The sequence below is a fragment of the Orbicella faveolata genome, unplaced genomic scaffold (genome assembly GCF_042242905.1).
Source record: "Orbicella faveolata isolate gen_17 unplaced genomic scaffold, um_ofav_v1 contig_48, whole genome shotgun sequence".
Classification (NCBI taxonomy): domain Eukaryota; kingdom Metazoa; phylum Cnidaria; class Anthozoa; order Scleractinia; family Merulinidae; genus Orbicella; species Orbicella faveolata.
Genome location: NW_028301578.1, coordinates 8,384,722 through 8,455,067, shown reverse-complemented (window position 1 = coordinate 8,455,067; position 70,346 = coordinate 8,384,722). Strand labels below are relative to the sequence as shown.

The following is a 70,346-nucleotide window of genomic DNA, read 5'->3' as shown; positions in this document are numbered from 1 at the left end:
CTCCTGTTTCAAGTCTTAGAATTCCCCCTGTTTCAACTATTTATCGGTTTCTGATTCTGGGTTCATGTTTTCAGGTGCACTAGATTTCCCCTCGGTATCAGATTATGATACTTCACCTGTTTCGAATTCAGGGCCCTTACCTTTAGGTTCACCAAAGTCCCAATCAGAGTCTGATCCTGACAGTTCGTCTGTATCTGATTCTGGGTCCATACCTTCAGGTGAGTGGGAGTCCCAATCAGTGTCAGTTCCTGACTGCTTCTCTGTCTGTACTTTCCGTTCGATATCATATTTCTCTGATTCAAGGTCCCTATCTTCAGGTGCTTCAGAGTTCTCGTCAGTGTCAGATCCTGACAGTTTGTCTGTCTCTGACTCAGGGCCCATATCTTCGGGAGCACCAGAGTCAGCTCCCGATCCTGACAGTTCGTCAGTTTCTGATTCAGGGTCCATATCTTCAGGTGCACCAGAGTTCCAGTCGGTGTCCGATACTGACAGTTGGTCATTCTCTCTTTCAGGGTCCATATCTCCAGGTGCCCCAGAGTCCCAGTCGGCGTCCGATGCTGACAGCTCGTTTGTCTCTGATTCAGGGTCCATATCTTCAGGCTCAGAATTCCACTAGAATAGAAGATTTTTGAATTGTTAAACTGTTAAAGGTAAGTAAAGCCTCAGTCAGTTTCCGCCTTTAAAACCACACTATGTGTTGCTGATTAGGTGAAAAAAAGTATTTCATGCTGAGTTTCACCAGTGCCCAGTCCTCTTGCACGCGACAGCTGCAACCGCAGTTGAGCGGCAGTCAGAACATATTGTCCAACCGAAACAACACGATAAAAATCTATTTCTTTGTAGATAAGAAAAAAACAAAGAGAATACTAAAGTTTTGTTGCGCAATTTTGAACTTAACTCGAGAATTCTGGGTTTATTTTATTAAAGGAGCAAGATGTTTTGTTCCCTATAACCCAGCATTTTTATACCTGACTATACTGGACAATCGAGTTGGCGGGTGTGGCCTATCCAGTTTTGGCATTATTTTGAAGCTTGTAGCAACAAAATGTCTTTTGAATATATTTCATTTATTACACGTCGTGGTTTTTGCATGACTATACTGACTATACTGGACAATCGAGTTGGCGGGTGTGGCCTATCCAGTTTTGGCATTATTTTGAAGCTTATAGCAACAAAATGTCTTTTGAATATATTTCATTTATTACACGTTATGGTTTTTGCAAACCTCGCCGAGAAAAGTGGCTTGACTTCAGCGCCCTTCTCTTAGTATACATTTTAGGCCAGAACAGTGCAGTTTTTCCCTCCTGCTGTATCTCAGAGGCGTCGCCTCGTTAGCAGGGATGTGCAAGTGCAAGGGTAAATAGACATAAAAAAGACAAACTGATAGTCAACTGGTGAATACAGTGGGCTCTGGCTCAGGAATCGTATGCTAAGGTTTACCAGAACCCAACTCAGTGCCAGATGATGAATGCACTAATGATAGAAGAGTTCTACTCCGTGTCAAATGGAGAATGATGTTTGTGTAACTGGCTTTAAGTACCTTATGTCGACGTTCATCAGATCCCAACTTGAAACCAGCTAATGTTGATTTGTATGAATTCTGCTTTTTGCCTGAATATGGTCCTTTTCTCTGACGCACCTGTTTTACAACCTTCTTAAGGTTCAGGTTAGCTTTGGGTAATATCTCCTGGTTATCAGCTTCAGAAGGTTTGTGAGACATGGTGCCAGCACCTTTAAACTCTGGTGATGCTTTAATCACTTGGTCATCCATATGAGGACTCTGGTTGGTTAATTTCACATTAGTCCCATGTGCGGACACTAGTGATCCATGTGACTGCGCGTGTCTAACTTGAGAAGAACGATGGCCAACATTCTGTAATGCTTCACTAAGAGAAGCTAATAGACCTGGTCTTGATTTCAGAAGATGTACAACTTTCTTAGAAAGATGTTTTTCCAAATTGGTGCTCTTAAGTGGTTTGCTCAAATCAGGTGAAGTGAACATATCTTTGTTTTTAATTCCTTTTTGGGTACCCCTAGACAGGGGATTATAAGATGGTTTGTTCCTAGCATATGAACCAGTTCCAGTAAAATCATCTGTGGTCCCCTCAGTTCTGTGCTTGACAGAGTCTGAAGTTAACCCAGGAGCAATATTTGCCTCCTTGGGATATCTTGATGGTAGAGAATTCCCTGCAGGTAAGACAGAAAAATAAAACTTTCACAAACCACCTGTACAATATTCATACAAGTGTAATGACTGGGGAACGATATAAAGATCTAATCAATTTTCATCTGAGTATGTAGAGTGAGTGACTCACATTTAAATGTTTACATTGCTTAGCTTAGTGTTGGTCTAAATAAAACTCATGGACTTCATCTAGCAATCAACAGCGTTTTTAACTCAGTCACACACACTTTCCATTTTTCATTGGCGGCGTTGTTTTTTGGATGAGACCAGAACTTGGGCATTTGCATTTTTTGTTCTCAGCTAGAGGTATTTGACCAACTTATCTGTCAACACCGAGGAATTTGCTTTTACTTGAAACATATGCTAATGCTTGGGGCTCTATTTGACTGGATTGACTGATGTATAATCGACGCCCAGCATTTTGTTGGCTTACTCGACAAATGCTTTGATACTAGTCAAACCCAAAGTCACACTTAATCTTGAGACGAGACATTATCTATGACGCCCAGAGAAAGGAAACCATGAGAGCGCCACAGTAACTTGTTGGCTGTCAGACTTTATTTCGAACAGTGCCTAAATTGGTGCAACCTGTAAATTCAACCATTTGCGTATATTGAATAAAGTGCTATGTAAAGAAAATTAATATCCATTTTGATTTTGGTCCATTTGGCACACACTTAGGTCATACAAACCACCCAGGTCAACATAGTGCCCAAAATGGCGGACGTTCATGAAGTCATTTCCGTTGTTGTAATCTACTTAAAACGTAAGTATAATTAAAAAAACCAACATTTTTACCTATAACGCATCATATTCTCTCATCCAAAAGACTTGTTTATATTTTCCATTTTCTTTCTTTCTTTTTTTTATTTTTAGCCTTCCTTTTTCCTTTAAAGTTTTATTCGTCGCAAATTTGATTTTAACAGAAATATTTGTTTCTCGGAATTTAAATAAAAAAGTGGACATGAATGGCAGGTTGCAATTGCTCTGTCCTTCAATAATTCTGTCTTAATTTTTCCATCAACTCTTAATAAGTAATAGTAATTGGACCGAGTGGAGTACAATTTAGGGAGTAATCGCGCGAGTGATTTCGAAATCGGACAAGCGCGAGACGCGAGGCCGATTTGAAATTACGAGCACGATTACTCAGTGAATTGTAGTCCACTTAATTCCGGAATTAAAAATGCCTTTAGAGAACTTCTATTGAGTGAAAACGTCTGTAACTCTTTTCAAAAGTTTTGAAAACTGTAGGAAACAGTGCCAAGGAAACCATTAAAGCGCGCGTAATTGACGTGCGAATCACGTGGGTATCCAATTACAGGTGTTCAATTACGAAACTCAAATTGGATACCTATACTTGGACACCCACGCGATCGCGCGCCGCTTACGTGACAAACAGCCGCGCGGAGAACCAATCACAATCGAGAATTTTGTTAAAGATACGATTATAATAATAATAATAATAATAATAATTATTATTATTATTATTATTATTATTATTATTATTATTATTATTATAATTCTAGCGCGTTTATCTTGGCCATACGCGAGATTCTACTCTCGATAAACTGAAAAGAAATAGCACTGCTAAGCAAAGTTATCGATTTTGATATACTTATTTAAGGCCAAGATAAGCCATATTTTGCTTTGCGAAATCGGGGACAAGTTCCGTGGCTTTAGAATACAGCTACTAAATACATATTAATTTATTTCAACAAAATACATTTTGCTTCGCAGATTGACGCTCTAACCTTTAATAAATAATGTATCCAATTTCTCATTTCCGAGTAAAACTTAAAAACAGTCCGTCATCTTCAAACAACTGGCAGATTCAGTGAAATATCTCGGGAAATGTCCGGAGAGCCGAACGTCAAAACTGGAGAGTTATTGGGTACCTTTAGAATTGAATTAAACGTTTTATGCTAATGATAATTTGAATTCAACTATTACGAAAGCTTGACAAGCTCAGAGTGAACTCAGATTGCATAGCGAAAAGTGTGTATGATCCAATTTCTGTGCCTAGTTATAAGAGGTCAATTCAAGCCAAGGGAAATTTATCTCAAAAAGAAGCAAAAGAACAGTACATCCCTCAAAGCTAAACAACAACAACAACAACAAAAACTGGACAAAACAAGAGGAAAGATGCATTTAAAACTCCAGAGTATTCCAGAAAGCAAGCATTTCTTAGCTGCCGCTCGTGCGCGCTTTGCCAATAAACGCACGGTTTTACTTAGTGTAAAAAAGGTGTGCAAAATGGCGCAAAAGCTAATAAAGTATTGTAAAAGACGTAGAGATGTTATTTACCTGGAGCATTGAAGGCAAATGTAAACGCAATCAAAACGATCCAAATCACTCTCATGTCATTTTCGAAGGTAAATCAGCGCTGCAAAAATACTGCGAAAATTTCCGAATGAAAACTGAGCTTTAACGTGACGTAATAAAGGTTAATAGTTAAACCTGACGATTAACTACTGATAATAAGCAATTAATGACGTTCGCGCTAATTGTTTCTGCGCATCCTCACCGGGCACGCAAATTTACACGCCACGTCACGTCATGCATTGATGCGCGTGCTAAGTAATAAAAGAACAATGATAGAGCAGATGGCCATTGCTATGATAGCTTTGCCAACACAGCGGTCAAACGTCTGCGCATGTGCGAGCAATGGAGCAACTAAAACGCGGCTAAAATACTTTCATGACATTGTTCTTTGAGTGGGTCATCGGCATCCTATAAATGACATTTTCCTCGTTATTTATATATTTGTTTTCGTTTTAGCCTGTACAACGAGAGCTAGCAAAAATAAGAGTTAAAAATTGTTCTACCTTCTGCTTGTTGTAGGTCTTTGTTTTCCGCGGTATGTATTTTCCGTGCTCTTTGAATTTTTTGTCCGCCTCGACTTTGCATTTAGTGCACCAGTTTTCCCAGGTTTGTAGTATAGACAAAATTTTCCCACCTGGTCAAAGATCTGGTACAGGCGGTTTGGGATCGGTATTTTGGCCAGCTATGCCCCCATGACGATGGACATGAACATCGTTTGTCGTTTCGATTCATCTCGTTCCTGTGGTTCAGACAAATCCTGGATCCGGATGGAATCCCCACAGTCCTTGCCAAAATTTTTCCAGCTCGTCTGAGCGAAGCTAAATCACTGCAATTGCTTGTTTCTTCTCCCATTTTTCCTTCTTTTACACACCGTTTGTCGCCCGTTTCCGGCGTCGCGTATCGTATAATTAATAAAAACAAATAAAATATACTCCGCCGTCGGCTCGTAGCATCACACGGGTTTTCAAGACATAAACTTTTTTGGTAAAGCTCAAACAACACGGTAAATCAACAGAATCCCGGTAACTTAATGAACTTTGTGTATGAAAAGTCTTAAGTTTTCCTTTTAACTACTTTCTTTACCTTTTACAGACTTCTGTGAACTTTTCAATTTTTTTTCGTAAATTTTGCGTGACACCGGTTGCTTCCCATGTTTTCCTTTAAATTTTTGTGCGGGAAATTGGCGCGCGGCTGCCAAAAAATGTACCCATTTGCGCATGCCCGACGTTTGACCGCTGTGTTAGCTTTGCCTGGATTTAACGATCTTGGACGTTCGGTCACCCCTATTTATCTTTTGATGGATCATTTCCTCTACCGATTTCTACGTTTAGCGAAAAAATGAAGAAAATCTATCGATTAGAAGTTTGAATTTTTTTGCAAAATGCACTATCGAATTCCGTGCTTTTTAGCTCTTTGTTTATCTGTGCGGCGGTTTCAAATGCCTCTTGAAGGGTTAAGTTTTGTGAAAACGTGTGTTGGCAACATTTTAAATTATTTACGCAACAGACCCACTTCTACAAAATATGACTTAGATCGTTTGCCTCCGGTGACTCACCTTCGATATTTTTAATTATAGACCCCTGTAGACCATGTTGAATTACGTGCGCCAAGTTTTCAAAATCAACGTAGTTTTCCACATGCTTTATCCCTGAAACGAGGACGGTGACCACCAATTTGATGCATTTAAAGCATGGGAGACATTGCAGACAAACTCTTTTATTTGGGTTTTGCTATTCAAGACTAATCCAGTGCTATTTTCAAGGGTTGGCTGTTGAACAAAACTTTGTTATTCGGCTTGTTAATTTTATTATTGCTTGATGCGAACAAGTAATAAATAGAATGTGGAAATCAGCTTGCAAAAGTTGATACTAAGCGCGTTACAGTCTGCGCTACACAATGAATGGTTACCATTTGTAGCCAAATTTAGACTAAGTATTGGGTTCAGCAGATACCATCTGATTGTTCTATATATAGAAATTTTGTATTTAACATCGCTACACTTGGATCATTTTAACATGTTTTCTTCTTATGTGGAACTAAAATTATCAGTCGATAAATGTGAGTCCCTTTCAAATATAATCCGGCCATGTTTAAAAAAAGGCATAAATCAAAACCAATATGCACACTGGAAAATAAACTCACCGAAAAGCTTATTTTGAATAACTACGATTATATAAGCATAGGACTTGTTATCGGAATATTGATCAATAAGATAAATGATGAGTAAACACCCTGGATGTCAGTATTTCAATGTAAGTTTATTGACTTTCTGAAGTTTGTTTTTGTTTTTGTTTTTCTTTTTTTAACTCAAAAACGAATCGCTCGAACTTTAAACAATTAAACCAGCACCATCCCCTTAAAATCATATTAAACCGGGTTAAAAACACAGGCTTCAAAAAAGACGGATCATACAAGTTTACATGAAACGAGCAAACACGTCGCAGCAAGATGTTCCATCGTTGTCGCTTTCACTGCTATTCACTAAATCTTCACCATACCACAAGCGTAGCACTTGTCCTGAGGTAACGGTCAGGGGACTGGAGAACACAGACAGAACGAGCTCAGGAGACAGTGAATTATATCCAGGAATCTTGGACCACTTAGTGCCATGCGTGATGAATTGATTCGGAGGCAAAAGAACGCCATTAATAGAAGTTGTTATGGCAACATTGACATGATCACTCAAGCTGCTATGTGCACCACAACCCCAGTAAGACCAATGGTAGACTTTGTTCTTGTCGCACGTGACGTAACCATGCAGATGAACAAGTTTAACTGCCAACAAGCGGCCACCTGCTGGAACAGAGAACTTGCCAAACTGGTCGCCTTTCGCGCCAAAACATACCGGGGCTGTGTCAGTAAGCTTGATCCAGGGGTCTATAAAACAGTTACTCAATGTGTTACGGACTTAGACATGAATTCCTTCACGAAATTTTAATTTTCAATTGGGCCTGTTTTCAAAACTTGGTTCAATGAAAATTTTATTCACAATGCACTTCACGATGCTCCAGTCTGATGGGCCACAGACTGGAGCATCGTGCTATTTTTATTTGTAACTTACTCAATAACAATTTCTGCCATGCGGTACCAATCTCATTTAATAGCAATTTTCACAGTTATAATACCAGGTCTATAGAAACAACATCTGCAAATATACAGCCAATAGAACCTGGCGTCACTGGTCTTCAATTAACTTCTGTTCAGAAATATGGAATAGATTAGACATTTCATTAAGGGATGCAGAGTGGCTGACTTCATTTAAACGTGGCTTGTCTAAAGCCGTTTTATGATCGTTTTTTATTGGTTTTCTTCTAACTTTTGTGTATGTATTCTTAGATTTTTTTAATTCATATCGTTTTTTTATATTTTATATTTCTCAATTTGTTGTTATATTTATCTAGGTAATGTTTTTGAGGACCCTTCTGTAAACCACTCTACTGTGATGTTGATATCCCCATTAAAGATTACTACTACTACCGTGGCTACGACGATGACAACGACGGCTAAGTGTCCCAATATAATAAAAATTGTTTATAAATGACAATTTAAAATATTCAGTTGAGCGAGAAATTAAACTGAAAAGCAATTAAAATCACGAAATAAGGAATTGTCAAAGAAAATCACGACGGCTTGTTTTTTTTATTATTATTATTATTATTATTATTTTTTATTACTTCTTTTCTTTCTAATCCACGACATACACCGAAATTGTAAAGTATATTTGATACGGAGCAACAAAGTTGATTTCGTCGAGGTTTGATGATTCATATTAACTGCAACGAGTCGTTGTCTCTCAGATTGCCGCCGCCTAAATTAAAAAAATCCGGCTTTTGGACCATTATCTGTTTAGCTTAGTTTGATTCTATTTTTGTTTCAACGCTTTCCCAAGTGTCGCGACTTCCCTGCCAAAGTAACTCTTACGGATATAGCACTATGGATAAAGGATAAATTTGTCCAATTGAATGAATGATAATAATAAAAAAAATTATAAAAACACCAACACAGATCACAAATAAATTAACCAACAAATCGCTCCTTTACCTTTGGCTTCATTCTTGTCCAATCGTTCTTTCAGCATTTCCACTTCTTTCCTCAGCGAAGAGACCTGTGCATCGTCCCCTCCCGAGTTACAAACCTGGTGCATTACAATCTTGCCATCATCCACCGGTACGGGTTTCTTCGTATCGGTCTGAGTGGTTTTCGCAGCAAGCGTGCCGAGGAAACAACTGGCCAGGAGTAAGAGGGAGCTTGACTTCATGTCGAGTGAAAAAAAAGTCGTTTAGTATTCAGGCACTAAAACTCAGCGCACCGCTGTCAACGCTGATAGGGAATGTTTTGTTCACAAACTTTTACGCGACGTTTACCCAAATGTTTGATCGTGTATAAACAGGAACTGTTTATTTTTTGGACGTTTGTAAACTGAACCCGTGACGGTCATGGATCTATTGTAAAACACGTGAAGGTTGGGTGCATGATGGCTTCGTGACGGACCCGTGACGTCCCGAGTTTCCTGTACGGTATTGGGAAGTTTTGCAAAACAAATTCTGAAAACTGTTAAATTTTTTCCGAAATAATATCGTTTAGCTGGAAACTCCATAAGTTGAAGGAGCATAATCAAATGCAAAGGAAATTTCCGGTAACAAAATTCTTGGAGCTTCACCAGTTTGTCTTTCTTTTCAAAATTCTGAAAATTGCATTTCCATTGGCACCTGGAATTTCAATACGACAGTAAAACCAGAAAATTTTTGGACGAAAGGAGAGTGCTAGAAGATTAGCACAGGAAGACTGGAGAATTCGCAATGCAAACATATGAAGTTTAAGCATTTAAACTGTGGTTAATGAGCTCCAAAGTCTTCATCATAGTTGTCATCTAAGGTTGTCACCAATTCTGTTACCTTCCCCCTATTAGCCATTGTGCAATAGCCTTAGGTCAATATCCAAAGTAACGCAATCGTTTTACCATATGGGAAATCATACGACAAAGCTCCCAGTGATTTTCCACCATGCTCTCATGTGATTTCAGTGTGCTATACCCCTCCCAACTCCTTCAATCCCCAGCTAGTAAAATCCCATTGTTTTCCGACCCTGTCCCAATTGTGAGCTAGTATTCCAGCTAGGCCGTTTTCTGCTTTCCCCTCCCTCCCTCTCTGTATTGGTAGCGGGCACGCAAGCGGCAAAAACTGGAAGTATCGCCTTACGCAGAGAGTTTTGTCTGCGGGTAGCGATGGCGTGAGTTCCTGTCATATAAAGTGTTTGTCGGTTGTCATCTCTCTTCCTCTGAGACATCTGAAATGTGTTGTTATCAGATCTGTGTCCAACCTATTTACCGCGTAAGGCCTTGTGGTTAAAAATAGGATTGCCATGGCGCCAATGAAAGCTTTCGCGCTCTTCACTCGCGTTATCAACGACGATGCATGTATTGTACTTGGCACCAGGCAAATACTGGTAAGTCCTAAGTAGCATGCAGTATTTTTAGAGAAAGCCACGGTCATTTCTTCAAGTCTTCAAGTCAGTCTTGTTGAGTTTCCCCTATGAATTTAGAACTGAAGAAGATCTGAAGAAAATCACTTCGGCTGGCCGATGGAGACAGTTATGACGGTAAGGCCTACTTTGAATAAATACTTCGACATTGCAGCTTCGTCACTTGGTTTGCTGGCCGTCTTTGTTTCGCCAACAGCTAGAAAAGAACCCACCGTCGCGCGCAAAATTGTGCATTTGCACTTTGAAAATTATGCGATGACGTTTGCAAATGCCTTGTCCAGTGAACACGCCAACACAGGTGGATAACAAAAAGGTCAACGATTATGGATCGTAATGGCATTGCCAGCAAGTGGAACGAGAGATCGCGTTTGCTCCGAGGTCTTGCCAAATCTGCAAGCTAGGTAGCTTAATGTTTTGTTCATCAGAACTGGTGGCTGACCCAACTCAAACAGTTTGATGTAACGCGAGAGAAATAATCAGACGGCTTAATGTTTTGTTCATCAGAAGTGGTCCACTGCATACAGTTCGATGTAACATAGCCTGAATTGTCATGTAATTATAACGCGGCGTTACCGGTAATCATTTGTTAACGGATCAGGCATGCTCCAATAGTGAGCAACTGGATCTAGGGAAAAGTTTTCAAGTTACCGTATTTACTCGAATAAGCGCCGCGGCGCTTATTTATTTTTTCGTGTCTCCGGTGCGGCGCTTATTTAAAAGGCTCATACCACAAAGACAAAACTACTTCATGAGTGTTTTTCATGGTTAACGGCTTGAAGCTAACCTAAAACGCCTTCCAAACTAAAATGTGGCATTCCAATTTGGAACAATTCCGAAGGGTACTGGTATTTGATGCCGAAAAAGTTTGTGTTTCCGATTGGTTTTGGCTTATTGGAAGGAGAAAAAGAAGTGTTCAGTTGAGTCCGCCAGGGACAATACATCCAATTTCACCAAAATGTACAATTTAATGTAAAAAAGATCGTGCACCCATCGCGCTTTCCTTTTTTAGAGATTCAGATTTTCTGATCTCCCGGCCCACAACTTATCAGAATAAAACGGTCATCTATCTATGATTCTAAAAGGATTCAGAATTTCTGATCCCCCAAGACTTTAATAGATTCAAAAAACTGATCCCCAGTCCACAACCCGTCAGAGCAAAACAGTCATCTACTTATAATTCTAAAAGCATTCAGAATTTCTGATCCCCATCACTTCACGGGACAAAAACGGCTATCTGTTCATGGTTCTAAAAGTATTGCGAATTTCTGATACCCCTCCCCCACCAAATCTGCCAACACGATAGAAAGAGCTGTCGATTTATAATTCTACAACAATTCAGAATTTCTGATCCCACATGACTTAAAGGGATTCAAAAATTCTGATCCCCCACTGCATAACTTATCAGAACAAAACGGTCATCTACCTATAATTCTTAAAAGGATTCAGAATTTCTGATCCCCCTTATCAGGTGACAGGACAGAAATAGCCGTCTATTTATAATTCACAAGAAATTAACTAGATGTCTGATAGCTAAAAAGTAACGATTGGATAGTAACTTTAAACACATTACAGACAAAATGGATCACAGAGCAAAGGGCATCAGAAAAGTACACAAATGAAATATTCACAGATAGGTCATTATTTATAACGATTTAAAACCACGCCAAAGGATCGAGACAAAAATTGCAGTTTCATGCCGGACAGTGAAAGGTTTTATTTTCAATTCAAAAAGATATGAATTTAGGCTCCAGAATTACAAGATGTTATTTAAAGTTCACATCAAAGATAACAAGAATTTTAATCAGGACTCAGCTGCCGTCTGCGCCACCTCCGTTTCTGCTTTAATGTGTTCGTTTCGGATTGACGGCCGCTATTCTTGCCTTTCTTTTCCCTCTGCTCTGCAATGAAGCAATTGAAGCTAAATATTTTTATAATTAGCGATAGAATTAACATTATTTTTCATTAATCAATTGATCGGGAGTGTATTCTTTTGTAAAGAATAAAGAGCAGTATGTAGGCAATGCGGTAGTGAAGTGTATCGAGCGTGATCTGTAGCTTCAAATCAATTCAGTGTAAACTTTAAGTTACCTCTTCAAAAAGCACACTAACAAGCTATTATGCAAGCATTTCATACATAGGAAATGCGTGTGAATAATTTCCTTGTTACGGGTGCTAATAAAATCAGGAGAACAAACGTTTTTCTTGTGTTTCAGTGATCGCGAAATAAATATAACAACGAAATTTCTTCAGCCACAACATTGATTTCGATTCAAAGATTGAGCAGCTAACTATAATGTTGAGCAACAATTATGATATACTTACTTTTCTGCGACTTGCCTTTCTTTCACCGAAGCAATCAAGATACTCATTTGAACTTGGACAAATCATTCCATGTTTCTTGCTGCTATTGACAATGTTGGATTCGAAATTGCGCGCAAATAACCGACTCCTTTAGAAAGGGAATCTGCTGGTCAAAAGTATTCATTTATCAGATTGACCGAAGGATTATGGGATCGGCCGGAAACACCAAAATGGCGGGCGAAGATCGTGGTGAATGTTGTCAGGATTCGATAACAAAGCTCTGTTATTTTATAGCCTTGCTCTACGTTGGAAAGCAGTCACAAATTGTTTACAGATGTCCGTTGTTATTCCAGTTGAGTCAAATCCCAGTAAAGGTGGAAAAGTATGAAGTTTCGTCGGCAAAACAGTGTGGCAATCAAACTATTTGCCAGCAGCTGGCGGTTTCTCTTACACTCGTCAGGTTTACAGAAAGCTTATGGTCCCTGCAGCTTTCCAAGGTAAACTGATTTTCTTGCATAATTTGTGAAGGTTCTTGAAATACTGGAAACGTTCTGGCCGGTTAAATTGATCGTGGAAGATTACAGAAGATGCAGATGCTTTAACACACTGTTAAGTCTTGTTGATTTCGTGAATGCAAATGTTCATTTCCTAAAGGAGTTATGAAAGCAACTGTATTCAACACAACAATATACAAACAATTTCGCGTTGGGAAAATCATTCATTGTAAAAGTACAATAAGTGCAATAAATTTGAGCTCTCTCATGTAGTTTACATATACTTCATATAGCTAGTGTATATCTTGTCTAGGATCAAGTGGGCATACATGTATTTATTATACAACAACTAAAACACAAGATATCAAAAAGCAACATCCTTCACCTTTTTGATTTTCAGGTTGATGGTGGTGCTCTTGAGGTTATGTTAGATGTGCATATTACATTATCAAGACCTTTTGTTTGCCACTTATTACTTGAGTTGCAAAAGACTGATGTTATTTTCATTAGGGTGGTTGAAGTTCTCTTTAATTGGGCAGTATTTCAAAGGTTTTTTTATAATTTGGCATTTCATTATGCAAATAGAGGTTATTTAGAACAGCAGATATAATTCACAGCTAGGTTACGGAAAATTACTTTTCACCACTTCCAGAAATTTGTACATAAGGCTTACCATAATTTGAAAAACACATGATTCATGGATAAAATTAATTGAAAAAAATACTTTCATGAAGAAATTAATGTAATTGAAATTTGAAATTCATTTCAAGAATATTTTGTGCCTTTCCGGTCACGAAATCTGTTTACATTTCATGAAAATTTACTGAAGAATGTAAACATTTACTAGACTCCAATTTAAGTAGCTGAGAAGTGTTTCAAACAGGATTTTTGAAAGATATATATTAAATTTAAGTAAGTTTTGTGATAAATCGCAACATAATGGAAACTCATTTTCAGGCAGATTTTGTCCTCCTTTTGCATCTGGATGTGCCTGGTTTTTGGTATTAAATTTTAATGTACAACTGTAGCAAGTTTAAATAAAACTATGAGTTATTTATACATTTTCCTATGTAAATACAGAGATTTCACTCAGGTTTAGGATTTGAAGAGCAGGTATCAAAGTTCAATATAAAATGAGTAATGAAGAGTTTTCAATAGTTAGCTATATATTCACCACCTGTGACTAAGAAAGCTTTTGGCTAGGTTAATATTAAAGTGCTACGTGTACATGAGTGATGGATAATTTTTAGATTGGCTGCTATCTTTTTACTATCTCTGGCTTTTGGGTAGCTTATCACAGTGCGATATGAGTGATGGGTAGTTTTCAGATAGGCTATCTTTTTACTAACTACAGCAGAGGTAGGTTTCAGATGGGATAGTGTTTTATTGTTCAATATAAGGACTAGACTTCAGATAGTTTTTGGCTTACTACAGTAGTGGTGGTTTTTGGATAGACAAGTTAGTGGATAGCTAGGCCATCTAAGTATCTGTTGAATATCTATACAGGAAGCTAGTTTTTAGCTAGTCTATCTATTTCCTAACTATCTGATGGATAGATATTAGTTAACTTTAAGCCATGCCAAAGATAGCTATCCTCTATCTACAAAACCTCTTGGATAGAAAAAGATAGAGATTTTCATCCGTCAACCAGGAATGAGATAGTTGCAAGTAGCATGAAGTTAGTAATAAACTAGTAATAAGATATGATCGTTTTTGGGAGGGTTTCTTTAACTGAGGACAGCAAACTATTGCCAGCTACCAGGAAACATCTCCAAGATGAGTGTGCCAAATTAAAAAAGAAAGAATAGAATTGCTTGTAGCATTAGCTGCAATACTTGCATCCATATCTGTCAGGTCTTTATAAAAACAATTTTACCCACACCCTTCTCCTTTGAGCATGGTTAAACTGGTTGCGTAACTGAAGTGTGAATGAACTGGTAGCCCACTCAAAAAGTTAGACTGAAGATGTAAAAACATGTTGGGCAAAGTTAAAGTCCATGGCCGCTGCTATATGACAACAGGTTTTTGGAGGACACTGTATACATGTATGTAGAGTACATTGACCCACTTAAATGTATCAACTGCAAATTTAAATGTACATGTAAATTGCAGTCTTTAATTGTCATCCCTGTAATGCACTGCAGTGTTCCTGAACGCTCTTTTTGTTTGATAACAGTGAGGTGCCTTGTTTCCATGTTAAACAGAAATTGTTAGAAATTTTTCCTTCACACAAGGTGAGCTAATTCTGCCAGAGGAAGTGGAGTCTGCATTTATGCCTACAGTTGTGCAGTTTGAGTAATCTCACTTTTTTGGTCAATTCTGAACTTTCCTATCCTCTTAGGTACTGTTTGATATTGTTTTTTTAGACTTACAGCTACTGTAATTTTGAAGTGCATAGATCATTGTAATACAATGTGTGATGTTTACAGTTACTTATATTAATGGACTGCTGTGAAGAAACTTGTTCTTCATCACTCTCTCAGTATAATCTGAGACTGTGTATGGAATCTGTTAAGAATTATGCTATATTTGTATAAAATTTCTAATTGAATATTGTTATCAAGAAAAAATATTTTGATTAGACATTGTTCAGGCAGGCAGCAAGATCTAAACCCTGTCTTCAATGTTATGATTTAATGTGGCTACATTGGATGTAACACTGGCTTTGCTGCAGGGGATCAGAAATTCTGAATCTTCTCCTGTGTTCTTTGGGGGATCAGAAATTCTGAACCCTTTCTAGAGTTCTTTAGGGGATCAGAAATTCTGAACCCTTTCTAGTGTTCTTTGGGGGATCAGAAATTCTGAACCCTTTCTAGTGTTCTTTGGGGGATCAGAAATTCTGAACCCTTTTTAGTGTTCTTCGGGGGATCAGAAATTCTGAACCTTTTCTAATGTTCTTTGGGAGATCAGAAATTCTGAACCCTTTCTAGTGTTCTTTGGGGGATCAGAAATTCTGAACCCTTTCTAGTGTTCTTTGGGGGATCAGAAATTCTGAACCCTTTCTAGTGTTCTTTGGGGGATCAGAAATTCTGAACCTTTTTTAGTGTTCTTCGGGGGATCAGAAATTCTGAACCTTTTCTAATGTTCTTTGGGAGATCAGAAATTCTGAACCCTTTCTAGTGTTCTTTGGGGGATTTGAAATTTTGAATCCTCTCTTGTGTTGTTTGGGGATCAGAAATTTTGAATCGTTTTCTATGGAGGTACCTCTCGAGACGAGAAATTCAAAAAAATCATTTGGTGTCTTATGCGTGACTTAAACATTACATTTCAGTTCAAATAAAGAATAGGAAATTGCTTGGAAGAATTTTTTAATTCCTTGCAAACAGGGAAACTTTTCCTCTGAGTTTTAACACCAGTTTAAGATTCTTAGTATATTGCAAAAATCGTCTTTGGAATTAAATGGCAATCATAGACTTCCGTCTAAGCTCCACGTTTCACTTTAGGCCAATTTTGCACTCATTTCCAACGGAACTTCCAAGCCTGCAACGTAAAAATAACTTTTCTCCGAGACAGGTTTCTATTTTACACCGAAAAAGTAGCCATTTTTGAAGTGGTTCTTGGTATTTACTCTGAATTTTATCAAATTGGAACACCACATTTTAGTTTGGAAGGCGTTCTAACTTTTGACTTTCATAAAAGCCTCATGAATACTTTTCTGCAGTTAGGTTATTAATTCAATTTTTAACAATGTAACAATGTGTATAGAGGGCCACAAGTTCATTAGTTTTTTAACTATTAAGTGCTACCCTCTTTAAATAAAGTTTGATTGATTGATTGCAGACTTAGCCCTTCGTTTATACATATGAAGTCGCCTTTTCTCCAATCCTTTCGCAATTCTGTTGCTTCAATGTTTCGTCGGGCATGTTTTAAAAACACCAAATCATCCACTTTGAACTGTTTTGAGTCTTAATGGTACCGTCCATCTCGTGTGTAGATAAAGTAGTACTTACAAATGAATTTATCATCATTATCGTCCGTCACACAAGAAGCCCAAACGAATAAAGAAACTATTGTTTTTGCGTGAAACAAGAACACCCGTCGATTACATTTTGATAACGTTGGCCCTTGTATGTCTTGTAGTTCTCTCTTGTCATATTTATTCTGCTTCATCTAGTGTCCTTCAGATCTAATGAAATTTATATGACAGTAAAACAGATTACAACACCTTGCCCGGCTCACCTGGGGTTAGGTATGTTCGGAATGCTAGGAAACTTTCCTAGCATTTCTTTGTGGTGCTTCCAGTTTTCGCCGCTTGCGTCCCCGCCTACGGTGAGTTGTAATTACCTTTCGTGAGAAAGTGGCTTTCGCCTGCTGAACCTTATCGGTTTATTCACCGCCACGTTCTATTTCTTATATTGTGTGTAAACCATAGCTGCTTAGTCAATAAAGGTTTTTGGTGGCAGGGAAGTGCAACCTAGGCTGCATCTGACCTATTGTCCTCCAAAAAGGGCATCCCTCTTCTGGTCCATCCTATGTTACCCCCTAACATACGTTCCCCTAGAGACGCTGTTACTCTAAGGGAGAAGGCTCTGTCTTCCTTGCCACCCATGTTTTGACAGTACAATCAGTATTTTTGTTTCTGTTTCTTGCATCTACCCAGCAGAGGGGTGGAGGGGGAGGCAGAGAGCTGCAGTGTTGTTACCCATATAAATTTCCTTCTAGTGTGGCCAAGGAGCCAAATTATCCTCGCTGGTACTGTTACATCTGCCCCTCGCCCTGTATGGGCGTGGGTTTAATATATTAAGTTGCACAGCAGCAGGGTCTCATTAATGAACCTGTTGATAAAAATTGACAGTTGATAAATTCAGATTACATATCGTATTGTTCAACGTAATTCGAAAAGCCCGGTTCTTGTAGTAGCAGGCTTTCTCTACCTTTGTTTCTCGCGCTTTTTCTATAGCTATTCATTCCCCGTTTACGCTTGCAACGCAGGCTAGATGCGTTCTTATTATGTGTTTGTCCGTAGGCGGAAATTTATGCGATACTGGATAGAGCACAATCCACACTCAAAATCTTCATTTAAAAGCTCAAATTAAAGGCACTCCGCTGATCCTACAAAAATACAAAGGATAAGTTTCTCACTCTCCAAAACCAAAGATGACAAAGATGGCGAACTGCAACCATTCATAAACCACCGAAGAGCCTAATTTACTATAGTTTCCAGTGCATTTCGCTTCCACAGAGGGATAAATATATAAATATCTATTATTATTATTATTGTTATTATTATTATTATTATTATTATTATTATTATTATTATTATTATTATTAAATCGTGGGCGACATAAGTGGGATACTAGTTATCCAAATAAATTAGCTATGACTTACGACGTCATCGCTTAAACGTCATCGCTTAAAAATCATATTGTTTTTCGATGAGCTAGTCCAGTGTAACGATTTGAACACTCTACTTACGGAATTCGAATTTATTACCTCCTGCCAACGGGCCACCCTGCTGGACCCAAGTGACGGCCCAAAACCCCATCAAAACGCACAAGGGGCAACAAGAGCCAGCTCTGAGTGCCGTCAGTGGTTTACTTCTCGGGGTAAACATCCCGGGTTGGTTCTTCATCGGTGGATGTTCACTTATCTCGTCGTTAACTATGAACTTGCTGAACCATGTGTCCTAACTGAGGACTGTAATGGCATTTTCCATACCCAAGCACACAACACAAGAGCTCGGTCCCAGCGGCTGAATATAGATAAGTATTCTGAATATACGGTCTGAGTTGCCCTCGTCAGTGAGTGTTGTGTATTCGCAGGAGGGCTCCTGTACGTACTCAAAATTCCAGGGGAGCAATTATCGCCAAAACTTAGCCATACTTCATGAGGTTTCCCCTTTTCTTTACATTTAAGAAAATGCTGTTCCATTCATCACTGAAAGTTTTTCAGGAAATTCAAGCCGGAATGCCTGGTCGGATGAAAAGAGTTCACAAGAGCTCAACAAGAGCCAGCTCAGAGTGCGGTCAGCGGTTTACTTCTCGAGGTAAACATAAATCGTAAACATGGCGGTTGGTTCTTCATCGGATGTTCACTTATCTTGTCGTGAAAAAAACATCGCTGTTCTTTAGCAAGGAAAAAGGGAAAAAACCGACCTCATTACCTTCTATACACTAAATCGAGCTGTAGTTTGGGTGTCAGCGATGGCTAGTTCACGTGGAATTATCGAGCGAAGTTCGAGCACTCATCAAGCTATCGAAAGCGTCGTAAGCAACTTGTGAGTTAAACTCGTGCATTCAAAACTGACTTTGTTTCCTTTACTTGAAATATAATGCATGTCCAATGATTTCGTCGTTTGTTTCTGATCATTTTAGACATCTCTGTGGGACAAGAAAAAACGATGCTTCGTGATTACGGATCTTTCAAAATGGAGGAAAAACATGGAGACCATCGAAATACGGCAAGTTCACAAGACCATAAATATTTCAGAGGCGGTACGCAGCTCTTACAAGGTTCGCTCTGATTGGTCGACGTAGTTTTAGGATGAAAAAATATTCAATAAGAAGTGGGTTAATTAAAAATATAATAAGAAATGAATACCAAGAAATAAATATAGAAGGAAATATAAAAAGATTTCAATGGGAAAGGATATGAGGAACGTAGATCAAATGCATAGGTTGATTTAAGTTAGTTTAGCCTTGAAGTTCTTTGTTACTTTCTTGAAATAAAGTATGCTTCATGCAAAGGTATAAAGTAAGGATGAAGATTTGCCCAGTTGCCCTTGTTGCCCAGTTGCTCTTGTTGTGCTGTAGCCTGGTAGCCTTGTAGCCCATGTTGCCCTTGTTACCCTTGTTGCCCTTGTTACCCTTGCTGCCCTTGTTGCCCTGTAGTCTGGTAGCCTTGTAGCCCATGTAGCCCATGTAGCCCATGTTGCCCTTGTTGCCCCTGTTGCCCTTGTTGCCCTTGTTGCCCTTGTTGCCCTTGTTGCCCTTGTTGCCCTTGTTGCCCTTGTTGCCCATGTTGCCCTTGTTGCCCATGTTGCCCTTGTTGCCCTTGTTGCCCATGTTGCCCATGTTGCCCATGTTGCCCTTGTTGCCCTTGTTGCCCTTGTTGCCCTTGTTGCCCTTGTTGCCCTTGTTGCCCTTGTTGCCCCTGTTGCCCTTGTTGCCCTTGTTGCCCTTGTTGCCCTTGTTGCCCTTGTTGCCCTTGTTGCCCTTGTTGCCCTTGTTGCCCATGTTGCCCTTGTTGCCCATGTTGCCCTTGTTGCCCTTGTTGCCCATGTTGCCCATGTTGCCCATGTTGCCCTTGTTGCCCTTGTTGCCCTTGTTGCCCTTGTTGCCCTTGTTGCCCTTGTTGCCCTTGTTGCCCATGTTGCCCTTGTTGCCCTTGTTGCCCTTGTTGCCCTTGTTGCCCATGTTGCCCTTGTTGCCCATGTTGCCCTTGTTGCCCATGTTGCCCTTGTTGCCCTTGTTGCCCTTGTTGCCCTTGTTGCCCTTGTTGCCCATGTTGCCCTTGTTGCCCTTGTTGCCCTTGTTGCCCTTGTTGCCCTTGTTGCCCTTGTTGCCCATGTTGCCCTTGTTGCCCTTGTTGCCCTTGTTGCCCTTGTTGCCCTTGTTGCCCTTGTTGCCCTTGTTGCCCATGTTGCCCTTGTTACCCTTGTTGCCCTTGTTACCCTTGCTGCCCTTGTTGCCCTGTAGTCTGGTAGCCTTGTAGCCCATGTAGCCCATGTAGCCCATGTTGCCCTTGTTGCCCCTGTTGCCCTTGTTGCCCTTGTTGCCCTTGTTGCCCTTGTTGCCCTTGTTGCCCTTGTTGCCCTTGTTGCCCATGTTGCCCTTGTTGCCCATGTTGCCCTTGTTGCCCTTGTTGCCCATGTTGCCCATGTTGCCCATGTTGCCCTTGTTGCCCTTGTTGCCCTTGTTGCCCTTGTTGCCCTTGTTGCCCTTGTTGCCCTTGTTGCCCCTGTTGCCCTTGTTGCCCTTGTTGCCCTTGTTGCCCTTGTTGCCCTTGTTGCCCTTGTTGCCCTTGTTGCCCTTGTTGCCCATGTTGCCCTTGTTGCCCATGTTGCCCTTGTTGCCCTTGTTGCCCATGTTGCCCATGTTGCCCATGTTGCCCTTGTTGCCCTTGTTGCCCTTGTTGCCCTTGTTGCCCTTGTTGCCCTTGTTGCCCTTGTTGCCCATGTTGCCCTTGTTGCCCTTGTTGCCCTTGTTGCCCTTGTTGCCCATGTTGCCCTTGTTGCCCATGTTGCCCTTGTTGCCCATGTTGCCCTTGTTGCCCTTGTTGCCCTTGTTGCCCTTGTTGCCCTTGTTGCCCATGTTGCCCTTGTTGCCCTTGTTGCCCTTGTTGCCCTTGTTGCCCTTGTTGCCCTTGTTGCCCATGTTGCCCTTGTTGCCCTTGTTGCCCTTGTTGCCCTTGTTGCCCTTGTTGCCCTTGTTGCCCTTGTTGCCCATGTTGCCCTTGTTGCCCTTGTTGCCCATGTTGCCCTTGTTGCCCTTGTTGCCCTTGTTGCCCTTGTTGCCCTTGTTGCCCTTGTTGCCCATGTTGCCCTTGTTGCCCTTGTTGCCCTTGTTGCCCTTGTTGCCCTTGTTGCCCTTGTTGCCCTTGTTGCCCTTGTTGCCCTTGTTGCCCTTGTTGCCCTTGTTGCCCTTGTTGCCCTTGTTGCCCATGTTGCCCTTGTTGCCCTTGTTGCCCTTGTTGCCCTTGTTGCCCTTGTTGCCCATGTTGCCCATGTTGCCCTTGTTGCCCATGTTGCCCTTGTTGCCCTTGTTGCCCTTGTTGCCCTTGTTGCCCTTGTTGCCCTTGTTGCCCTTGTTGCCCTTGTTGCCCTTGTTGCCCATGTTGCCCTTGTTGCCCTTGTTGCCCTTGTTGCCCTTGTTGCCCTTGTTGCCCTTGTTGCCCATGTTGCCCTTGTTGCCCTTGTTGCCCATGTTGCCCTTGTTGCCCTTGTTGCCCTTGTTGCCCTTGTTGCCCTTGTTGCCCTTGTTGCCCTTGTTGCCCATGTTGCCCTTGTTGCCCTTGTTGCCCTTGTTGCCCATGTTGCCCTTGTTGCCCTTGTTGCCCTTGTTGCCCATGTTGCCCATGTTGCCCATGTTGCCCTTGTTGCCCTTGTTGCCCTTGTTGCCCTTGTTGCCCATGTTGCCCTTGTTGCCCTTGTTGCCCTTGTTGCCCTTGTTGCCCTTGTTGCCCTTGTTGCCCTTGTTGCCCTTGTTGCCCATGTTGCCCTTGTTGCCCTTGTTGCCCTTGTTGCCCATGTTGCCCTTGTTGCCCTTGTTGCCCATGTTGCCCTTGTTGCCCTTGTTGCCCATGTTGCCCTTGTTGCCCTTGTTGCCCTTGTTGCCCTTGTTGCCCTTGTTGCCCTTGTTGCCCATGTTGCCCTTGTTGCCCTTGTTGCCCTTGTTGCCCATGTTGCCCTTGTTGCCCTTGTTGCCCTTGTTGCCCATGTTGCCCATGTTGCCCATGTTGCCCTTGTTGCCCTTGTTGCCCTTGTTGCCCTTGTTGCCCATGTTGCCCTTGTTGCCCTTGTTGCCCTTGTTGCCCTTGTTGCCCTTGTTGCCCTTGTTGCCCATGTTGCCCTTGTTGCCCTTGTTGCCCTTGTTGCCCATGTTGCCCTTGTTGCCCTTGTTGCCCATGTTGCCCTTGTTGCCCTGTTGCCCATGTTGCCCTTGTGGCCCATGTTACCTATGTTGTCGTTGTTGCCCATGTGGCCTTTGTTGCGCACTTTTGTGGGAAGGGGGTGACTTAGCAGTTATACGTAAGACAGGAAGAAGACAAAATTAACCCTGTTCACTCTTTTATTTTTATTTGATATCAGCACATCTTGACTATGCCATTTTCTCCAGCAAGCAGTCGCTGCAACACCAGTCACTAGGTGGCTCGGACTTCAAGCCTGCACATCGACTACAAGAGAAAGACATAATACTTAGTTAGGTAGTGGTCTTGTGATTGGAAGGCAAGAATCATTTCCATATAGTACAATGAAATAGAATTATTTAATTGGAAAATGACGTACGAAAAAAAAAAATCTTCTGGAGATAAGGTTAAAATAAATTTCTCATCTACTACTGTTTGGTACAGTAATACGTAATTTGTATGTGTTTGATATGTTACTTCATGTACTTACAAGTGGTACCACTGAAGGCAGTCGGTACACTCAACCCAGTCGATTGCTCCCTTTTTGTTTCCTGGAGGTGAGCTTTCTCGGCACAATAGACAAACATCACTACTGCCACTTCCTAAGTATAAAGTGGGAAAGGAGTTGCGGTTAACGTACTGGAACCTCGTGGTATTGTTACGAGTAGCATTTGCAATGACGCATATATACCTTTATGGATTCTCTTTGTGACGCCAATAGCCCCAGCTACAAAAGAAAAACGTCCAGTACCTGACATAAAACGATAAAAGCTTGTCATTCAGAAGTTCCATTAAAGTTTATAAAACAAAACAGTTACTTAAAAAAACGCGTGCAATTTTCCATGATAGAATTCATAAGCAATTTTAGACCAAACTACGCTTTAAAAAAGTGTTTATAAAGATACCGGTAACTGTAACCCCATCTGCTACTGAATTGCATGCATTGCGAGTAATTTTCTAACTAACATTATTACCATCATTTTCTCCTGGTTCCTCGCTCTGTTCATCAGCTGACATTGCAGCCTCTGTGGTACATGAGGAAAACGGAAACAAACGAACCTTAACATTTCCCATAATAAAACACATCACGCGCCTTTACTGACCAAAGTGTGCAAACCCAGGTAACTTCAGAACAATGTGGATATCAAGTTAACCATAACTCTGGTAAATTGCATACATTATGAGCAGTTTTCTAACTGAAGTTATTACCATTATCTTCTCCTGGTTCGTCGCTTCGCTCAGGTGACACCTCGGACTCTGTGATACAGGAGGAAAAGACGAACAAACGAGCCTTAAAAGAATTTTCCAAATACATGTTTTGCTTCCGAAATAATTAACTAAACAGGTCTCCAGCAGACAAAACAACTTGTAAAACGTTAAATAAAAACTCTAGATAACGGAATTACCTTCATCACTTGTTTCGTCTACAGTCAAGTCTGAATCTGTCGTTTGGTGGAAAAGTATATATGAAGTCATTTAAATCCTGTAAAATGTAATCACAATGGAGTAACACATTGGCCAGTAAAAATCAAAAGCTCACCTGAAAAGATATCTCTAGTACACCTGGAGCGTTTCAGCCTCATGGCAGAAGAATAACCCTTAAGAAAGAGAATGCAAATAGAAAGTTGGTTTGAATTCACAGGTAGCCCAACCAGTTAGGTTAGTAGTTAGTTTGTCAATCGGTCAGACAGTCCGTTGGTCGACCGTTCGGCTGGTCGGTTGTCGGTCAGTTAGTCAGCCCTCCATCAAGAATTCCATTAGCTAGTTGGATGGTCCGTTTTTCTTTTGTTGGGCATTGCGAAGTTATGTTTTTTAGTAAATTGTAATTAACAATGGCACTGACCAATTGAAAAGCTTCTCTTTTGAGAGGCGTCATCTGCCTGTACCTCTCCTCTGTAGATGGAGTCATCTAAAAAACAGGATATAGTTCCTCCGTCAAACTTACTGGTCTTGTATAGTAATGAGCCCAAAAAACCATTAATTTCTTCAATAAACTAACACAGGAATATGCTGTTGACTGATACCTCCAGATCTATTTTCTCTTCGCATGCCCCTTTCTTTTTGGGGGTGGAGTGATGCAGTGGCGAAAAAGGTGTAACCGTTACATCTGCAAACAACATCAGAGATCGTGGTTACGGACTTCTCAAAAAGTACATGGGGGAAGTGGGCCGGAGCATTTCAAAAGGTGGTGGTATTATGATTATTTACGTTTTACATTTAGCTCTTAACAATAATACCAAATGATCTAAAATAATATTGTTTTCCTTTGCTCTTGTAACTTTAAGTCATATTACCATCTCTGTTATACACCAGCCAAGTGTACTTTTTCAGCCACGGCTCGAAAAGTTTTCGTTCTTAATTTGGAACTGGAAGGAGCTACCTTCGTTGTCGATTTCTCAAATGTGTGCCAATTACTGTTATAAAATAGCATGACCCACCCCCATGGGTAGCTGAAAATTGAACGACCCACCTTTACCAATGCAAGAGCTCAAAAACTGACGACCCACCCCCTATCTGCTGCACCCCCCCCCCCCCCCACCTCCACAATACTTTTTGACCAGTCCCTTAGGTTGATGCACTAAAGAATTAATTTCGGCTTGACTGAAATAGTATTCGCTGAGTTGCTTACTACACGCAGTATAAAACAACAGACCTTCCCACAGTCTCTTGACATCCATTTGTATGCCATTGAGAAGTCTGACGTACTCCTCTTCTTTGTCAGTATCTTTCTCCTCCTGACAATCAGGAACTTCAGTTACTACTGAGTCACTTTTTTCCTTTTCCTTCTCCTCTCCCTCGTCATTGCCACCATCGTTACAATCAGGAGCGGTTTCCCCTGGGGGATCATGTCTTGCACCAGTTGCTAATAAATCGATAGAAAGCCGGAATAATTTAAGTTAATTAATTTTGTTAACTTATGTAGCGCGACGTTTCATTTACAATTGAACCCCGTTAATGCGGTCACCAACTGGCCATGAAAATTTGACCGTATAAACTGGGTGGGGTCAAATTTCATGATTGGCCTAAAATGAGTGTCGTCCTAACAGATATATCACAAATGCACTTCTAAACAACTTTTCTCTAATAAGGAATGCAGATTTATTTTTTCAAAATAAATGAAACTTCAGTCGGTACATACACATAAAGATAAAGATGAAAATAACTGGTTTGAGTGGCCGTATAAAATTAGAAAGGATTATACAGGTTGGGATTTCAGAATGTGGCCGTCGGTCGAATTAATGGGGTGGCCGCAGTAACGGCGTTTCGCCGAGACAAAAAAAGTGGCTGTAATAACGACGTTACCGTATGGTGGGGTTCCTCTGTATATACACTTATTTTATCGGTAAATCAAAATCAGCACAGCAAATTAAATCTTCCTTCTTCCAATAATAATGATAATGATTATAAAATTTATATACATGATTTTGCGGCTTACCATAATCGATACGATGCAAAATATCAGTTGATAGCCCCTCACGGGCTATTTTAAAGCAACGTTTCTTTGTTTTTGGAGCGGCATCTTCCTCAAACAATATGGGTTGATTGATGTTGGATCCAAATTGTCTACAGAAGGATTGCACCTCCTTAAAAAAGATATTAATAAGCAAAATTGAAATTTTCGTACTTTGCTATAGCAGTAATGAAATTTTTTGGTATATATAAACTTTTCATCACCTTGGACGAAATTTGCTTCCACTTCACGACAGTGGCACACTTTATACCGATGGCTGGCTTCCTGTTGTCTATGCTCACGTTCGTATTGAGCCAGGATGTGGGCTGTTGTAGGATTTAACGAAAAAAAAAAAAAACTAGTTAGTTTAATGATACGAGAAAAGAATGATCATTTGTGGCATGGCTCTCCTCTCGGTTCCCCCATTTTCGTTTTTTGGCAACTTATAGCATGAGGTTCACGTCAAGAGAAGACGAATGGTAAGAACTTACCCTCGATCTTCTCCTTAGTCCACACCCAAAAAATAACGTTAACCCAAAACAAAAGGTACCTTTCTCCCCTGTTCCTCTCCTCTTGCTAATTCTTCAGATATCTCGTCCTCAATCACTTCTTGTACAGGACGCTCCAAAACGTGTTTATCAGGCCGAGTTTTCTTTAATTTTTGGAACCTTTCCACAAACTCCTGCACAACTTTTAAGAAGCAAGGCTCGGCGGCCGAGACCTGTTCCAACTAAACAGAATAGTAAAGGTACATAATTGGATTTTCAAAACTTGGAGTGTGTTCACGCTCATGGAACATATAGTGTTAAAATCGGGGCGCACTTGTGTTCTGCCCTGTCGTTCTGATACCTAAAAACAACTTACCATTGCGTAAGTGTACATTGTTGCTGCCATCCCACGATACCACCTATCATAACAGTTTGGCAGCAATAACCTGAGCACCTCAGTTAGTCTGGACACCAGACCTTGCTCTTCTCCGACATTCCAGAGGCGATGATATTTTATAGCCCAAGCAGCCAATAATCCCTAAATTACGAAAGCAATACACGTCATTCTATCATACTGTCTAATTACATAAGGAGGCAGCGTGGCCGAGTGGTTAGGACGCCGGACTTGAAATCCGGAGGCCGCGGGTTCAAGTCCCGCTCTGACCACTAAGCTGGAGTTGTTTCTCGGTAGACCCTAGTTCAACTCCTCAGTCATGCTTGTAAATAGCCAACTGGTCTGCCTCCCGCCAGTTGGGATTTTTAAGCCTTTTATGTTTAGTCGATATATTTGTTTCTTTCAGTTAAAGTGGCATGCTTGTGAACTAGTTAGGTGTAGCTAAGCGCATTGACCACTATAAACAAACAACAACATACAAACAATAGCCTCTCTTTGGCGCAAAAATATGCTGGGATATTTGTCCACGAACATTATCTTTTCCGAGAAGCAAAAAGTTTTCCGAGAGCTGCGCTCTCGGAAAACTGTGAACTTTGAGAAGTTGGGGAATATTTATTCAAATGACGCGTTGACCAATCGCTCGAAAACGACGAAAATATTTGATGGGTTATAAAACTGGTTATATTTACAGCAAAGAGGGAAGTAACGCACTTCAATAGGACTGAACTCGTATACCAGTAATAAGAAAATAAGGGTACCTTTTGCTCTGAGACCAGAACCCGCAATTTACCAAGTTCTGCTTCCTTCCTTGCCCGGTTTTCCGCTTGGTAGCTATTAGTGTATGGGAACACTAATACCCTACCCTCCAGTCTGAAAATTGAATTGATTCCGTGACAGTATAAAAACCACAATCGGTACAATTCCACATATCCATCTATTTCATAACAAAACTGCGAATATACAGGAATTTACCATTATTCTAGTGAAAATGGCTCACCTCTCGAGACGATGATCACGAATGCTAATAAATTGTTGCAATTAATTATAAAGTTTTGATTAACACATGTTGATACCTTTCTGGTACTAGTTGGTTTGAAGTCAACAAGAGACTCCCACGTGGCATTTTCTTCCCAGTATTCTTTGAACCCTGAGACAGACCTCCCTGTAGCTGCAGAAGGAACTCTGAATTTGCAGCGGTAAATCTGGCATCGTCTAAAATGCCCAACCAAGTGGTTTTGCTCATTCGTTCCATAAGTACTTTTCTAAGTGTGAAATGAATACAAGTAGCAATCCAACGTAACTAAAAGATGTTTTTATGACTTATTCATAACCCTGAGGGGACACTCTCATGTGAAAACTTCGAGGATGCTGCTCAGAAAATGTGAATTAAACCCCTAAAGGAGACCAATCTGAGCGTGGCTCGAGCTTTATTTGACTACTAAGAAATACCACTTAAAGTGGAATAGGTTGGTTACCAGTCGCTGTTCAGGAAAGGAGCCCGCGCTGGTAGACCCCTCTCGAGAGACCCAGGATTCACCATTTTAGCAAATCAGTTCAATTATGCACAAAGTATGAGGGATCGCATGAAAACGAAAATTTGGTTTTGTTCTATATCTCTGGTTAAATAAATGAAAGTGCCTCAGACATTAAATAAAAGTCTACATTCATAACACAATTGTGCTCAAACGTTTTCTTAGCGATACTTGTTATGACACTTACAAAGACGTTCCAGACGTGATACCGTCACCCCCAGCCATTAACAGGGGATGACTTTCTCCAACAAGTCCCATTGCCTTAGCAATAATCTTTGCTGAAGTTGATTTTCCTACATTCATGAGGTTTCCACTCGTAATGAGTCCCACGTTGCCTTCATCTACACGAAAAATTGTATTACATCAGCAACTTAATAAGACTGAATATCAGTTATGTAATTCATTTTTACATTTTCAACGAGAATCTTGGTGAAAAAGCGGTTTTGTTCCAAATCGGAACTTGATGTTCTTGTCAAATTGCTTAAATTTCTGAAGTCCATAACTCTATAATTGTTTCTCAGGCAAGTTTAGTTAATAGAATGTAAGTACATGTACCAGAGACTGCAACATGGGCACTCCTTATTGTCCTCCAGACTGCGAAGGCACTGGCCAGCACGAAGGACGAATAGTTGGCATCAAGCGATTGCCCCAAGGCGATGTAACTTTGGAGGAAGAAAGGGACAAAATGTTCAGAGTTGCTGCATTGCATAAGTAATTCCTAACTGTTTTGACCTTTCAACATTATGATTCCGTGTTACAACTATTGTAACGACGTGAACAACTGATATAAGTGAACACCTGATTCTCTTCATTGCCTTAGAACTTAGAGTTGCATGTCTCACGTATTGTGACGTAGTTAACCGCATGATTTTTGACAGTCCCTTACATGGTTAATTATAAATTTGGTATACCTGCTATTGTGGCTGGGCGTGTACTTTTTTTGTTAGGAACATGCATGGAGCACCATCCATTTGCAAAATAAAACCTCGTTTTCTTTAGTTAAGTAGTTCCAACTCAGTGCGAAAATAGCGACCCAATCGATCCTACCGATAACGACTTCCACGTCTAGTATGCATGTCTGTTTTCTAATACCGTAAGGTTTAGCTTCTCCTTTCTTTGTTTATTCCACAAATTACAAGGACTCAGGGACACAGAACAGAAGCCTTTACCTTTTTACTGCCTCTGCCAAGGAATCCTCGCGTAGAAGACAAGAATCTATCTCAACGGAAAGATCACTTAATGACGGATGAAATATTTTTCTTTGCGCGTTCTCCTCGACTATTCGTCCATCTAAAATGTGGAGCTGTTGAAAAAGAAAACCATATCAAGAAATACAGTAACTGTAGTTATCGTAAAAAATTCGTTCCAAATCTCCCCAACATTGCAGAGAGTCCTGCCAAAAAGTTCAATCACTCTTTACGAAACTGACCTTAGCACTTTGCTTTAATTATGCAAGAGATTCCGAACGTAAGAGGAAAAAAAAGAACATCGCTGACATTATCGGCACCGGTAGTCCCGGGGAGGGACTCCCATACAAAAGGGAGGGGGATGTTCGTCGGAAATTCTGTAAAGAAACCTTAAGAGGTACCAAGATCCTATTTTGTGGGCGTGGCTTGAAAATCGTTCTCCCCCAAGAGATACTACATCTTACATAATCCATTATACATTATCTCCTGAAATTTTCTTCTAGCTTAATACCCTTTTTGGTACCGCAAAAGCTCCCGCTGTGGAACTTAACACCCTAAGAGATACCAAAACCGGTTTTTTGTTTTAAACCCCTAAAAGGTACGACGAGCAACCCCGTCATTTTTATATGGGAGTTTCTCCCCGGGAGGGGGCCGATAGTGCGTACAAAAATAAAACCTTGGAGAAAAGAAGCAGAAAGAGCTACTTTGATTTACGTGACATCCTACATACGTTTTCTGACAACACCCAGTAGCCATCTCCCTGGTACCCCACGTGTTTTAATTCTTGGATGGTCATACAATCGCCAAATTCGAAGTCGTCTTTGAGCATTTTGTAAAAGCTAATGACATCCTTCGGGGTACAATCCCCAAATATAGTGAATGTTCCTCCTCCATACGCTTGGCGCAAAGCACTGACTAACCGAGTCCTTCCCGACTCAAATGCACTGGACGAGATTATCGCTTTCCTGAACCAAGAGAAAAAAGAATAGCAGGGAAATAAGCTAAAAAGGGATTAACACTTTCTCACGGCTTTAGTTATAAAATTTATGCTGGTCTCCTCGAGAAAGGTAGAAATTGGTTGACAGACGAAGGTAAGAATTCTGAAATTAAACTAATCTCGCGAAAAAAGAAAATAACTTAGCGGTTTCTTTCATATATCACTGATTCCTAGGCTCTCTTTTTAAAATCGAGTGCATCACATACTGATCACGTTTATCTCCCCTCAAAGTAGATTAGGGACGTATAATTCCACAGTAAATGCTGAAAAGAAACCTTTAAACGTCAAACTATGCAGTAAGCAGTCTATGATCGTGACGTGCAATCTAAGTAAAAAAAAAAAAATACAAATACCTTGTTACTAATTCCTGACTAACAACAGAGCTTATTTCCACGACCCATCTACCCTCCACGGCGTCCTCTTGGTCTAACTGAGCGACGAATTTCAACTCAAAATCGGCCCAGTCGCACCAATTACCATCTTGGGATCTTTTACGAGTAACACCGTCCTTGCATATAAACGACGAATTCTATAGCCGAATGAATATCAGGGGTAAGCAAGCGAGGTTTTCAGCTAGAATTACGTGATTTGTAGCTTGTGGCTAAGCATTAGTGGTATTCGTTGATTTCTAGTGGATTGTGTTAGGCTGAGCAAAACCTTCAACGATGAGACATCTTTTGACTTTGCGACAGCCCTTTCGAGTCGCCATTTTAATGTCACGAAACGCAAAAGGTTGGAAATTTAAACGTGATCTACTACAAAACGAAGAACACTGTCGAACTTAAATTTTCTAAACCATCACATTCTTAGAGGATTAATTATGTCTGATGAAACTAAAATCTCACAAGCAAGGTAATTTTTATTTTGAAATAAACAATATCACGGTGAAAAGCGGCAACGCCCTTTCCTCCTTTATTTATTTTATTCTCTGTCCCTCACCCCCTCCCCTGCCCTTCACCTTTTCTGCAAAAATGTCGAGCCAACTCTTACTTCTTGTTGGAAGATTTTCTTCGTCATAAATTTGTGGCGGTTCGCTCAAAAAAGGTGCGCGTACAATTTTTTTTCTGAAGGACTCATGGGAAGGTAGTATGAAAATCACTCATTCGTTGTGGTGAACATGTGATCGCTCACGGTTACCCGTGGGATATTTAAAGGATCTGGATGTGTTATTACGCTGCGTGAATACGAATCTTTGAAATCGCTGATAAAAGGCCATGGAAACGTAAAAAAACTCAAGATAAATCAAAGAAGCAAATTTCGCTAAAGGTAAGCAAGGATATTGCACATCTGGCTGTTTAAGGAAGAGAAAGAACTATTTCAATTTTAGTATCAAGGCATTCTTCACACGTGTTTTCTGTAGAATACGGATTTCATTCAGTTGGGTGAATTGTCTGAAATTTAGTAGCTAATATTCATGCCCAATCGCTTAAGTACTCATAAATTTGCTACCTGCTTCCTTGGAAAAAAGGCAATGATAATCAATTTAACGTTAGATTACTTTACCTCTTCCCCCACATTAGAAGACTCCATGATGCGAGATCCAAAGGGGACTATTAATAACACCAATCACCCAGATGAGTGTGATTAGCCAATCAGAGTTACGTTTCCCACGACACATACCGTAAAAATTTCGGTCACACGCCCTGGGCTTATACAACATCATGTGGGGTTTTACGGGATGTTAAGATTCATACGAAATAAGTTGCTAAGATTCATATGAAAGCGCTTAAGTATTCGTAAATTTGCTACCTGCTTGACTGGAGAAATTTAGTAATAATCAAATTTAAGTTAAATGAATTACTTTACTTCTTCCTCTATATCGGAAGACTCCATGATGCGAGATCAAAAAGGGCTATTAATAACAGCAATCACGCAAATATGAGAAGGATTACCCAATCAAAATTAACTTTCCCACGACACATTCCGGTTGTTATAAGCCCTGAGATTATTCAACTCGTCTCCCAATACAGCTGGGACGCTCCCCCACCCCCCCCCCCCCTCCGCCCTCCCCACAATCCCCGTTGCAAATTTGATCGATAAAATATTCTGCTGGGTATCTCTGTACGTTGTATACACTCATAAAGGCTTGAGAACGTCAATCGTCTTCAAACTATATTATCAAGCATCAAGTCCAAAATAACAATTGGCTCGTCTATGCTAATATAAAAGGCTAGTAGCTACAAATACAACTTTCTGACAACAAGTGACACTAGTAATAACATTTAAATTATACTTGCTGCGCAAAAAGGCTTTTCAATACATTCACAAAAATTATTGCCCAGTTTGCCCCTCAACCAAGATGGTGCCAGAAACCGTCCTATTATCAGTTGAAAGAACTGAAAGGCACAAATATTTGGAGACAAAACTTTTACTCCAGTAAACACTGCATTTGCCGTTTTGCGCAAAAATACTTCAATTTTCTAACTTGCACAGACGTGTCTGATATCCGTGTGAAAGCAATTAGGTAAGTACAATTTTGGCATTGCGATCGCGGTGTGATCGTTTGGCACATAAAGGGTTACTTTTAAATAATGCTCTTTGACAGCACCGCAACCATTGCTTTTGGGTCATGGAAGCCGGTTTAGGCGACCCAGCAGTGCTAAATGAACCTTTGCAATGATTATTGATATTCCAAATGGGGCATTTCTCTGAACTTGAGTATTCTTGCCGTATTTAGATAATGTCCAAAAGAGGGAAAGGGACTTGCTTGTCCTGCCAGCATGAGTACGCAAACAAGTACAAACCAGAGTTTTGCGAATGTGGATTTTACCTTGGTGGGAAGTACGTTCCGTCCGCGGCCGCAGCCAAAAAAGCAAAGTCAATTCCAATTCCAGATGCCGTCGAGGTTATAACAAACGTATATTCATCAAAAACAAGCTCTAGAAATGATCGCTGCCTGACTGTTAGAGAAGGATTAAATTGGATCTGTTTGCATCCTGATTGTTTAAAGAATAGGGCAGTCTTCGTGTCTGGTGAAAGGGCAGAAATGTTTGCTTGTAAGCATGTTAACCTTGTGAAAAGTGGCCCCGTTTCAAAACCCTTGGACATTTGGACACCGACAGACTTTGACATTGGCAACTACGAGGCCGGCGACATTGTACAAACACAAATGAAAAAGGTTGTTGAAAGTCTAAAGACAGCTTCTCCTGCCGTTATCACCGTTTGTGAGGACAGATTTGTGGTGTATGGTTCTCCAACAGCAACTAACACTATTGGTTACTGCCACGTACGAAAAGAGGGGACAAACCTGTTGTGTGCAAGTAAAGATTGCAAGGCGTGCGTTGCAAGATGCAAAAAAGGGAAGCAAAAAGGTGTTTGCCTTCATCTGCATTTGCTGTTGTTGTACAACAAGGTAACACAAAAGGTGTTCTCGGAGCTTCCTGACGATCAATCTGTACAGGAACCATCTGACCCTAGCGCGGTGGCAGGGCCCAGCAGTCAGTCTGATCCTCCGGCACCTCAACCTGCAACAGAGTATTCAAGCGCATCGAGAAAAGCGACCATAAAGGTTATTTCCAATAGAGCTTTGCCCTACGAAATACCAAAGGAAACGATATGTCTTATTGATCGCCTCGATGCCATAACTCTTCTTGGAGTGCCAAATCAAGGGGGTTGGCCGCTGGAATTTGCCCCCGAAGAAGGGAAGTGTGACTGTGGCTCGGTGCTAGGATCCCTGCGTTACCACCCTGGATCAAACGGAGAAGTCAAAGGGAAGGCTTATCTCTTCACAAAAATGAATCCATTTAGGATGGTATCTATTTATGTTCGGCAATGTACAGGCTGCAAAGCCATGCATCAAGCTGACACACTCAAAATGGGTGAGACGATATTATTTTTAACCAATTTTTATTGATGTTATAATTTCAGATGTATTATATTTACTAATTAGAGATGTGTTTTCTCTCCGCTTGATAATATCCTCTAACCTACTGTGTTGTGTTCTTTCTCGCAGTGTACAACGACAGCCTCGAGAGACAAAAATAAAATCAGTTAATTTAAAGGCAAATTCTTTTTAAAATTTAAAAACGATCTCTGGCTGAAACGGTTAAAAAACACAAGCTATCGACTGTCTGAACTACAGTCTTCGACGGATAAAATGTGAATGACAAGAAGTAAAGAAAAAGAAAAAAAATTGAATAAAATTGCGTGAAATTGCGAAATAATAAAAACGAAAATCATTCTGAATGTTTTGCTCTCTGCACTGGGAGTCAGTTTGGTATGCCACGCTTCCACTGTCTTTCTTGTTTTAAAACCACATTAATCAATGATAGAAGCCTTTTTAAATTCAATAGCGTGATCGTGTGACCAGGATTTACAATCCTTGAGCCTTTGCCGCTGCTTTGACTTTTCTGAAATGTTCCTTTTTTTCTGGTGTTGACAGTTCTTTTTTCTTTTTGAATGTCCTTTTTTTTCTGTGGTTCAGGCAGTCGAAAGCTTGTAATTTTCTAATCGTTTCAGCCAGAGATCATTTTTAAATTTTACCATGTTTTATCCTGCCTGCGGCCCTTCAATATTTTTACAATTTCATTTTATTATTTTTAACACTAAAATATTGGGTTTTCAGGTCTCCTTAACATCAGCGACAAAGTGTTGATTTCCCTTGACATTCTGTTAGAGTGGAGGGAACATTTTAAGCGAGGACACCCAATTTCAAATGTTATTGATGCAGCAGTCACAGTTTTGGCTGTTAAGTCACAGGTAGGCTAAGACTCGATTTCTCTCAACTTCCGGGTTCGCATACATAGTAAAGTTACAAATCACAAGAAACGTAATTTTTACTTCACAGACTCAGCTGTCGGAAGGAGAACTCCGATATGTCAAAGAGCTGTTGTACAACGGATTCTATTCATTTGAAGCTATTACAGTCAGAGATCTTGATTCCGTTATCTGTGGAATTTGTGGCATAGCAGGAGAGGTCTACCTTGGCGACGGGAACGAAAAGAACTGCTGCAGTAGTAAGCACGTAAGAGTTATACCGCTAAATTTAATTTTGTCATTTATACACCTTCAAATATAACAATGAATAATAACATAACATAATATAATGGTTATGATACAAATCATTTAATGAGTTCAGTGGCGGATCAAGAGGAGGGGCCAGGTCCCCCCGCCCCTTATTTTGTTTAAAAAAAGAAAAAACACAGAAGGAAGAAAAGCCGACAGGGCAAGCAGAACAAAACCGAGCCCCCCGCTTAGCTCCGCCACTGGGGTTTCCTCTTTAATACCATACGTTGGTTACTTTGAGCAAGTTTGCTTTAAACGTATAAAATTTCTAATCACGGATAGAACGTAACATGTATCAAGAGCATTTGTCTGAAACGGTATGACAAGCAAACCAAGCCAATGATCATCAGTGCCTACTTCTGTTTTGGTGCATTATTTCTTCGGTGCGAAAAACCTCTTTTCTCATTTTCAGGTAGCATTCCCCAAAGAACCTCAAATCCCAGCCAGGAAAATACAGTCACTAGAAGAAATGCTTCACGAATTGAAACTTTATTGGCTTGAGAAAAGTACATTTACAAGGGTGCTCACCGAGCCAACCTATGATGCTTCAACACTTCCACCGGTTATTGCACCATCATTAAGATCAGATGAAGTGGTCAACACAGAGGCTGAGAAGAAGAGCGTGTACCTGTCAAGTCAAGTCGATGGTGAGAAAAACAATCATTTTACTATCAACAGTCAGTTTGCAATAAAATACAGCAAGCGTTCCCGTACGAAAAAAGAGCTCTTTCCGCATTCCAGCCGCGCGAAAAGTAATGCTAGTGCAAAAAATTCTGTTGAGAAATATTTCTACTTTGTCAGTTCCCGACTGTAAAGTACTTTTTACCTTCCTTAATAACTTTTTTTCATCATAATGTAAAAAGGAATATTATCATTGATTTCCCTTCACCTGAATGCGGCTTACTTGCGAGTTATCACACAAGCTACAATTAAGACACTTACACACAGCAACCCTCTTCTCGCCCCAACATTACCTTGTCAGATCGTATTAATTAACTACCGTCCTTAAGGCAAAAAAACTACCCGCTTTTACAGCTTTTATACAGTTTGTATATATTTACTTTTTATTTTTGAAAGATTTAGTGCGTTGAATAAAAATAGAGACTTGATGTCTTCGTCTTTCTCTCCTCGGTAAGGCAAAAAATTAAACCTTTTTGGTTCCAAATAGGTGATCAAGCAGCACTTCATAATCTCATCAAAAGGGGGGAGATTGAAATGGCAAAGATCCAAGAGTACTCTGCTGGGCAACTCAAAGAATTTTGCAAGACCTGCAAAATTCCTTACTCAGGAAAATCGCAGGTAAACTAGTGCATATCTATAATTCATTTATACCCTACATAATGACTGTAAATATTACAGTTCTCCCCTGTTAAGGTCAGCAAAAAACGACACCTAACACTATGGCTTTAGTTTCATATTTTAAAACTTTAGGATACACCAAACCACGCATCCTAAAAATTAAAATGACCCAATGATCAATTCCCTACTTTCTGTTGGACTGGCATCTGATCCAGCAGGAAAATAAAATACTCTATGTCACCTAAAGCTACTGAAAGTGAGGTAAGTTTGGGCAGCACACGCACTCTGACAAGACAACGTTTCTTTGAACTTTTTTTAGAAGATCAAATATAATATATAGATAAAAATTATACACAGAGTAGCTACTTGTAGGTGGTCAACATTTATTAATTGAAAATATACACACAAGTCAGAAGATGGGCTCAACTAAATTATTCAAATGTCAACATCTTAATTATGGTTAGAGAATACAGAGCAAATAAATATATCTGTATTATCAATTATCAATTATCAGACAAAATTACACTATCAGATATGACACAACCTAAGTAAACCCCTCTCAAACTCTGGCAAGTAAAAAATCTTTACTATGATTTCATTTCAGGCAAAGATGAGATCAGACATATATGCACTATATAAAGGAATATTATATGGATTTTGTCCATGTCATGGATACAACAAAAAGGAGGGTAAAACTGGAGGGTTCTACCATATGGTTTGCAGGCATGGGGTAAGCTACAGTAAATCAGGCTATGCTGTTCATAATAAAACAAACCCCTTTGTTAATCAGGGTATATGGCTAGCATACTATAATAAGGCAAATCTCTATGTTCAGGGTTAGATTAAATATCCAAGACAAGCTGATTAACAAGACCACCAAATACCATCAATGTCTCACGAACACAAACCTACATTTCTGAAATAGTATGTATTTGGGAGTTTATTCCTACATGGAAGAAACATGGCCGCCATGCTGGACTACATGTGTGCCGGTCCAGTCCAGGCTTCCGAAGCCATGGAATACCCCGCGGATACTATGACAATTTTGCAGATTTTTTATTCACTGAAAATGTTTTCTTTGAAATTTTATGCAATAGTGCACTGTGGCATCAAAGACACTAGTGCTGTCAGAGTCTGTCCGGGATGCTTCAGATCTCTATCTATCTGTCAAGTACAAGCCCATTGTCCTGATTAATGACTCCCCATGTGGCTTTGTGAGACACCTGGAGATCAGAGAACCCCAGTTAACAAAGAAACTGTGGGGGGATTATTCTGGTTGTTTTGAAAAGCCAGATTATGCAAAGACAATCTTGTCGGTAAGGAAAGCAAAAGCTTGCTGTGAATATAATAAATAAGTAAGGATAGTAATAACATTTATGAAAAACATATTTAGAAAATAAAAATAGCAAACATTATAAGGTTATCCTGATTTTTCAGAGAAGAAGAAAATGCATTTTCTACTTTGATGACTAAGAATAATATATTTATTAGTAGTAATTAAAGTAACTGGACTGAGCAGAGAACAATTCATGGAGTAATTGGGTGAGTAATTTCAAAATTGGATGAGCGAGAAACGCTTGGCCGACTTGAATTATGAGCACGATTACTCACTGAATTGTACGACACAAGGTCCAATTACTAATTAATCATATGAATAATCATTTATAAAAAAATTTTGAAATTTAAAAGGTCTTTAGAAAAACTTGCTTTAAGCACAAAAGTCAGTAGCGCTTTCCATAAGTTTTACACACTGTAGGGAATATAAGGAAGGAAGCCATCAAAGCAAGCATAATTGATGTGCAAATCATGTGGCTATCCAATTACAGGTGTCCAATCACAACATTTTGTAATTGGATACCTGTAGGACACCCATGTGGTCACGTGCCTATTATGTGACAAATAAGCGCACAGAGAACCAATCACAATCAAGAATTTTGTTATAGATACGATTAACATTATTATAATAGTATGACTAATATAAACTAAACATGCCAATATTACATACCATATACAAAGTCATGAAAAATACTTAGATCGGTTCTTCTCAACTTATAAATGACAGGACCACAATTTTCCAGAACTTGTGCCAGCAGAGTACAAAATGGCCCCCAGTATTAACCATGTGTCCACTACAAGTCATACAGTTGGTGACGATGTACAACATCCCTACACTGGAACAACCAGAAGATTTGTGCTACAGGACAGATTTCATGCATCAAGCAAGCCTCACAAATCCCCACTGTGTCTTTTCCATGACATTAACCTATGTCAGCAGGCCAACTGTATAACAACAAGTACCCAGGAATCTGAAAATGCAAGGAAAAACCAGTCCAGGTTGAGGAGTACTTGTTCGCAAAACTTTGGTTTGCACTTTTTGTTTAACTTTTTGATGGACTTTTACCAAAACGAGGCCATTGTCGCAGCACAAAGAAGTTCCCTCAAGGTTCATTTGAAACCTACAGAAAAGATTGAAAGGGACCAATTCCATCGATTTGCTATTATAAAGAGCTAACTTCAAACTTACAAGTCAGTGTTACCCTTTCTGATTGTGCAGCTGAAAAACCTTTGCTGTAGACTCAATTCCGATTCTTTGAATTTAGCCAGTGGTATTTAAGGAAACTGTTTTAAACTGTTGACTATGTTAATACTAGTTGCTTAATCTTGTTTATTTGCTGCCAGAATTAAATAACTTACCGAATGGGTGATACAAGGAAAGCAGGAGAAATCAGTTCAGTGAGTTGTCAGTGTTTTAGTAGTAGAGACTTTAGTAGTAGAGACTTAAGTAGTAGTAGTGGTAGTAGAGACTTAATTTTATGAGGGTGACACTTAATAGCAAATCAAAAACCTTACGAACACGTGGCCCTCCGAAATTACAATAATAACGTCTAGTGAATTTACAAATCTACAATTAAAAATTTACGAGTAAATATTAAAGAACGTAGTTAAAATAAGAATTTTAGTGTTAAAGAGCTAGGTATTTCACAGTTTGAAACTGATCCAAGCAGAAGCTAATTGTTTTTGTTGAAATAAAAATATCTAAAGAACACTTAAAGGCATTATCACAATTCTTAGCCATGAAAAGTGGCTGCGGAAAAGTGTCCATGTCCATAGAATTTGTTTCCTTTTTAAATACAATCAGTTATTCCAGGTGGATGAGGTGAATAATAGTTTAAAATTTCACTATCATAGTATTAACTGTGTCAGCTTTCTTAAACTAAACATGTGCATGAATCATCTATAAATAAGTTGAATAAAGTGTTGTTTTGAAATTCGTGGAAAATTACTGCTTAAAGCGCGTTTAGGGAACATCTACACTTAAAACGCAAAAATGCCAAAATTCAACCGCAATGCAGGACTGTTACAATTATTTGTATATAGATTAACTGTTACCAGGCTTTTAAAACTGAAAAGGAAAACATACCGCTCCAACGCTACTCATGATTGCATCTGTTTACCCTTCACGATTATCGTCCGCCATTTTGAATTTTAAGCGACCTATTGTTTTCGATTGTTTGATCGAACCAATCAGGAGAGACCTTGTAAGAGCTGCGTACTATCTGATATTTCACCAAGGAGATAGCGCAAGGTTTCTTGCCGTAGTGACATTTTCTAGTTTATCTTCTTTTAGGCTGTGTTGGTTTGACGAGAATAGGATGCCCTATTTTTTTTTTTTTTTTTTTTTTTTTTTTTTTCAAAATTACAGTTTGAATTTGATCCATTTTTGCGTGTCTCATCGAGCTGAACGATATGGGTGTCGTTTAAGTCTCGTTAAATGCCTGGCTCGAGCTCACTGGATATAAAAGTTGGTTTGACACATTATGAAGACATATACTTATAAATAACAGTGGTGTTTGTTTTGTGCAGAGATTTTTTGTTCTTGCTTATTTGATTTTAATCTAGGTGTTGACAATGGCCATCACGGGTCTCCACTCGGGTGAACCGAAAATTCCCTATTTAAAACACGAAAAATTTAACAGATCTTATCGGACGGATTGTGGTTTTAGTATAAGTACATGAATGTCTCACAACACACAAGAAATGCCGGACCATTCTTACAGAGACTGCCTCTTAAATTAAAGAAAAAATAAATAAACAGTTCAACAGAGCTTACATTTCTTGTTTATACACGATCTAAAATCCAGGGTCAACATTGCGTAAAACTTAATTACCAACATAACAGTCAAATCATCACTGAGAGTCACCCAAAGGTGTGTTGTGTTTTACTGCCTTCCTTAATACCAAACGACGACCTTATTTTGTCGAGATGAAGTCAAGCTTTTTCTTACTCCTGGCCAGTTGTTTCCTCGGCAGAGTTGCTGCGAAAACCACTCAGACCGATACATACAAACAGGTCGATGATGGCAAGATTGTACTGCACCAGATATTTCACCCGTCGGGAACAGTCAATTGCAAAGAGGAAATCTCTTCGCTGAGGAAAGAAGTGGAAATGCTGAGAAAAGATCTGACCCATCTATTGGACAAGAATGAAACCCAAGGTAAAGGAGCGATTTGTTAGTTAATTTATACCTGATCTTTTCTGGTGTTTTCATAATTGTTTTTATTTATTCAATTGAATAAATTTATCCATTTATGCATAATGCTATCTGTAAGAGTTGCTTTGCTGGGGAAGTCGGGACAATTGGGAAAGCGTTGAAGCTACAATAGAATAAAGTTCAGCAAACAGATGCGACTTTATACTTGGTTTAACTGAATCAGCCACAATTGTTCAGGCGCGCGGCGATCTGAAAGTCATGGCTAATTACAGTGCTGAATCATCAAAACTCGACAGAACCATTGCGTTGCTCCCTTAAGATTTCGGTGTATAACGAGGATTAGGGAAAACTAAAAGAAAACCAGGAATTTATTATTTTCTTTGACAACTTCTAATTTCGTGTATTGAATTTTTTCAGTTACTTTTGTCGATGATCGAAATAATGATTATCATTTACAAACAATATTTATTATAATAGGACACGTCAGCAACTGTATCTTTCACAGTTCAGTGCCTTGTGAATTAAATTTTAATTTAATCAAAATTTGAAAATTAAATAGACCCAATTGACAATTAAAGTTTTGTGAAGGAATGTAACACACTGAATGACTAATCTGTTTTTCAGACCCCTGGATCAAGCTTAACACAGCCCCGGTGTGTTTTGGTGCGAAAGGCAACCAGTTTGGCAAGTTCTCTGTTCCATCCGGTGGCCGCTTGCTGGCAATTAAACTTGTTCATATGTACGGTTACGTCAGGTGCACCACGGGCAACGTCCAATATTGGTCTTACTGGGGCTGCGGTACTGTACATGGAGGCGTGGGAGATCAAGTCAGTGTTGTGGTAACAACCTCTACTAATGGAGTTCTTTTGCCTGCGAGTCAGTTCATCACGGATAGTACACATAAGTGGTTTAGGATTCCCGGATATAATTCGCTGTCTCCTGAGCTCGTTCTGTCTGTGTTCTCCAGTCCCCCGACTGTTACCTCAGGACAAGTGCTACGCTTGTGGTATGGTGAAGATTTAGCGAGTGATGTCGGTGATCGTGACAACGGTGGAACATCTTGTTGTGACGTGTTTGCTCGCCTCATGTGAAACTAGATGATCCGCCTCCTTTTCAGCCTGGCTTTGAAACCCGTTTTAACATATGATATTAAGGGAATGGTGCTGGGTTAATTTTTTGTAGGTTCCTGTGATTTGTTTTTAATTTGAAAAACAAACTTCAGAAACTCAGTAAACTTGCATTGAAATGCCGTGAACATCCGGTGTGTTAGTATCTTAGTTATCTTGTTCATTAAAATCTACTACCTTCTACACATGTTCTAAATTTGGCTCCAAAGGGTAATCATTCTTCAGGGGCGGGTCCAGGATTTTTCCAGGGGAGGAGGGAGGGAGGTTGGGGTTGCAGAATCAATGGGGGGAAGTTCCCAAAATGTTGCATTTTAAGAATTGGAAACTAATTGAAAACCGTTTCGTCAGAAATACTAGCGATGCCATAAACTTAGAAATTACAATGAGGTATCTGTTCAGAGAGTTTGCCCTTATTTCTGCGTAATAATCAAAATCTTTTTCATTGTTTTCTACGTTTTCCCTTCTCCAAAAGGGGTTGGCTTGCCAACTGATCCACCCTCCCTAAATCCGCCCCTGATATTTCATGGTTTGGTGCAGACTGTGATGTGGACAGTGTCAACTTTTGAATGCAGCTTTTTACACTCTATTCATTGCTAGTTCACTTCAAACATTAAAAAGTTAACCAGGAGCAACAAAGTTTTGTTCAACAGTCAACCCTTCAAAATAACAAAATAACATTGGCTTTTGGTCTTGAATTGCAAAGCCCAAATTTCTCTGTTTCTTATGCTCAAATTGGGATTTCCTTCAGCTTTCTTTGGTTGAATCTGCCGAAATTATCACAGTACAACGAATCAAACCAGATAAAAATTTTGAAATTTGCGTTTATTGAGTCTCGGTTAAAAAAACAATGTGGTCTTATTATTTTTTTTTTTCGAAAAAACAAAGAATTATAATTTCACTGCAAAATTGCTTGGATTTTTACGGAAAATCTGGAGGAAATCTGAAGGAAGGTTTTAAGTTTTACGCCGCAACAAATGCGTAATCAAAATAAGAATTTGCTATGGTCAACCTAGACACAGTGCGAGGTGTAGTGGCTAGGATTATTGCCAGTTTCGACGGAAACTATACTCCATGCCCCCTTACCATTTCCCCGGGTTTTTTCCGACATTCTTACAGACTCCGTTATAATACTGGTCGTAGAGAAGTGAACACAATGACCCGCACTTCAGTATCTTGGTTATCGGCTATCAAAGGCAAAAGACACCCCACCGCTCCCTCCCATGTGAAAAGTCAGTCTCCCCAGTTTGTTGTTTTGGCTTTCTCTGCCCGGTTTTCAGGACAAAAATATCTTCGACACATCCTTATTTTCGTTAAAATAATCATTTATTTATAGAACACTTTTTCCATAGGACTGGAATGTGTTTATCATTTCTTTTTTCGTTTTTTTTTTAGCACTGTACATATTTACATTATGTGGACAAACATTTATTACAAAAAAAGAAAAGACTTGGTAAAAAGTTCAAAAACTCTTCGTTCAGAAATATTCTTGTCCACTGAACAATTACAACTGTCTTCACACATCAAGCCAGAGAGGCATTTAGCAAGAAAATCTGGAAAAAAAGAAAACATCGGACATTAAATAAACTTGATTAACTAATTAGGTCTTTTGCGAGTTCGCTCGTGACTTGTGTGACGTGACTCAAAAACTATGGGTCACGCAGTCACGCAAACTAAACTGAGTAGGGGACCCACAACTACCAGCGCCTAGCTCTAAATTCCGTTGTTTGAAGCCACCGAGGGAACTGGAAGAGAAAATGTTGACATTCCCTCTGTTCTCCGTCCCCCTAAAGGGACGGCTAGTCTATCGCAGGTGACCTCCAGCACTGATCAGGTGTCCCTAGGAGTTCAAGAGTACCCCATTTTGTGTGGAGAACAGCACCGTGAGAGGTAAGCGTCTTGCTCAAGAATCCAACACCATGCTCGATTTAGAATCAAAGAAGCAAAATATTCATCACGAATAGAAATTAGATTATACCTGCCGTTTGACACGCCTCAGTCAAAATTTGCTGCTGAAAAAGTCGAAGGACGCGCTGCAGCTGGGCTAGCGAAAGAACTCTCTGAGTCTGAGTGGGATTCTTTGTTGGAAGAAGATTTTGATTTGAAGGAGAACAGCTTACTGTTGAAAAAAACACATCGGATATACAGCATAAATTAAACAAGGAACTGTTAGAACTACATGTTGTCAAGTAGCGTGGATTTCCGAGCTCCTTTTTTTTATTGTTTTTTTCTTTTTCGTTTTTGAAAGACGCTTAATAGCTGCTTAATGTTTGGGTATTTTGCACCTAAAGAGGCTTTGCTTATGCTTTTTTGTTTGTTTGTTTGTTTGTTTGTTTGTTTTTGCATTAGGTTGTTTAGTTTAATTGTCAACCCATTAAGAAAGGTCAACAGTTGGTATTTAAAAACTCACGTCAGTTTTGCTTTCTTTGTTTGACGCTTAACTACTTTAGCTCTATATTTTATCGACAACGGAGTTTGATAACATCTTTGCTGTAAAAGACAGGTATTCTGATGAAACAAGGGAATAGGTACTTACCTGGGTAGTTTAAAAAACTTCCCCCGTCGAGCTCTCTTGATGTGCTTTTCACAGTAATAGCAGAGACATCCACCTTCTGGATCAACAGGAATGCGAGGCAAATTATAAGTATCTCGAATGGCCTGCAAGCCTTGCAACACGTCACGTGGCTTGATCCCTCGCGCTTTCTTCATCTTAATATCCTTCTGAAGTTCCTGTTTTCAAAAGTGTAAAAAAAAGAAAAAAATGTCAGTTGTTGTCGCTGTTAACGAATAACATTTATACCCATGCCCCCACCACACACCCCGCCAACCCCCACCCCGCTGCTACATAACTGTTTCAATCGCCTGCGACGGAACAAGGAACACTGAGGCTAGCAAGGGAAACAACTTGCACATTTTTCCCTAGTTTCCATCACGCCATATCAGACTTGTGTGGTCTTTCCATAAGCGAACAAATATTTTAGCTTGACTGCACTGCCACGTGCGAAAATACGAACCTTGTTTCCAAAAGGCCTGTTATGCTACCGAAAGCGTAGATACTTTTAATTATTACCTTCCATGTTTTGTAATCCTTGTGGTTCAACACTCGTATCTTTGCGGAGTTGCTAGTTGAAGCACCCCTATCCAAAGACGTCATCGATTCGTCTTCCCGTCGCACCTCTCGCTTGGCCTTAGGACCCGCGGCATCTCTTGGATGAGCGCGGCCTAGTAAAATTATGTCCTTTGCAAAAGCGATTTCTTGAGCAAGGGTTTGCTTGGGTCGGCCTGGGTACTTAAGTGTGCGCTTGATCAGGTGGCGGCACATGGATGATCGTTTGTCGCGTTCTCTGTCCACATTCTCGTTCATAATCATTGACTGTAGAAGGAAAAAACAACATATAGATCTTACTGCGTTGAGCACCCTCAGTCTTCAGAAAAATCCCCACCCTCTTTCTTTCGACAAAGCAATGAAATGTAAAGTAGATAATGAAGTAATGAGAATGAGAGCAATCCATTTACAGATTTGTCATCAATTTGGCTAGCTCCGCGAGAGAGCCTGATATGAATCAAATCATGTGCTTTGATTGGCTCTCCGAACAAGCAAACAATGAACCGTGTTGTACGGTCGGGACTGCTCGTTCTGTCTCGCTAGAAATGGTCTGCCCATGCATAAAACTTGGCTAGTCAAGATGACTGAAAATGGTCTGGTTGTTGCTGTTTTTTTAAGTGTCTTTAGGAACCTTGACCGCGTCTCTGTCCTTACATACGCAAAAGAAGAAATTACTCTTGTGTTCAAGACCTCACTATAGGTCAAAAACCGATATATCGTTTTTATCAATCAGGTGTCGCGACACCACCTAATCGTTTCCCACTAAAAGTTTTACGTCTTCATCAACCCAGCCTTGAAAGACTCTAAAAAAGAAAATGTATGTCTGCCTTTCCATTCGTAACCCTCAATGACAATTTCATACTCTACACTTGTATGTCGCGTACCTTTGCGCGCAAAATGCTCTCAGCCAATGAGTGCTTTGTTTCCTTGGTTTGGTGTTTGATCACAAGCCTCTTTACTTTGTTTTTGTCCACAAGGTTTTTCTTTTCGCCCAGAATCCGTGAAATTGCCGCGTTCAAGTCACTTTTGAATCCACTTAAATCCTGCTCAGATATCAGATGTTTGATGAAACGTCGGTTCTCCAAAGCCTTTCTTCCGCCAGTCAGAACCTTTCCTGAAACGTACACGACACGTGTTTGCAGAAGTGGTCTACAAGCCATTGCCTAACGGAATATGCTTAGGAGTGGAATAATAACCTATCGACGGAGATTTCTCCCCTTCTCGCGTGCGATTTTTTCCCCCGAATATACTGTAAAATGTTTACTGTTATTTCTACAAATATAAAGTAGCTAAAGTCTGCAGTTGTCCACCCGTCTGTTCGTCCGTCCGTTCGTCTGTCTGTCTGTCTGTATTGTTTTTTTTTTTTTTGGAAATCTATTCTGTCCAGACTGTTACCAACCAATTACGCCAATTTTTTTTTTCTTTTCTTCGTAGTTTGTAAGATTAGTGATCTCATTTAATCTAAATACAAGGCCTGGCGTTGATTAACTTTGTTCAACCTCTGATCTTTACCTTGCGGTAAGTCTGTTGATGCTGTTGGCGGTGGAATTGTTGGAAGAGTCAATAGCGGCGTTCCATCTGTGGACAAGAACAGACTGTTCGTTATATTATTAAATTAAAATCAGTTTTCAAAGCTTCCAACTTCTTTTAGTTTCCAAGTTCCAATTCCTATTTTTTTCATCAATGTTAATGATTCCTCTAAAATTTAAAGTATGGTCTGACATGTTAATTTAACCATCAGACGTACTGAGAGAGGGAGGGACGAAAACGATTAGGCCTCCACCACCTCACCCTTCGTTAATTAATTACTTCTTCACCAATTATTGTCCGGTAGTTGAGGTTAATTGCTTGAATGTCAAACACAAACGAAAAGTAAGTTAACATCCTGATCTAGCTAGTAGCAACTTACCTTGGTTGGACTTTTCATTGACAGCAGGCGTCTCTTCATCGTCGTTATCACTTCCCGTAATATCGATGATAGCATCACTTGTTGTCGCATTTTTCATTTCTGCTTCTTGGCTCGTGTAACTCATTTCTCCAAAAGAGGATTCAGATTCAATGTCAGATATCACCGAAGATTCCTCGTCATCATAATCAGGCCCCATCGTTATCACCACTTCTTCCTTGCTTGATTCTTTGTCGGCATCTTTGACTGCACTCAGCACCTCGCTTTCTGATTTGTCTCTTGAGTTGTCAATTTCCTCGTCATCGTCCTCCATAGTTATCACGACTTCATTACGTGCAGCAACAGGTGTCTTACAGGACTCTGTTGAGGAACTGGTACCATCGCTTGCCATGAAGACGCTAAGTGTCGATTCATCGGAAACAGTAGGCAGTAAAGACAAGCTGGGCTTAGATGGGTGTGGCGAGAGTGAGGACGCAAGGGTTGTCTGTTCGGATGATGTAGATAGACCAGGCCTTGGTTGAGTTGTAAACGGAAGAGGACTGTGGACAGTGTTGTCTGTCAGGTCAAAAGCCGTAGCTGATGAACGGGTCTCGATCGCCAAATCAGAATCTCCTACTTCCGTTTCGGATGCCAGTGAGATGCTTGACACAGATGTCAAGGGCGTTTCAGTTGATACATGTAAGTCAGACAAAGACGATGTTGTGAATGAAGAATCCAGGGATTTTGTCTCAGGAATCTCATTAACCGTCCAAACCTCTGTCTTAGGAGTGTCATCGAGTGTAGGAACGGCAATCAATGGAGTTGACCTTGGTGTGTCGGTCAGTGTCCATATTTTCTGTTCTTGTGTCGGATGATCAGGCGATTGAGATAAAGGGACTGATTGTGATCTTCTTGGAGACGTCGTTGGTGTTGCCACAGGACTAGCGCCCTTGTTACGTCTTGTGTTTGTCCGATCAAATATGACTTCCTCCTCGCTCAGTTCTTCACTGAGGTAACCAGTTGAGGGGAAATTTACTCCCATCTCACGTTTATAACGTCGTCGCCATCGTTTCTTACAAATTCCCCTGCAAAGGAAATATATACATTTCGAAATGGAGAAATGTTTGATAACTATAATACCGTTGTATAAAATGTACACGAATTTTAAAACAGTAATTTTCTTCTGAGAAACTGGCTAATTCAAAATACAACTTCCAATATTTAAAATTGCCAAAGTCTAATGCCACTTACATGTATATGTGTGCATGATGCATTTAATCTGGGTGGTGTAAATAAGGGGTATAGCTTAAAAGTGAGAATAAGTGGCATCTTTTATCTTGTGAATAGCTCCAATTTTGTAATATTTATGACATGGATACGTGGGGTATACTTTCAATTAAATAATCTTACATAAAATTTTATTTACGTAACAATTATACTAGTTAGGGGTTATATAAAATAAATATATTATAAGTAACACTGCGACTAGATACTGGGCAGATGTCATAACGCACTAATGTGTTATTATTAGAAACAAACTGGCATACACACGTGCATTTTTTGTAATTTCAAACAGTTAAACTAATCAATGGACACAAATATACGTTCTAAATGCGAATTGCGTCTCAATAACAGCTGCAATAATTTGTAACAATAAGTACTGAATGGATACAATAATTTAATTGCGCTTCAATATCAATGACAAGTTTAGAAAAAATAATCCTCCCCTAAGGCCCGGTTCATACGTCGCATTTCTGCCGTGTCGAATTCAATTCAACGAATTAGATTCGACAGAAATTCGACGTCTAAATCGGCTACCGCATTTCTGCCGCACGTTCGACTGGTCTTGTCGCATTATCCGACAGAAATGCGACACTGATTGAGACGTCGAATTTCTGCCGTGTCGAATCTAATGCATACATTATGTTAATGTATTGAGCATGCGTAAATGTTTTCCCGCCAAAGAAAAAGAAGAAACTTGGCCACTCTCGACCCAGAGCAACCCGAACATATTGCAAAACATACTGCTCCGTTGTCAGCCTTCTCCTTCTCGTTACGTTGGCGGACAATTTTTAGCAAAATTAAAGTCCTTCGTAGCTCAGTATTTTCGTCCGCCATATTGAATACTCTACGTTTAAAGCATTTTCCGCTGACCGACAAACCCGACAGTATAAATTCTGAATTAAGTGCGACACAAGTGCGACGTATGAATTCACAGTCGCATTTCTGCCGCACGTAATTGAATTGAATTCGACACGGCAGAAATGCGACGTATGAACTGGGCCTAATTTACTTGGATACGTTTGGGTATGCTCTCCATTAAAATGAGATCAAGTTTTATTTAGTAGTAAATGCATTATACCGATAGTGAAGCTACCAAAAAAGAGTATTTCAATTACTTTTTACGGTTGTTTAAGCTTTTGGTATGTACAGTAAAATGTTATGGTGAATTAATCCACTGTATGCTCATAATATTTACCCATTTGGAGGAAGGAGGCGCAAAATATCGTAATTTTAATTTCAAAGGAAAAACCGTCTGTCTCTTGACTCTTTCGGTCATTAAAATTTTCCATAAATTAATATAATTAAGTTTTAAAACAAACAGCTATTAGGTACAGGAACTAAAGCAAATTGATTTTGAATTTTTCCACTTAAAAGGTTTAAGAATATTAAGGATCCTAAATTAAAATTCATCCGTTCAGCCGTAGATCAAGTAACTTATTCTCCCTACTGACTAACATAGATTGGTTTTAGATTGTCTGAGAATTTAGCAGTGCGTCGAGACCATATGACGGGTTGGTTATTTAGTCCAATATTGTCAATAGTCGTCATGAGAACATATTTAACGTTACACTGGGTTTTGGAAATTAAAGAACACTAAAATCGAAAACTTACCAAAGTCGACGAGGAACACCAGTGAAAATAAACAATAACATCAAAATCCCTGCCAAGATTCCTGCAATAGTGGCTGCCGGTGAAGTCGACTCTACTGGCTCTTCATCCTCCGATTGTAATTTCTTCTTCTTGATTTTGAAATGTTTTCCTTTTTTACTGTCATCTAACTTGACGGGATCGTAAGCCGCTTTCCAACGAAGCCCTGAAGATGCCTTCACTCCAGGATAAACAGCCATCTTGTGTTGTGGCATTGCTGATGTGCCGGCATGTCGTGTTGACCCTTTGTGTCCATCCACCTTTGGTTCGCCATCTGGTGAAGAACTGTCCTGCTTATCATTACTGCGGGAAGATTTCTGGTCATCCTGTTCAGTAGTGTTGCCTTCTTTTGAAAGCAAATCTGATTCTGCATCAGCCGCATCGACTGACGGAATAACCGTTTCTTCAGTTGGTAAAATCGTCAACTTGAAATGCGCTGTGATTTTCGTCTTGTGTGGTAAACCCGTGATAGATGATGGTGGGGCTTTCTGGAACGCAAAAGCCTCCATGCTTGTGCTATCTTTCAAAACAGAAGCTGATGGAGGCATTCCAGTACCATGTGATGATTTTAAGACGTTGTGTTGTCTTGCCGAACGCCTCATGGCGAACCTAAGTTTTTGCATAGTTGAGACGTTTCTGATCTTGTTATTAGTAGTCCATTTAATGGACTTTTGGGCGTTCTTCAACGCCGGTAAAGCTCTACCGTCCAGTGAGCCGACTCGTTCAACATCAGATGAGAATGAATCCGTAGTCGTTGATATTTGGACGGGAAACTTGTGTTGTTGGGAGCGAAGCGGTACATCAGTAGATCTCGCTGAGGGATTCTTGAATCCGATCACTTCGCTTGAAGACTCTACAAAAAGATGGTTCGGTTCTTCTGCAATTTTAAGAACAGGGATGCAAGTTTAATATGGAAGTCAAAAGACGAATGCAAAAGCTTTAAAGTAAAAAAAAGAAAAGAGAGAGAGAAAAAAAAAAAAAAGATCTGGAGAGATATTGAAATAAATGGCCAAAAATTAAAATGCGGTCAAAATTATTTAATTAAGCTAGGCAGAAAAGCTCAAAAAGTGTTTTGGCAGCCCTCTGGCAGCGCTGGTTTAGAAGTGAGCATTTCTCAAACCGCGTACGTTTTTTGCAAGGAAAGTTCCGACATTAATCTTGGGGTAAAACTAATTAACCATGCAGAAGATTTTGAATGTTATTTACGTTGATAAAAAATTTATCTTAAGCTTAACTTAATGTGAAATATGATTACAAAAAAAGCAAGTAAGAATTATTTGTCCTGAGTTTTGCACGCGTACACTTCGTTCAACTGTAAGCGAGTGCAAGTGATTATTCCAAGTTTACCATAACTTTCATAATCATTTTTATCATTTCCATCGACGTGAATTTTCGACTCTTACCTCGGTGTTTCTGTGTGACAAAGAATAGTATCTTGCAGCCAACGTAAAGAGAAAGGCTTAACGTGCACTGCGGCCTGCCTTTCACCTCCGATTTCTCCAACCATACCCAAACCGGCGTAATTTGTCGATAAAAACGTGAATAATCCGTTGTCTTTTAGACTCAAAATGAGCTGAACGCTAATTTTCAACATCTGTCCGGCTATATGAAGAGTTTCATGCATGCAAACTTGATTTTTTCGTTAGGAAAACTTCAAGCCACGACTATCAAACTCAGAATCGTTATGTTGGAAACTTCGTCACTTTCAAAATAGTAAACCCACTCAGTGCGGAATTGATCGAGCGCCTAGCCAATCAGGAGTTAGCAACTTCGCGATTGACAAGAAAAGAAACCAAATCAAGATTGAAATGTTTTTTTTTTTTTTTTTTTTTTTTTTTTTTTTCTTGCTACTGCTCTCGAAAGTTCTCAGGGGCAAAAATTTACTCTAATTGGAAATTAAATAGCCGACATTTCTTCAGCCTTCTTGACAAAATCGAACAAAAGCAAACGCGCGTAGCACAGGAAAGGGCAGCACTCCCTCTCAATCAGATTAACAAGAAAAACCACACCTTTCGTCTTCAAGGGCGAAATAAATTACGAGGGAGCTGGTATGGAAACAGAGGAGTTCTTTCCCTTGCCTGTTAACTTTTTTTTCGATTCCTATGACGGAGGGGCCTAAACTGTTCCCTTTTCAAAATTCGTCTCTGACCGGCATTTAGATTTCTAATTCGTGTATTTTTCCGCTCAAAGACGTGTTTTCTGATAAATCGTAAAAGCGAATTTAGAAGGTAGGTTCCTCTTACCTTTGCAGAGTGAGCTTGTTACCAGGAAACAAAGAAAGATCAATATAAATACTTTTCTCTTGTCCATTTTGAGAACTGTGTTATAACGCAGCTAGAACCAAATGCATTCCCGAAGGAGATTGAAACATTTGACTTCACAAACGCACACTTTATGACGTCAAGAACGCGCGCGCCTTAACGCCCGCGCCAACGGTAACGCAAGTAACAGTAACGCAAGTTTATAATTATAGCAGACCAAGTGCAAGATACTACAGTTTCTTTTTTTCCAATTCGAAAATTCTAAACTCATTTTGTTGATAATTCTTGCTATTAATTTAGGCTTCGTTGACTCCTGATGAGCGTTTTAATTGTAGCTTATGGACAGGGGCGGGGCAGAAGACTCCTGAAATTTTTGTACTGGATCATCCAACAAAAAGTGACGTCACATCCGGTTTAAACGGTGCCGCGCAGCTCGTTTCACAAAGCGCAGAAATGGCGTTTCGATTGGGGAAGATTTTCTTCTATTTGCAAACCATCAGGTCCGTGTCCTTCCATACTGAGGATAGAAATATCTTGAAGGCACATTTCTTCGACTTTTGAAGCAAAACTGTTGGCAAAAGAGAACAGCTTAGTATTGTTTTGAAGGAAAATAACGGAGAGCCTTCTGTCATCGAATGGCGGATTTTACAAATATTCAAAACTGGTGTTGTTCCGACTTTTGGTTCTTATTGTTCGTGATTCGGTGATAACACTAAGTGCAATAGCCTATAATGTTAACAACAACCTGGATGAAGTATTGCTGGCCATAGTTTGCACTGTATACAACGGGAACATATTTAACAGAAGCCGTTTTTTTTCTGAAAGTGAACACAGTTGAAGCTCTGTATCCACGAGCGTGTGGTGGAAAAGACATGCTGAAGCGTATACTCAAGGTTAGTATCCTATTTCCGTATCTCTTGTTGAATACGGTTTTTCTCTGTAAGAAATAAGCAATGTTGAGAGTTAGAGGCGAACTTTGGGGATATCAGATTTCCCCGGAGAGATCAACAAAGGGGTGAAGCACTCCCCACCAAATTTTCTGGGAGTACCCCCCCGGGTACTGTGAAGTTGTTCATAAATATACATGTATGCTGGATAGAATTCAAATTTTATCCAGTGGTTAATTGTACATTCCTCTGTATTGTCTGAACTGCAATGCTGGCCTGGGGATCAACTTCTTTGGGCAGTTCCAAAAGAGGGGGGTTGGCCTGTTTAGGGTTAGCTCCTTAGCCCTTAACTTTACCTCCGCTTTTGACAGGTACCCACTTCTACTGTCACCCGGGGCGGGGGTACTCCCTTATATGCACTATAGGGGGTATGTGTGGTCCCAAAAGGTATGGTTTTTCAGTCGTTTTGGTCATAAATAGGGTATCAGTTTTGGCCATTTTGGCCTTAAATAGGATATGGGTTTTGTACTCTGGTCTTGAATTGGGTAATGTTGTTTAGAAGAAGCTACTTTTTCATCATTATTGATAAGACCATAAACAAAAGGTTGAGATTTTAAAGATATGTTCTATATATGAAATTGACTCAACAAGAGATGCTGTGGGAACACAGGCTGCTGATGATTGTTTTCACAGCTTTTTTGTTCTTCCAAAGATCTGTTCACAACACCTCATCTTCTGTTAATCTGGTGGGGATACAATGTAGCTCTGTAGCAACAGGACCTTTGTTCATTATTTGATCAATGTTTAAATGGCATCTACCTTCCATCTTGTAAAGAAAGAATGAAAAATGGCTGTCTCATACGCATGCATCAAATAATTCACAGAGGTCAGTTGTGATTGCTCCATTGTGGGTGGGCTGAGAATTCTAGCTTGGTTTGATCTTAAAGTGATTGTTTGCCATTTATTTCCCCATGCATTTGGCTGAATTTGACCCTGCATGACTATTCAAAACCCTTATTGAATAATCAAATGGGCAATATCCCCCTTTGTTTGAATTTCCCTCAGTCATTCAATCACAGTGGGTTTTGCTGAGTTAATTTTCTCTTCTTTGTAAATTGATATTTTTGCTTTAAATTCTAAATTCCTGGTTAGCCAAGCCAAAGTGTTTATATAAAGAAAAGTTGTCCTGCCTGTCAGGGTGCCAAGGCGTGACATGAGCCAAGGCTAGACAACTCACCCACCCCTGTTGTCTCGCAGGCGAGACAGGTTCATGATCCTAAATGTAAGCAGTTGGTTGAATTTTCAAAGAAATAAATGAAAAGTTAGCTTGGCCAGGGTAACTCAGGAGAAGGGTTGTCTTGGGTACCCAAGACCATATAAATGGTCCCTAGTAGGGCCATTCTATTTTATTTCCACACTCCCTCTTCCTCTGTTGACATGAGCTTTAGACGGGGCTATGAAAGAGTTATTTCTGCACTTTTATCTTTTCTGTTAGGTGGTAACTATTGACTTATTTAGTGAGTGTGGCTGGGGAAGGGGGTGTGGATATAAAATGGAATATCTCTAGTTAGCTCTGGGCCCAAGTTGTGTGTTGTCTAACTGATTAATATATACAAACTATACTTTCCAAAATCTTTATGGGTAGGTGTTTGAGAGGATCATCTTATCTGTTCATCACTACAGTGGAACGCCACCTTATGGCCACCCCATTCACATAGCCACCTTGTTATTATGGCCACTTGATTCTGGCTTGAACAAAGGCTCAGTCAGTTGGTCATTTTCTTATTTTAAGAACCCCTTTATCCACACTGTTAATGTGGTCAGATTATTGTGGCCCAGCAACCGGATTAACAGAGTTCCACTGTAATTTAAAATTGTCAGTGTTGGTTGTTTCAAGAATATTTGTACCTCACAGAGGTGAAAAAGGAATTTGAGCTATTACCCACAAAACAAAATTCTGGATCGTACATTTTAAGAGTAATATACACAGTTTATAATAAGCATCAGGCATCACTTTGATAGTGAAGTCCCATAACTCTATTATTTGGAGATTGGTTATCCACTATCCCTGAAATTACCAAGGCTGATATCTCTATTATCATGTCATCAAAGCCATAATATTTTGACACCTACTGTACCAAACACAGTTTCCTTAAGCAGTAACAAGAGTCTTTCTTTAGAAAACCAAAATAGTACTTGCTGCCAGGTGCTTTATAAAAGTATAACCCTTCCAGAAGCCTTCACAAAGTAACATCAGTTGCTAACAATTTTTTTTGTGGCTGATTTAAACCTTGTAATAAATCATACTGACCTGGCCCAAGTTTAATATACATTTTGTTGCATTTAGCTCACATGTTTTCAGTTTAAAGGAGAAGGTCACTCCAAAAAGCTTACTTTTTTTGTCTCCACTTATAGCAAGTGAATATTCAGCATTTCCACTCACCAAAGGTTCAGCCTCTGAAGTGCCTGCTATCCTTAAGAAATTCATCTCGAAATTAAGAAGCGACTTCGGAGGCCACCATTTTGCAACTGTCTTGGCAGCCTGAGGCTGTGTTTATGTGACCTCATTCCGTCCAACTCGAAATTGGTGGGAAGGAGAAGAACCTGCAACTGACTTGGCATCTGTCACAAGGTCAGCAAAATCTATTTTTTTTCCAAGCGATTATCCTCTTCACTATCTTCAATGCTATTATTTTAGAGTTTAGAGCATATTTAGCTCAAAATAACGTCTCAAGAGCAGCCATAACCCAGAGTGGTAGTCAAAAGGCTTGTCGCAAGCCATCAGGACAAAATCTGTCAGACAGAATGATGTCATGAAAACTTGGCCTGGGTGCTTCTTTGGAGGCGAACTTCATAAGGAAAACCTGCACTTTAGACGCTGAAACTTCTGTGAGTGGCTAACCTTAGTGCAAGGTTTTCATTAGCGTTGACATAAAATTTATGTTTTTTGGAGTGAGCTTCTCCTTTAAAATACACACATTAAGACTTAACTCAGTAGCAAGGTACTTCTTGTATGAGCAGTAACAGTATACATGTATCCAAAAAACAAAATATATATTGTCCAAACTCAGTCATGTTAGTAGTGTTAGTGTCTAATGGGTTCCTGCAAAGAGATAATTATACAATCATTCTAGCAACTCTCCTCAATATTCTGGGAGTCTCCCACCTTCCGTTTAGATCATCCATCCCAGGCAAGTTTTGAACCATTGTCCAGATACAAGGGACCATGGCCTTCTAGGGAGAGTGCTTTAAAGTGCTATTATGATGAAATTTGCGGATGTCCTCCATAATATGAGCATAACAGTTTTGTTACCATGGCGACATACTGGGTTTCAACCTTCCCTGATGATTATAGGCTTTTCTGGCCACCTTTGGCTTTCCATTTTGATACTTGCCAATGGTGCATCATCAGCACGATCTAGGAAGCATATTAACAGGCAAGGTCAAAGTCGTAGCCTTGTTTAACGTTTTCAAGCTGAAAATCACTGAATTAGTGAAATCAGGTTAGAGGGGACTGGAAAAGAGCAAGTTGCCATGAGAAAATACAGGCTGTATATAATTTTTATAGCCATAGGTGTGTTTCCTGTAGTTCTAACTATAAGCCTACCAACCTGATGTAATATTGGGTTAAGTGTATGACAACATCAGTCACCTCATTTGCATATTTCTATTTTTCAAACCTACATATCTTTGGAACTGATGCAGATATTTGCAAAGGGTAAACAGCATTTTTAATCTTTTGTGGAATTCTATGTGATACACCTGAAAATTCTGACTCAAGGGGTAAAAATTTAAGGATAGAAGCACTTTAAAGCATTGAGTTGAATTTATGCTGTTGGCAAAATTTTACTGTAAGGTGTCGAAAGGAATTTGGAGGGGAATTTGGTGTGGTTATTGAATTGACAGACGTTGGTTCTGTTATTATTGTCATTATCTTCTATATTTTTGAGGCAGAATGGTGGTTGTCAAAAGCAAAACTGGCAATATCCTCACTGACCTGTGTTTAGATGTTTTTAGGTTTTTGTCTCTGACAATGAAGGTCAATTTGAGTAGTTACACTGTCTTTACAATAGAACATATGGATATTAATAGTATAGTTATATTTCAATATCCTCATACTAAAATTATAGTAATTTTATGGCTCAATTTCTACCTCTGCTTTAATTTGTTTAAACCAGTTTATTTTTTTAAACCAATTTAATTCCATCAAAGGGGAAGGGGGAATCTGAGAGCAACAATAAATTAGACCAACAAATATAAGGACATTTGCAATGGTTGCTTTCATAGCCTAGTGGAGATGAAGTGGACCAAAAAGTAAGAGATCTGATGTTTGAATCTAGGTCTGTCTGTACAAAGACTGTATTGTAGTATAGGAGTATTATGGTAAGTTATCACTTATGTTGGGGGGTTGATATGGGATCCTGGCTGTACTGTTGTAGGGTAGGAATAGGGACTGAGGGGTGGGTAGTGTGTTTGTGATCCTTTTTAAAAACCACTCTAAAAGTGAAAACAAACTGATTTCAATTGAAAAATTTACAGCACAGGTAAAAATGATACATTATATCTTGTTTTTTATAGGTGGTAAATGAGCAAATACCCTCATGATCAAGAGACCTGTCCAAGTGTGATTTTTTTTTACTGATAATGGAAATCATAATAAAGATACAAAGCCACCTTGTTGTGATTTCTTCCTTGACTGTGAATTGCAACCTAACCAAATGTTGCATTCTGTAAGAGGTTTACAAAAATTAAATGGAAAATTAAACTACACCAGTTTGTATTAATTTTATAAGTACTCCTCTCTCCAAAATATATTTGGTATGTTGTCGTACATGTACTGGCAAGAATATAATGTAGAAATTTTATGGGAAATGTTTCCATTTAAAAAATATGCAGCTCAGACACAACAATAATTCTCATTTCTGTGGTGTTTTCTTTGGTGTGAAAGTGTAAAAACAGATTCTATTGAAGAATATAGGAGCTCCTCTGAAAAAGTTTGTTGGTTTTTTTCTGTTCATTTTTTGTTGTTGAACATTTATATTTTCCTATAATCAGTTTCTTCACAGCACATTGTAAGATAATAACTAGCCATAAAAAGGACGTTTTTGTCTCAGAGATCATTTTCAAGATAAAAAAAAAGTGATTTTCATTTCTATTTTTTATTCTCTTTGGCCAGAGACGTATTGAGAATTTCCCTAAAAATATCACAAGGTACAAAGGAAGGGGCAAAAATAAAAGTTATGTTTTCATTACCAGTTTGAGTCTCTCTCCGAAGCTGCAAAGTATGGTTATTTTATACTGTTGTGGATAACGTTAGGCCCATTTTAATTCAAAATACGAATGGGAACTTACATTGTTAATCACACAATCCCTTAAATTGGCTCTGTTTTGTTTTTTGCTTTTTTCCAGAAAACAATTTGAACATCCTTGTTACACAAGGAGAGGTTGGGGGGGGGGGGGGGGGAGGTATTCTACATAGTTTTAAATGGGGAAGCTCCACCTCAAGGTCCAACCCCTTAATACTGTATCCCTAATACTGTATCCCCTTAACGTCTTTGTTTAATTACTGTATTCGCACGAGTACTCTGCCCAAAGAATGGAAAATGAGTAATGTCACCCCCATCCATAAGAAGGGCGATGTGACCGATAAAAACAATTACCGACCAGTCAGCGTTATCTCTGCAATCTCCAAACTATTTGAGAAAGTGCTGTTCGACCAGATGTACGCCTCCTTTGCACCAATTTTCTCGCCCAACATGTCGGGTTTTCTTAAGGGACACTCCTGCGCTACAGCGTTGATCAAATTAACAGATGATTGGAGACGCGCACTTGATGAAAAAAAAAGAAGTGGGTGTAGTTGCTATCGATCTCTCCAAGGCCTTCGACTGCATTTGCCACAATCTGCTGCTAGCAAAGTTAAAAGCGTATGGCTTGCAAGAACCAGCCCTACAACTTTTAAGATCATTTTTGCATGACCGTAAACAAAGGGTAATATGCAATAATACGTGCTCTAGCTGGTCACTTTTACAGTGCGGCGTCCCGCAGGGAAGTCTCCTTAGCCCCTTACTGTTTAACATCTTTATGAACGACATGAACGAATCTGTTTCCGTCTCTTCCCTCCGCCTCTACGCGGATGATACAGCCGAATATATGGCGGACGAAAGTCCTCTTGTGCTTCAACACGTCTTAAATCAAGACATGGAAAAACTATCTACCTGGCTTAACTACAACTATCTTCAAGCCAACGGGGACAAGACACAAGCAATGATTCTTGGGAATTCAACATACAATTACGATTTGGAGTTTGATGGCACCTTAATCGATATCAAAGAACATTTAAAGATCCTTGGAGTATGTCTGGACAATAAGTTATCTTTCAAAGAACACACAAATGTAATGCTGAAAAGAGTATACGCTAAGATTGCCGCACTTCGTCGCCTCAAGCGCTTAGTACCCATAGATACTTTATTACTTTTATACAGGAGCTTTATAATACCGCATTTTGAGTATTGTAATTCTTTACTGATTGGTATAGGTAAAACGCTCAACAAAAAAGTGGAAGACGCTAACTACTACGGTCTACGAACAGTAATGAACACGGGGAAAACTTCTAATTATGAGTCATTACTCAAACTGCTGGGCATGAGAACGCTAGAACATAGACGTATTGAACAATCTCTGATAATATTTTTTAAGTGTTTTAAAGAAAATGGCCCACGTTATATCACCAACTTATTCAAGCCCCGGGTCACGCCATACAATCTTAGAAGCAGCGGGCTAAACGTAGAACAACGCCCTTACAATAGTAGATTCTTCCACGGCTCGTATTCTTATATCATCTCTAGAATTTGGAATCAGTTACCGCCGGCAGCAAAAAATGCAGCAAACGTTCCAGCTTTTATCAATCATCTTAATACAACAAACTTTGGTGGCTGCCAATGCAGTTCTTGTCTTAAATGATTCCTTTATAGACATGTTGTATTTTTATCGGTTTTTTAATATTGTATTTTTAACGCATATTTTTTAAGATATTAATAGTATGATAATTTTGTATTTTTTAATATATAGTTTTTAAATCTTTTTTTTAACATGTATGTCAAACACTTTTATCATGAGCCCCTGGCTCGGGAGACTTGGGCAACCACTCCCCGTGTTCTTGACGTAAAATAAATTACCTTACCTTACCTTACCTTACTAACCCTTATATCAGAATCCCCTCATTCTGGCTCATGAGAGTAAACGAGAGATTATCAACAATATTTTAGAACTAGAAGAAGGGAAATCCCTAAAAGATTTCCGTACCCTTTCATTATACACCTGAATTCAACTTGTCAGAGATCCCTTACCCTTTAATAGTTATATCTGAAGCCTGAAAACTTTTGAGCAGAGCTTCCCGATATATGTCATTACATGGAGTCCTCCCACATACACAATCCAGGAACTCTTGACAAGTTGCGATGAAGCTGGCTTTAAGACTGTCTGATCAGGCAGCTTCTTCAGTTTTTGAGTACAAACCTGTTACTCTCAGTCAACTTCTAGTATGGAACCTTTTCTTTTCTGGTCTGGTCCAAGTTCACAGACATTACTAGCTAGCAATCACTTTCACAAGACTAACACTAGCAATGTCAGTCGCAGTCTGGTTGTTCAGTTTCACTGCACCATGTTTCATGGTCACTCATCATTGTCAGACATGAGTTCATAATAGCTTGTAACATTCACCAGCCTGGCAGTGTCATTGTTGCTATTACCTGTTCCCAGACTTCCTTTTATGGCTGGGTGTTGGGGCATGATATTTCATTACTGTTTGCAAACAGTTTGTTAAGATTGCACATTGAAAGCGTGATGAATTAAAAATAATTGAACTCTATGAGAGAGAATTGTCAGAATTGCTAGGGTTCTCTCATTCCCTGGAACTGAAATGTCTTGATGTAAGCTAATATAGAGAAAGCAGACTGACTGAAAATAGGGCAAAATGTCTAAGTAACCTTTCAAAATAAGTTGCAAATACATTTGATAGTTAGGGATTAAAAGATAGGGAACTTGGTCTGTAAACAAAGCAATTGAAAGGAATCCAAACAATTAAAGGTGCATGCTTGACCTCACAGGATCGGGCGGGGGGCGGGGGGGGGGGTGGGGGGTGTATTGAAACTTTATAGTGTCACTGACATTTAACACTGTTGAAACAGAAAAAAAAATTACATTGTAACTGAAAAAAAAAAAAAAAAAAACACGACATGCCCCGATTACTGAATCGCCCATAAAAATATCCTCTTGTTTATACTTACGGGGTTCACGGCCTGCTTATGTACATGTTAAGGGAAGCGTTTACCATTATTAAGGGATTACCAAGGGAAAAGTTAAGATATCTCGTTTAAGGTTCTTAACAAATCGTAACAGAATTTATAATGCCAGTTTGAGTCACAAGCAAGAACAAGAATTTGAGTGTCGATTGGCAAGAAAGTTCCGCCCCGTTATGTGTGTCGGTCTTTACAGTGTGATACGATTAACAGCTCGCCATTACTCTCAAGTGTTTGTCAATGGTAAATTTCAAAAAATGGGCTTCTGTTAAATAGGTTCTCCCACGGGTAGAAAACTGACATTGCGCTTTTCTCTCAGTGTAATGCCTACATAAGAGAATAGGATGTTTGAATTGAGTGCAATTTACCTAGAATTCATTATTTCCACGTAAACGATGAGTCCTGTGTAATTCAGCTACGAAGAAACGACGACATTTCGTAAAAACACACGCCTTCAAAACAGCATCTTTTTGAATAAATAATTGTTCTGTTCCTCAAACAAACGATATGGCGAGGAAGAAGACAAAATGTTGTTTATCATTGCCAGATAAAACGTTAGAAATATCCCGCCGATTGCGAAATATTGCTGTTTTACTTACAGGGAGAACGATTATGTCGCAGTCAAATTTTATTTTGCCGCTCAGCCCGCTTTTTTACCGGATGTGACGTCACTTTTTGTTGGATGATCCAAACACAAAAAAAGTGCCAGGCGCGCAGAGTGTTCTCCCCCGCCCCTGCTTATGGACGTAGACTGTTCACAGTCCCCCATTTTTCCGTGAGATCGTAGATGTCGATCGTTGAGTTCGATGGGCCGCCATCTTGGTCTCTTGATGCAAGCGAAACTGGAGAGAGTACAAAATGCCCGTGGCTAGGGGTGCTGGAGGGCACGGCTGGCGGAAAAACTACCCACGGGCATTTTGTACTCTCCCCAGTTTCGCTCGCAGCAAGAGACCAAGATGGCGGCCCATCGAACTCAACGATCGACATCTACGATCTCACGGAAAAATAGGGGACTGCTGAACAGTCTACTTAAGGACGCGGCCGGTCCCATTCTCGTCCCCAGAGCCCGTTTTCTCTCTTAGCCGGTGAGGCCTTGACACGATAAAAAGGTGACTTCCTTTATAATTTAGAGCATTCTCACATGAGCTTCAAACATCTTCCCAAACTATCCATATTTTAACTCCTTTTTGTCACCTAGGAAATAAGTCATTCCGGGTGTGCATGTTAGGATATATTGCGGGTGTACATGTCAGGATTCCGGGCCTTAGGTTCTGGCTTTCCAGCCTTTAGGACAACCCGCCGCTGGCCACGAGAGTGAAGCCTTGAAATGAAAATAGGAAAATTTATTTTTTTCTTTGACGATCGTTCAGTTCCTTACTTCAGCTGCTTTTTATTTGACTGTGGTCACGTGTCATTCGTTTGCACCCAGGGCTTCTCCTCAATCCAGGGACCTTAGCTACGAAAGAGGTTGTTTCTTTCACTGCCCTGTCCAGACGGACCCTAGTCGTACGATTAAATTATTTTAAAATCGGTTGCGCCGCTTAATTTCCGTGCGAGTTACTATGGTTACCTTAAGCCTTCAGAAGAACGTCACTAAAATCGAGATCTTAGAATATAGTTATGATAATAAACAAAGGCAAGAGAAATTTGAAAAGTTTGTAGTTTTGGTTGCGCGCTGGTCCAAGAGGTGCTTATCAAATTACCAGAAAATCCACTTTACCCGGCCGCTTCGTTTTTTATCGTTCGCGCGTTGTCTACGTGATTCAACCGCACGTAAATCTCGCACTCCTCGACACTCGTGAAGATTCTGTCGAGCAGCAGCAAGGATTATGGGCTTATTACCAGCGCCTGAAACAAACGAAACAAACATGGCGGAGAAGAAGCCGTCGAAAGAAGGTAAGGAGTTTTAACAACCACTTTTTTCTCTTAAGTTGCACAGATTTCGTTATTTGATTGTGTAATTATTGTCGTAGGAAATAATTTTTGCTTCTTTGCCACACGGCATTTTAACCTGTTGATGACTTAAAAGAGATTAGAAATCGCTTTCTTGTCTGTTTCGTGTACAATGAGGCGGTTCGAATCTTTCTTTCTTCATATTTTGATAGTTTATTTGCGGCTTATATCGACGAGATATCTGCTAGTAAAAGTTTATGGTGAGAAGGTTCATGACTTCATCGTTCGACCGCCTGACTGGTCGTTTAACGATCGACAGCTGAAATTTTTAATTAAGCTTAGTGAAAAGTTTTGAACTTACAAACACGTGGCGAAATTTAATGAAGTGTAAATGAATGCAAATTCTGTTGTATTTGTTTGTGAACCTGTACTCTCCGATGCTCCGTTCCCTCTAAAATAACTGAAAATTTTAATGCTTGTTTCTCCTTAAGTTTTAACAGGTCAGCTTAGCTTAATTTGAATTCATTTTAAAGTACGAACGCCTGGCTAGACTTGTGATAAATCCCTGGCTTGCCCTTTCGGGATGACCCCAGAATTACCACAGGGAGATGTTGAGGAATACATGTACAAAGAGATTACATGGAATCTTCCCATATTCCAGGGAAAAAATGAAAACTTAGTGAGATGCTTGAAGGATAGGGGAACATAAAATTTTGTAGTTTACATATATTTATTATATATTTTTTTCATTCAGATTCTTGCAAAGTCACCCAGTGGCATGAGTACAAGATTAAGTGAAAAAAATGTAAAAAAAAGACAAAAACAAAAACAAAAAACTGGGGAAAGCTCAAATAAAATGGAATAAAATTACAACAAATAAATGTGGTCAGAGATGGTGGCCTTAATTTTGTGGAAGAGACAGTCTCTCGACAAGTAATCAAATGAAAGACTGTTTCAGTTGATGATAGTTCTTGGCCAGAAACAATATTAAAAAAGAGGAGAACTTGGCTTGTGCCCCCATACCAGGGGGAAATTGGTCAGATACCTTCACTCATTTTTAATATCCTGGGTAACTTCAGGGATCAATCCCAGGGAAAGTCTTTTGCCAGCAGTAACCAGGTCGCATTTAGGATTTGTCCAAGATAATTTTTTAATTCAAATGGTTTTCTATACATTAACATATATGAATTTTTAACACTGCTAAATTGGTAATTTAAGAACTTATATACATTGCCAGTTTGCTGTCCAACATGTATGTAGAAGTTTAAGACTGTTTCATATTTCAATGTCATGCATATCATTTATTCTACTTTTACCACTTATTTGTTTTCTATATTCAGAGAGTGGCTGGTGCAACCTCAAGTACGTTAGTCTGCTCACCTTGACAATACAGAATGCATCCTTAATCCTCACAATACGCTACTCACGTACCTTACCTGGGGATATGTACATTACATCAACGGCAGTGGTGTTTGCGGAGGTTTTTAAAGTGGTGGCATGTTTGCTAATTATATTTGCTGAAAAAGGCAATCTTCGTGATTGGCTTGGACAGCTGTACTCTACAATCATTGGTCAGCCATGGGACACACTCAAACTCTCTGTTCCAGCATTACTTTACACAGTGCAAAATAATCTACAATATGTTGCAATCTCAAATTTGGATGCTGCTACTTTTCAGGTGAATGAAAGTAATTACTGTCATTAGAATTCTGATATTGTGCTTTGTTTTATTAATCAACAATTACGTGTAGATTATGAGCTCAAGATTTCTATCATGCATGGAGATTGAGAGCAGAATAAAAGTTGTTCAAAATTGTAAAGACACGGTATTGACCATTATGCTTTTTGTGAGTCTGTTATTGTTTTGATTTACTTGATCGTAGGGTTTCTATTGTATTCCAATGCTGAGAGCGTGCAGTGCATCCCGACCAAAATTGGGTATTTACTAAATCTTCTTCAAAGCTGACAGTTTGTAATGTATACAAAATAAAAATGCTCCACATTAATTTCACTGGCTGAGCTATCATGGATTTTCACCATTGACATAATTTACCCAAGGCATGCACTGACAAAACACCGTGTGAATGTGCAATCTGACTGCCCATACACAGGGCAGTCTCATTGATAAACTACACTGTGTGCTAGTCAATCTGTAAAAATGGTATTGATCAACTTAATGATTTCACAAAGTTCCTGAAATAAACTAGTATTGACAACTTCGTGATTCATGAAATTCCTGAAATGAACTTGTTGTTCATATTTTCTGTTGTTTTAGTAGATTAGTCAGTGGCCTTAATGTACAATGTGCAATCTCCTTTGCTATCATCTTTCTCTCTGGATTAAATTTAAACCATATCTGAACCTTTTTCAAGTGTCAGTTTATGTGGATCGCAACATGGTGGAGTTGCACCAACATGTTTCTTTTAGTTTTTGTTTTTTTTTTGTTGTTTTGTTGTTTTTGTTTTTTAGTTTGAGTTCAAAAAACTAGATTGAGGCTGGTATGTATCACGTGACCCTCTCACATGATCTCTTTTGGACCAAAATTTAGAGGAATACATGCGGAACAAAGATAAAAAAAGAAAAAAAATGTATTATGTTTATTGCATGAAATGTAGATCAGGATAAGAAGGTTATTCACACTGTAGGATACTACTGAGCAATTAAATAAAGTTTTCTCACTGAAAATTAAGATTATGTTTTATCTTTGTTCAAAGGTGACATACCAACTAAAAATTTTGACAACAGCACTGTTCTCTGTGTTCATGCTCAACAAAGCCCTAGTCAAACTTCAATGGCTGTCACTCTTTATGCTGTTTATTGGTGTTTCCATGGTACAGCTTCAGCCCACACAGCAATCTTCACCTCATGCAAAAGACAATGAGCCTAATGAGACTGAGGAAAAAGAGAAAGTCACTCAGAGTCCAGTGCTTGGTTTAGTCTCAGTCATTTTGTCAAGTCTTTGCTCTGGCTTTGCAGGTTAGACCTTGACATACAATGTAATAATACAACTGTAATATTGCTTATAATTTATACAAATCAGCATAGAAATTACAGTTACTCATTAAGTTTCATGCTTAAAGTGATCATCAGACAGTCTGATGATGGCTTCAGGCATGAAACTCAATGAGAAATTATTGTAGTTTCTATCTTAATTTGTATTTCGCTCTACATGTATTTGTATCAAGCACTCCTATGATTGTGTGAAACCACTTCTATTTTTCTTTGTTTGCTATTTATATTATTCTTCCTGGGGACAGTTTTTAGCACAGATCAAATACAATTTAAAACTTGTTTAATATGTGTTATTAGTAACTGTCTGGGCTACTCACTATCTATATATGTAGATAGTGAGTAGCCCAGCAGCATGCACCAGTGGCTACTTCTATGTTTTTTTGGAAGTGTCTTTGAAGAGGATTTAGATTGAAGTTTTAGATTTATAAATACTAAAACAATTAGATTATTTGCTCTGGATTTCTACGCAACTGTGTGATAGTTGACACGGGCTGCGCCCTCATATCACGCGACAGAAATCTCCAGCACTTAATCAAAGTGTTAAATAGTCTGCCATCTTGAGCTGGAACTATGGTGCCTGAAGGTGAGCAGTAAAACTGCCTGAAATGTCACATTTCAAAAACATTTTAACCTCAGGAAAGTCCCTTGTAGAACAAGATTTACTGTTATTGATTTATTTTACTTGTAAACATGAGAGATTCTGGAAGTTTCAGGAAAACTATAAATTATAATTTCTATTCTGCCACACACTATATTCAATAATCATACTGAAGATGGCACATGCATCTGCCAAGACATGTTTGTTAAACTCAAGTGTGCCGTGTTCTTTAAAATGATACTCACAAGTACATTTTTCTGTTACATTGTAATTCAAAGGTGTGTACTTTGAGAAGATCTTGAAAGGATCTAAAACATCTATTTGGCTACGAAACATTCAGTTGGGCATCTATGGAACAATAATTGGCCTGGTTGGCATGCGTATTAAAGATGGTGACAAGGTCGATGACAAAGGCATGTTGTTTGGTTACACTGCCTTGGTATGGATTGTGATTTCCATGCAGGCGTTTGGTGGTCTGTTGGTTGCAGTCGTGGTGAAGTATGCTGACAACATACTTAAGGGTTTTGCAACATCATTTTCAATAATCATTTCATGTGTTGTGTCTGTGTATCTATTTGACTTCCATATCAATGTGCAGTTCATGTTGGGAGCTGTATTAGTTATTGCAGCCGTTCTTCTGTATGGAAGACCACAGAATCAAGTGAAACCAGGCAGTGATAAACCTGCCCCTCTACTTAAAGTGTAGGCCTTCACAGTGAAATTTGACTCATTGTTAATTAGGTCTTTGGCCTTTGCATGTTTAATCAGGTAATTAAAATTCTCTGTTGGGGTTTTAGTTTTACTCTTAGATGCACAAACTAACTCATACATCCACCGTAGGTGCCTTAAAACAAGGGGGGAGGGGTTAGGTGCATGGAATCCCTCCCCCGGATGTTTGTTCTGTTAACGTCCCACCCACCCCCTTACCCCCTTAAGTACATTCAGCTTTTAACATGAATTCTCTCTCTGGTAACATTATTTTGTGATAAATAGCTGCCAATGGTGGAGACTAGAGGGTCTGGGAAAGGTTCCCTCAGAATTTTTTTTTTTATTTAGAGCTTAGAAATGCAATTACCAGCATCCTGCATGGGGATCAATAGTACGAGGGCTGTGTACACCAGTTTTAATAACAGGACTAAGTTATATTAGTTCAGAGGGCCACCAACTAAATTCAACCAATCAGATCACTCCATTGCTGGTGCAGCACTCTCTGTTATTGGCCACTCTTGAAGATTTTCTGATAATATTTTGGCTTACATTTCTGACAAAACTTGCTTTCACATGAGAGATTCCTTTTTTTCTTTCTTCTGACTCTCTTTGCCTTCTGCTTTGTTTAACATCAGACCTGAGTTTACATGTAACACCTAGTGGCTCCCAATCAGCAATGCACACTTGAAGTTTGCAATGTTTTTCTAGTCCATGATTGTGGCATTTTTCCTAAACTTTTTCAGTCATGTAATAAAATGTCTTATTAATAACCAAGCTTGCTTTGGACCATACTGGGCAAATTTAAAGTGTGTGATGTTTTTCCAGTCTGTGATTGTGGCATTTAAACACTTTCAGTTGTGCAATAAATATCTTATTTAATATTTAATAACCAAGCTTGCTTGGGACCATACTGAGAGAGTATCAGGCCTCTGTCATTTTTGTACAGTGGTTAACATGCATGTTAGATTCATGCATTTGATTTTTACATTGTATATCTCAAAAATATTTTTGTCTGCAAAATTACTGTAAGCTGAAACAAGGCTGTTACATATAATTATTGTTTGAGACCTTCAGAATTGGACAAGTTGTCCAAGACGTTTGGTTAATCCAGGATTAGGCAAAAAGTGTGAATTCTTTTTTTTGAATCTATAACTTTTTAGGCAGGATTTTTGCTTAATCTGGGTATTTCCTGTCCTGACATAAACCAGTCTCGAACTCTGCAAAGAATTAGCAATAGTCCTGGTTAATCTTAGTAGTAGATTAAGGCCAATTATGCAGCACAGCCCAAATTCACTTTTTTCACAGTTATGCAAAAATGTCAAATTCATTTTGTTCTAGAAAATGTACATGTACACTGTACAAGTAGAATGAAGTGCCCTGCAAAATTCAGATTTTGAAGTCTTGTCTTGAATGTGAACTAGTCTTGCATGCAGGCCACTTTTATATGGGAGCTTCTTGTTTCATGAGGTAACACACAAGTTGTTGAAGGTTATTTAATAAAATAAATAATACAGTATATATATATATATATATATATATATATATATATATATATATACACATTTGTACATGAAAATCAAGCTAACAAATATATTTTGAGGGAAAATTAAAAGCATTCTTGAAAACAAAAATATACGGTTTGTTAAAGATAAGCTCCAATGCACAACCAAAACTGCACAAGATTGAAGCAAATGATTAAACTCCTAACATGTCAGTTTCAAGCTCTCACTGAACAGAGATTACAGTTGACTCAGTTCACTCAAACAGTCAAGGGAAATTATGAAACATTTGAGTTATCAGGAGTTCAATTTCATAGGGCAAAGGGAATCAAATATGAACTGCACGAAATCTAACACCACCAAGAAGCCAAATTTTTGGACACTTACATGTAAGATTAAATGGCTGCTTAGCCGGCTTGCAGACGTCTACTTTTTCTTGTAATTTTTTTTTTTTTTTTTTGTATGAAAGGAAATACTGCATATTCATGTAGACTGCTGTACACAGCTAATGCTGCTCAATTTGGTTCAAATTTCATGTTTTTAAATGTAATGAAGTATGGTTTGACTCATTGCACTAAATGATAAAGGGGTTCAAATTATTGACAGCAACATTGTAAAGATTTAATGAATGGGAAACAATATGCTGACTTTGATTTAGTGGGTGTTCAAGTCATTCAGGGGGTAAAATTACAGTAAATGTATGAAGCAAATCCAGGGGAAATCAGTTTTAATTCAAGCTTAATGTGTAAGATTCGAATTACAGAGGGCTTGAGTTACTGGGAGTCAATGATATTTTTATGAGATTTTACTGGAAAGTCAACTTTGGAATAAAAGCCAGGCCAAACAAACAAACAAAAATTGGTCTCAATTTGCAGGCTCATTAGAATGCCTCAAATTTATTTAATATTAAGCTATTTGGACACCGATTAAATGGTGTCGTCACATGACTC

At 39.3% G+C, this 70,346-nt stretch overlaps 5 protein-coding genes, 5 long non-coding RNA genes, 1 other non-coding gene and 1 pseudogene across 11 annotated transcripts in view; 7 read left to right on the top strand and 5 right to left on the bottom strand.

The window, feature by feature from the left end:
- The window catches only part of LOC110057853 (uncharacterized), a 12,185-nt pseudogene extending 7,453 nt beyond the window's left edge, over positions 1-4,732 (bottom strand).
- Positions 4,733-6,744: 2,012 nt separating this feature from the next.
- Positions 6,745-8,904, bottom strand: LOC110057852 (uncharacterized). The gene is made up of 2 exons (XM_089281342.1): positions 8,549-8,904; positions 6,745-7,384 (listed from the first exon to the last, which is right to left on the bottom strand). The coding sequence occupies exons 1-2, from the start codon at positions 8,763-8,765 to the stop codon at positions 6,924-6,926; spliced, it is 678 nt and encodes a 225-aa protein (XP_089137468.1). The 5' UTR covers positions 8,766-8,904; the 3' UTR covers positions 6,745-6,923.
- Positions 8,905-11,671: 2,767 nt separating this feature from the next.
- On the bottom strand, positions 11,672-12,510 carry LOC149096368 (uncharacterized). Its single transcript, XR_016204561.1, has 2 exons — positions 12,311-12,510; positions 11,672-11,886 (listed from the first exon to the last, which is right to left on the bottom strand). It is a non-coding gene; the product is annotated as an uncharacterized LOC149096368 (long non-coding RNA).
- A 137-nt stretch (positions 12,511-12,647) lies between these two features.
- Positions 12,648-14,593, top strand: LOC149096367 (uncharacterized). Its single transcript, XR_016204560.1, has 2 exons — positions 12,648-12,786; positions 13,184-14,593. It is a non-coding gene; the product is annotated as an uncharacterized LOC149096367 (long non-coding RNA).
- Positions 14,594-18,094: 3,501 nt separating this feature from the next.
- Positions 18,095-19,162, top strand: LOC149096366 (uncharacterized). Its single transcript, XR_016204602.1, has 2 exons — positions 18,095-19,000; positions 19,098-19,162. It is a non-coding gene; the product is annotated as an uncharacterized LOC149096366 (long non-coding RNA).
- Positions 19,163-26,882: 7,720 nt separating this feature from the next.
- Positions 26,883-26,955, top strand: Trnas-uga (transfer RNA serine (anticodon UGA)). The gene has a single exon. It is a non-coding gene; the product is annotated as a tRNA-Ser (tRNA).
- An 8,918-nt stretch (positions 26,956-35,873) lies between these two features.
- Positions 35,874-40,216, bottom strand: LOC110058192 (uncharacterized). The gene is made up of 3 exons (XR_002297639.2): positions 40,124-40,216; positions 38,708-39,158; positions 35,874-37,925 (listed from the first exon to the last, which is right to left on the bottom strand). It is a non-coding gene; the product is annotated as an uncharacterized LOC110058192 (long non-coding RNA).
- A 48-nt stretch (positions 40,217-40,264) lies between these two features.
- Positions 40,265-42,505, top strand: LOC110057864 (uncharacterized). Its single transcript, XM_020764468.2, has 2 exons — positions 40,265-41,198; positions 41,820-42,505. Exons 1-2 carry the CDS (start codon positions 40,967-40,969, stop codon positions 42,284-42,286), a joined length of 699 nt encoding a protein of 232 aa, XP_020620127.2. The 5' UTR covers positions 40,265-40,966; the 3' UTR covers positions 42,287-42,505.
- Positions 42,506-44,283: 1,778 nt separating this feature from the next.
- On the bottom strand, positions 44,284-52,578 carry LOC110057851 (uncharacterized). The gene is made up of 8 exons (XM_089280891.1): positions 52,485-52,578; positions 50,206-51,124; positions 47,335-48,395; positions 46,938-47,003; positions 46,310-46,539; positions 45,390-45,692; positions 44,856-45,049; positions 44,284-44,438 (listed from the first exon to the last, which is right to left on the bottom strand). Exons 1-8 carry the CDS (start codon positions 52,549-52,551, stop codon positions 44,315-44,317), a joined length of 2,964 nt encoding a protein of 987 aa, XP_089137017.1. The 5' UTR covers positions 52,552-52,578; the 3' UTR covers positions 44,284-44,314.
- A 265-nt stretch (positions 52,579-52,843) lies between these two features.
- Positions 52,844-58,157, top strand: LOC149096364 (uncharacterized). Its single transcript, XR_016204498.1, has 3 exons — positions 52,844-53,395; positions 55,805-56,021; positions 57,968-58,157. It is a non-coding gene; the product is annotated as an uncharacterized LOC149096364 (long non-coding RNA).
- A 1,322-nt stretch (positions 58,158-59,479) lies between these two features.
- On the top strand, positions 59,480-60,349 carry LOC149096363 (uncharacterized). The gene has a single exon (XM_089280890.1). The coding sequence runs from the start codon at positions 59,480-59,482 to the stop codon at positions 60,347-60,349; it is 870 nt and encodes a 289-aa protein (XP_089137016.1).
- Positions 60,350-62,565: 2,216 nt separating this feature from the next.
- Positions 62,566-70,346, top strand: part of LOC110057899 (UDP-galactose translocator-like) — an 8,094-nt gene continuing 313 nt past the window's right edge. Inside the window, exons 1-4 of the mRNA XM_020764510.2 lie at positions 62,566-63,582; positions 64,920-65,257; positions 66,294-66,555; positions 67,468-70,346. The exon at positions 67,468-70,346 is cut by the window's right edge and continues 313 nt beyond it. Of these exons, the coding sequence (XP_020620169.1) occupies positions 63,516-63,582; positions 64,920-65,257; positions 66,294-66,555; positions 67,468-67,895 (1,095 nt within the window). The 5' untranslated portion in view covers positions 62,566-63,515 and the 3' untranslated portion in view covers positions 67,896-70,346. The remainder of the gene's footprint in view (positions 63,583-64,919; positions 65,258-66,293; positions 66,556-67,467) is intronic.

Bases quoted from the DNA above. Each gene is read 5' to 3' on its own strand.
- LOC110057852 (XM_089281342.1), bottom strand. From the start codon at position 8,765: ATGAAGTCAAGCTCCCTCTTACTCCTGGCCAGTTGTTTCCTCGGCACG. The intron at 7,385-8,548 runs GTAAAGGAGCGA...ACTGTTTTATAG, and splicing joins GGACAAGAATGAAGCCAAAG to ACCCCTGGATCAAGCTTACT.
- LOC110057864 (XM_020764468.2), top strand. From the start codon at position 40,967: ATGAAGTCAAGCTTTTTCTTACTCCTGGCCAGTTGTTTCCTCGGCAGA. The intron at 41,199-41,819 runs GTAAAGGAGCGA...TCTGTTTTTCAG, and splicing joins GGACAAGAATGAAACCCAAG to ACCCCTGGATCAAGCTTAAC.
- LOC110057851 (XM_089280891.1), bottom strand. From the start codon at position 52,551: ATGGACAAGAGAAAAGTATTTATATTGATCTTTCTTTGTTTCCTGGTA. The intron at 51,125-52,484 runs GTAAGAGGAACC...CTGTTCTTAAAA, and splicing joins AACAAGCTCACTCTGCAAAG to TTGCAGAAGAACCGAACCAT. The intron at 44,439-44,855 runs GTAAGTACCTAT...TTTTTTCAACAG, and splicing joins AAGTTTTTTAAACTACCCAG to TAAGCTGTTCTCCTTCAAAT.
- LOC149096363 (XM_089280890.1), top strand. From the start codon at position 59,480: ATGAACGAATCTGTTTCCGTCTCTTCCCTCCGCCTCTACGCGGATGAT.